The following is a 72,089-nucleotide window of genomic DNA, read 5'->3' on the forward strand; positions in this document are numbered from 1 at the left end:
TGTTGAGAGAGTTTATATGTACTTGATTGTAGTAGGTGACAGTCATAGCATTATGTCTAATGACTATGAGTTCACTATGGATTATGACATGATTGTTAGTATTGGTAAAGGTTGATTTCAAATTTATAGATATTATTGTCTTGATATTTGGAACATGTGGTTGACACGCGTGAGCAGTTTCACAGTAACATGCTTGGTATTAGCATGAAAAGGTAATAGTTGAAGTGGTTATATATCTAAAAGTCGGGTGATGTGATAGTGCATAGTAGCACTTAATTCCAACAAGTTAAAAAGGTAAAGCAAAGGAATTGGACAAGAATTCCTTTGGCTATGTTTGGAAACCCTAATTCAAAACAAATGAGTGCTTCACATATAGGAAGTTTTCTTAACCTTAATATTGTTTGACATTATGTGGATACATGCTATATTCATGAACATGTACTTGACAGGTATATTAGTTAATCTTTAGTTACAGGTGGCTTTGTCAAAGCATTGGAGTGCCTTGAGAGATGGCATGGATGTGTTTAGTTCCAAGAAACATGTTTGGCACAACAAGATGAGGTAACTGGTGTATTGTTATGTTTATTTATGTACTAATATTCATGTGTTGATGATAGCGTGTTACAGGGAGTTAGATGGCAAGAGCGGTTTCCATGAAATCTCAAAGAAGGCTTAGGTCAAGTTTTCCTTGGGACCATGGGGATTGAGTCATGGTGTCTATTGTTAGTCTTATGCTTTTGGTATTTTGCAATTGTTGCACTTGATTTGATATTTTAATTGTGTATGGTGTAGATCTATGTCACTTTGTTGTGGTGTTGTATTTATTTTGGTTTTCATGGTCTTCTTCTTGTTGTTTCTATCCTTGCCTCTTATTGTTTTGAGTCTTGGGAATTGGTTGGGAAAGTAGAGAGTTAATGGAGCTCGGGGAGAGATGTGTGGTACCCAACATGTAATGTAAGACATGGATGAAGCTCGGTGCATGAGTAAGAACAATGGAAGGTAAGACTATGACAGTCGGTTAGACTGGTTGGGTCCATTGTGGTAAATGGAAGATGGCACTAAATTCATGAGAAAGGTAACCAAAAAGGTAAAGTAAATGGATTTGAGGTGTCAGATTCCTTGGCTATGTTGGGAATGACTATTCTTAATGTTGTGCATGTGTTTCATGAATAAAGGAAGTTCTCTTAAACCTTGACCTTGATATTTGGTAATTGTGTTATGATCTTGATTATGCCTATGTTTGTACATGTATACGTGTAGGTGTGTATGTATGTCATGTTTGAGAGGTTCGTCATGGATCATGATTATTAATGCTAACATTTATGTGTATGTATACATATCGTTGTCTGAAAGGATCATGATTGTTTATGTGAATGTTTACGTATATGTATATATGTATGTATGTATCTATGTCACCATTTGACAGATCATCAAGAATTGTTCTTGTGGCGAATGATTACTTACGCAGGAAAATGGTATGAAGAAGTTCTTGGCTATAAGGAACCAAGTAGGAAGAGTAGTCATGACAAATATATGAGGTCATTGTCATGTGAATACGAGTTTATATTGTATTCTTGTTTTATGCCTATGCTTATGTTATGGACATGTTATATCGAGGGATACATCAGCAAAATGAAAGTAGTGTAGTCTGCGACTTGCTAGGATAAGCATGGATAAGACATTGTAAGAAAGGTTTCTTGGTAAGGAAAATGTGGTTTGGATGTGTGGTACTACTGTTGTGGATATGTTGTATGTGTTGTAAATGTTGCATCTATGATGTGTGCACATGTCGTTTTTTGTATATATAGTGTGTGTACATGTTATTTATGTAGTGTTATGCACAGGATGGTATAAGATGGTACATATAGTGTTGTGTGAATATTGCATTTGGTGTTGTGTGCATGATTGGATATGTAGTGCTGTGTATAGATGGTGTTATGTACATGTTGCATATCCAGTGCTATGTACAGGTGGTGTTGTGTGCATGATTGTACAAGTGGTGTTGTGTGCATGTGGTGTTGTGTACATGTTGTACAAGTGGCATTGTGTGAAGGTGGTGTTGTGTATATGTCGTGCATCTGGCGCTATGTACATGTGGTGTCGCGTCATGTGCATGGTACTATGTACATGTGGTATTGTGTACACGTTGTGCAAGTGGTAATTTGTACATGTGGTACTGGTGTAGATGCATGTATTGCATGGTATTGTATGACATGTATAGTTGTGTGTGTGATGCACACACTATGTATGTGCACATGGTTGAGGAGAAGGCACTGGGTGTTTTACTTTAGTTTTATTATGCATATGATCTATGATTATGGTTCATGATGGTTACATGTGATTTATGATTTTGATCTATGATGGTTTTGATTTGAGCTAACATGATGTGATATTTTTATACATGATGATTTGGTCAATGATGTTAGTTTGACTTGTTATGACAAGAAGTGAATAGGATTGAAAGTATACCTTATTGGTGATCTATCAATGAAGTATAATGTGAATTTATTTCAATTTATTTTAAATATAATGGAAGTTATGCACTTGGTACAGGAAGCATGGAAATGCTTAGTTGGATGGTTGTAATCTATTGCAAGATTTAGTAGAAACAGTGAAATAAACTAGAATAGACAACATTATGATGGTAAATAACTTCAAAAGCAGGGCCATTGTGGGAAAGCGGTACTCAATAGTGTCCATTGGTTGCCATGAGCATGCTATGATTGGTATGATTGTTTTGAGGAAGGTATATGCCTTGGTTATTTGATCTTCCGATTCAAGCAGGCCTTGCCAAGGGATGAATCACCGAGGATAGGGGATACCGAGGAACTTGGAAGGTGAGTGACTACATGCAAGGGATGAGTAGATTGCATGAGGGACTTCATAGTAGAGAATGTGAGGATGGGGATATATTTGTTTTGGTCATGAGCATTTCCAGATGGAATCAAATGCACATTGGGAGTGCTCTCCAAAACAATGAGAAGGTAACTGTTCGCTGAGAGGACAAGTGGCGCATGATTATAGCGCTGGACATTAGATGGAGCTTTGACCGTGGTAGTGGATTTTGGACTTCCTGTGAAGGAGGTGAATCCTGGTATTACTTTGAGGGTGGAGGTGTGAGTCTCTAGATCCCCTTTTTTTGGATGAAGGCATCACATCCTTTTGTTTACTGGTTTAGAAAATGTGTATATGTGTGTATGTGGTTATTGTAAATACTATAATGAGATGAGTTATGGTATGGTTGTTATCTGGTCATGTTGTCACGATGTTTACTTTGAGATAGTCATTCATCATATATACTACAATGCGCTAAGTTATCAATCTCCATGGGAAGTATTTTTACTTTTCAGCAGTCTTGTTGATGTCTTGGTGTGGTTGAACACTGAGGATGGTGTTCCCCAAGGGGGAGGGTTCTATAATAGCCCTGGTAAAAATTCCATGTAATAAAACTTAAAAATAATAACCACAGTTGATGAGACACTTATTCCAAGTTGAATGGTGGGCAAGACATCCTAGTGTGGGTGTTCATTTGGTTGTTTATGGCTACGGAAATTGGAAAAGGAAATAGAAAAGCCTTTGGAAAGGAAAAATGGCATTTTTGGAGCATTTATTTTTGAAAATAAAATTAGGATAAAAGGAAGGTGAAAATTCACAGGTTCCAAGTGAGGAGGAAATTGAGGGAAAATGATGGAAAATGAAGAAAATAGAGGCCTCATTGATAAAAAGGCTTCTGAGGATCAATGGGCAAGCTTGGTCAGTGTAACCTTTTTCCAGTTTAGCTTTGGATCTCTCTCATTATTCTCTCCCTCTCACTCTTGGATACTTAGAGTTTTCTTGTAGCAAGAAAGGAAAATAAGGAAAGAGGAAGAAAAGATCAAGTAGGGAAAGGCAAGATCAAGAAGATATGACAAGATTCATTGTAAGTATCGATTTGCATGTGTATTTTCCTTGCTAGATTTGGCATGCATGGTATTGCATGTGGTTCTTTTCTATCATGGCATGGGTTTGTCCATGTGTAACAATGTTTTCAACCTAACCTTGCCATTTCTAGATAGCCATGTTCTGATGCGGTTCTCAGGTTTTTGTTGAGCTAGATTGTCAGATAGATTCAAATATGGGGTGGATCTTTGAACGATAGAGCACATGGGCTAGTGGTCCATGAATTGGACTGTGGATCATGGTGAAGCCACTGGCCTAGTGACCCCTAAGCTAGACTGGGAGTTGTAGTAAAGCCAGGATTGCATTACCTTGGTGTGCCCAGGAATCCTTGTGGGTGAATGGAAGGATATACGGTAAATCCAAGAGGTGGTTTGCTCTCCATTGGGCCTAGTAATCCTAGGTTTGGGATATGTGGTAAAGCCTGGAGAGTGGGTCTCAGTTTAGGGCCTAGTGATTCGGGTTTAGATTGCAGTAAATCCTTATAAACTTGGAGATATGAAAATTCCTCACGTTGTAGGTGGAGAAATCCGGTGGCATCCATGCTTGTTTGGCCTAGTGCTTGGGTGGATATCACGGTAAATCATGTTATGATGTGTTCATCATGTTGGCCTAGTGATCTAGGAAGGATTATGGTAAAGCCTAGTTTCTATTGATGAGGGTGAGGTGGTTTAACATTGGTATGCCCTAGTTGGCTCTTTTAGTTTGAGTCTCACATTCATGCTTGGAATATGGCACGGGGGTGAGTGGCTTAAGAGAGATTTGGCTCAACCATTCTATTGGAACATGGAAGTCCCATCCTAGGTTTGGTTTTTGCATCATTAATAAAAGGTTATTTCTCCTTGTATTTTTATGAGAATTTTGATGGATTATATGTGGTTTATATGGTTTTACTTTCATGAGTATTTATATTGTTATTATGTTGGTTATCTCTATGTTTTATGACAACAACTATGTATGGCTCTCAACATGTTTTAACTTGTGAATGAATGGATAATGTATCTATGGTATTGCATATGGTAATGAAAAAAATGGCATGAAGGAACAATGGTTCTTAGCGATTCTCAGATAAGTACAATATCCCTATGTTTAATTCTATTGGTTACACCTGTAGATTATAGGCTTGGGACATGTTTGACGAAATCCTATCATGGCTAGTAGGCATCATATTAAGGTCTTGTTTAAATTTTTTCTTTTGCATCATTATTTCCCTATTCCTTCACCGATCTTAAGCTATCATTCCATTTTGGGTAGTGACCCGCGCTTTGGGCCTGAAAATGCAGCTCAAATCCTAGGGACATTGGCACATAACTGGCAAATTGGATCTGTGGACAATGGCAAGCAAGCCTATGAGACTGACTATGGGTTTCTAGACATTCTCATGCCTATAGCATGAGAGTGAATGAGGCTTAAGATGTCCATAACATCAGTGGGACCTAGGGACATGATGTCTGAGTCACTGACTGTTATAGACATTTTTGTGCCTTACAGCATGGAGCATGAAATGTCAATAATCTGAGGGATCCAAAGTCCCTAAACATGTTATTCTTACCCTTAGAGGAACAAGGTCAGCAAACCACAGCACTGCAAATCAGTTCTCCACTGAAAAACACTCAAAAACAGGTCAATTTTGGATCAAAGCAGCTGCTCCACTAAGCATCTGTGCTGAATGTCAAAAGCCCTATGGTGTACCTGCGCTGCATAGCAAGTGCAACAAAGGCTACCTGCGCTGGGCGTACTTTGACATGTGGAGGAATCTTTTCTCAATGTGCCAGTGCCCAGGAAGCTTCCAAAATGACACTTGGATCAGAAGATTCGCCTAATGATGAGTAAAGAGGTTCTAAAACTCCAAGTGGAAGGTAGAAACCCCGAGTGGACTCAAGGATTGAAGAACAACTGGAGTTGAAGAGGACAACAAGTCACACATCAAGCTGACTTATCTTCACTCCAAAACTCTATATAAGGATCTAATCCCATGGGATCTGGAGGCCGGAATTTTGTGCAAAGAATTGCTGTTGGTTTACAGTTGTGAGTATTGGGTGATTGCTTGAGGGAGGTGAAGAGGAGATTTCTTTCCGTCGGGAAGGTGATGCTGGATTGGACCTCTCACGGTTGTATCACCGCCTGAACCTTACTTCCTTATATTAATAAAGCATTTGAGGTTCTTCTATTCGCATGTGTTTCAATGGTGTATTGTCTTACTTGCGTATTTGATTTATGCTAATCCTTGAATCAATTATGAATGCATGCTTCTTGTAGTTTCCTTTTCTTGTCTTGTTCGCAGGATCTCGTGTAGCTGGGCCTGTGAGAAGACTTGGAGCTGGGAGCGAGCGGCAAATAGAGGAGATTGGATCGACCATTTGCGCAAGACATCGGTAAGTGGATCTCTTCCTTTCATCTCTTGCATGTCATAAAGAAGTAACTTTAGATAGCTTTGCTTCAGCTGTTGCTAAGGAACTATCACCCTTAGAGTGGGATAGGGTCATTCCGTGTTGGATACTTTTCCCCACAACAGACTGGCGACTCCGCTGGGGATCGTGTCTTGTTGGTAGCTTGTGTTTCTTGCTATTCATTTCCTAAACAAAGGGAGTACCGAATCGAACTGCATTCGAATCCTTCGAATGCAAAGTAGAGGGCAGCTACTCTAGCTCAGTGCTGGGCATGTTTATGATTTGAAGAGCTGATCCACAAGGACTCTTTTTAGCTCTTTGTGATAGTGTTCATCTTCCTTAATCATCCTCTAGTGTATACTTGGCTGATAGCCTCTGATTTGGCCAAAAACCATTGATTTTTGAGCAAACTTTGACCTGGAATCTGAGAGAGACGAGAGTTGTCTCTTCAGTGCAGCTGCAGCAAAGGCTACCTGCGCTGCAACGCAGGTCCCGAAGGGGCTACCTGCGCTGCATGTCAGATTGACAGTGCAGTACCTGCGCTGATCCAGTTTTGCCTTGTGCAACTGGGGTTCCCTACTGTCTGTTGCCCAGTTTTCAATATTGTTTTTGCAGCCTGTTGTCAACCTGTATACCCAGCTGAAACTACCTTTCTTTGCCTTCATTCCGCCTCAGTTGTATGAAGAAACCGTGATTGTTCTTATTGTATTTCTTGCTTTCATTCACAGTTTCCCGTAGCAAAAGTGAACTAGTCTTGCTGTGACCTCTTGGACCTAGGCCTGTAAGAAAGTGTCGTTGTGATTCTAAGAGCTAGGTTATTACTGTTCATAGCTACTTGAACATTTGCTTTCGTTATATGGTTCGAATTTCAGTATTTCTTGTGTTGAAACGAGTGAATCTTAAGGTGTTCTTTTGATTATTGGACAAAAACTTGTTTTCTTTCACTTGAAATTGAATTCGAAATTATACAACAGCTTTCTTTTTGTAATACATCAACATTAAGGAAGAAGAAAAGAAATACTTGCATTGTGCATGTGCATTTTGACAGTTTGCATGTCGATTTAGGAAAAGTGCATCAGTGTGTGCTCTATGATCTGTTTGAAAAGATGATGTCTTTCTTTTCCCTCAGTAGTTAAGATTTTCATAAGTTGAAAGAATTGAAAAAGCTTGCTTATCATTCTTAGACTGCATTTAGGAGTTGTATCATACATCACGTGGTGATCCATAAAGGCAAACTGCTAAGAAAGATCAACCTAAAAAGAACTGAATTTATCTAACAACGCTTTGAAACATAACGAAACACAGTAGAGGTCTAGGTAGAGACGTGTTCCGGCGTCGTTAAACATAGTGACCGTCGATCTCTACGAAGGTGGGTGATTCCTCCTGAGGGACGATAGCACTAATACGGACTTGTGCCCCCGCGTACCGTCGCGTATATTGGGGGACCCCTATAGGAACAAAGCCTTTATCCATAGGAAGCCGTGTCGACCGCCCTACTGATCGCGATGCAGTGAACACAGCATTCACGAAGATCGACCACTCGTACCGTAAAACGTATTCTGTGGTTTCGCGAAAGGTTTGGCACACCCTCTGCCTAGAACTCCAGAGTAGTTTCTTTTGGCCTTTTTCAAACTCTATAACTGAAAAAGTCCATCCGAGCATTTGTCACTTCGGGCTCGTTAATACATCGAAGGAGACTAGAGTCATCTTTAGCTTTTTCTCGACTCTTAAAAAGTGAAAAAGCAAGTTGTGTCTAAAGCGTCGTCATATAAAATTCATTTTAAACGGAACATAATCACCTCCTATTCCTGCGTTGATCTTCGAAGTTAGTCTTTTGGCATCGTAAGTTCTTGTAGAATCGCTAAGAAATCTTTTGGATAGACTAGATATGTCTAAACAACCGTCGACATCTAGGACTGTGTCGTCTGACACAGCAGCAACAGAGCCTCCTGCTGCTACTCCAACGATGTTCGCTGGTATACCATCTGTCCCGGCAAATTGTCAACAACAAGCCGGGGTCCCATCAGGGACAACGACGTGGTTAGTTCCTATTTCTCCATCCGGATTATCATCTGGTATTTCTTATGTTGAAACTCAACAAATTGATCCAATGTGTCTTCAAAGGCCAATTTACCCTTTAAGTACTGGATTTCCACCATATGGAGGGCAGTATGCTCTTTCATTGTTCCCTCCTGGAGAACAACCATATGGGAGTTTACAACAAGGTTCAGGTCAAACTGGAATTACATCCAGCGGTTGGGTACCAATACTGCCCCAACAACCAGGAGTTGTATATTCAATGCAACCAGTACACCCTGCGTCGAATATTACCACCACACCTGCTATGGCGAATGCGTCGCAAGTACAAGCGCTACCTGTTGTAATACAACAACCTCTTGTCTCAGCGGCTCAATCACAATCTCAGGGTAGTGCCTCCTTATCTGGAGCGACTCAGGCTCAAACAAGTACTGTGACTCCTCATCTTGGTCAATCATCCAATATTGGTCAACAGCAAATGGTCCAACAACCAGAGCTGGTTCAATCTCAACAACCGCCATTCCAGCAATCATATCAAGGACCTGAGCAACAAGTCTTTGTAAGTAATGGGCAACCATACTATAATGGTTATGCCCATCAACTTTGTCAAAGTTGTCAGCATTATGCTGGTCTGCAAAGACCCATTGCTCAGGCGATACCATCTTATCCTGGATATGCTTCGCCTAACTTGAACCAACAGTTGCCCTTTGTAGCAACTCTAGAATTACCAGATCTAAACCGGCTGACGAATGATCCAATTGCTTATGCCCCTTGGTGGCCAGCAATTCCGCATAAACTTCCATCGGACATTCCTAAATTTAATGGAAATCCAGGTGAAGACCCGTCGAATCACGTCATGACTTTTCATCTGTGGTGTTCATCGAACACTCTAAACGATGATTCGATAAGACTTCGCCTCTTCCAGAGGACATTGACAGGTCCAGCGGCTAAATGGTACATTGAATTGCCAAGAGCCTCTTTCGACAATTTCAGCTCCTTAGCCACGACTTTCTTAACCCATTTTCAATTACCGATAAGGTATGAAACGGGAACAGAACTCCTTACCAACTTCAAACAGACAACGGCCACTCACATATCTGATCATATACATGAGTGGCGACGTCGTCGTAGGATGGTGAAAACTTACGTTCCCGATCAGCTGTTAGCTGAATGGTTTATAAAGTCGTTACTTCCGGCTATAACGGAAGATGTGGCCAAGGGGGGAGTCGTAACAGAGGAGCAGGTCATTGCTCGTGCTCAATATTTAGACTTAGTATATACTCAGTCTGGCACGCTCTACGACAAAATACCTGACGCCCCTAGACCTGAATTTTCAATTCCTCCCCCTCCTAAATCGAATACTGACTCTCACGCCAGTAATGGCGCGACTGGCAAACGCAAAATCTATAGTCAAAATGCAAACGAGGAACTTCTTGCCTCAGAAGTAAATGCCATGTCGACCGACAAGAGCAAACGACTGAAGCAACCAGGGGGCAAGAAGAAAAAGAAAAGGAAAGGGAAACCCCCGACAGGGTGTCATATATGCGATGAGGATCATTGGACGAAAGATTGTCCACATATAGCTGAAGTTAAGAAACTCTTCAAGAGTTCAAAAACCCCAGCAGTATTGACTGATCCGTTTCCTAATCCAAGACAAAATCTGGTTGCTAATCAAAATGCTTCCCGATCCCAAGTGCTTATGTTGTCTACCTCAAAACAGCAGAATAATGCTTTGACAAGGAATAAAGATTACAGGAATCCAAAGCAGTTGAACAAAAAGGCAAATAAACAACCTAGTAGTTCAACAACAACTTTGACCAAAGTCGTGCCACCCATCATTCCTAAACCAATGATAAAGTCGCCAAAGGGAGTAGTACACAAATTGACATTTAATCCTCGTGCAAAAATAGCACAAAACTATAATATAATAGAGGACCTGGCCCAATCGCCGTCCGCTATGTCGACACTTGAGGTACCGCAAAATTGCCCCTCCCAAGAGCAAGCTTTACTAGCAGCGATAAGTGGGATTGGCCCAATGGATTCCAATCTTGTGGCCTTTGATCATAAAGAATATGACCCTCAGTTACCAGCTCAACTAGCTTTCCTTATTCAAGTGAAAACCCTCAAAAAAACTGTTCATCGAACAATTATTGATGAGGGGGCATCTACATGCCTTATGTCGATGAGTTGCTGGAAAAGTTTAGGCTCACCACCCTTGTCAAAATTGTCAACGACATTAAAAGCATTTGATGGATGATCATACACTCCATACGGGATTTTAACTAACTTGCAAGTTGAGCTGGGGGGCAAACCAGTAGAAGTTGATGTTGAAGTAATCGATGGAAACCTCGATTACAACATCCTACTGGGAAGGCCCTGGATATATGCCATGGCCGCAGTTGTGTCGACCTACTTCAGGAAGATTGCATTTCCCTTTCAAGGAGGGATTACAGTCGTCGACCAACAAACTTTCCTCCCCGACAGTTCACCAGTTACGGGAAGCATTCCAATGATCCATGGAAGCGATCATTCGCTTCGAAATGTTGGAGTAGGTCTCCTAAAAGACCCTGCCTTAATGGGTACTTTTGCCCTACCGCCGACGAGTAATCTGGCGGAAGTAGCCACAGTGGAAACCTACAATTTGAAATCTTCTATATCTAACGGATTCAGAAGATTCCTAAACATTTTATCAGCATGGATCATCGCCCTAATGGAAATACTGTAAATACAGTGGGCCCCGAGGACGGTTCTTATCTCGTGTCAACCTCGGTAAAAAATGAAACAAGGAGTCATGAGGATAGTTCTTTTACTATGTCAACCTCATTAAAAAATGAAACAAATCCCCTTTTCAAATTTCAAAGGTAAACCTTCATTCCAACCACCAAGTTGAATGCAATGAAGCTTGGGGGGCACCCTCCTTTGACATGCGTTATTATGATGCTGGGGGCATGCAAACTAAAACGAGCAGTTTTGGCAAAGTTCATGCTCGTTAAAAAATAAACGCAAGATCCGAGCAGTTTTAACGCGGACTTCATGCTCGTTAAAAAATAAACATAAGCATGTGAGCAGGCTTCCCCCCAGAGTTCAAGCTCATCCAGAAAAAATGAACCGGTAAATAACCATTTGAGACCGTAAATTCATCAGCCATAAAAGCCTTGGTCGTGTTTGTGCACCGTCACCTCCACTTTTCATTTGGCCGATCATTCACATCCACTTGATTGTTTACCTATTTTGAGGAACAGCTGCGAAGAGTGATTTCACCTAGCCATCCTTGTGACACTGTTGTGATTGGAAAATTCCAACCTGTACCTGGAATCTGCTGCTATCCCTGTTTATCACTCGTTCCTCAAAATACGAGTCTTCTTTGAGCTCTTTTCACTGACTCGTAAAATATGAAAAGTTTGCCGAGTTTTGGCCTTCCATCTCGTTAAAAGGACCGGAAGAGCTATCCCTCCTCTAGATTTTAATCTTTTTGGACCTGAGGGATTATTGCACAAAAAGATCGAGCGCTTGTCTAGTTTGGCTCGATAAAGATATCGAACATTCATCCCTTCTGTATTGTTTTATACTTTTTCGGACTTAAGGGATTAGATGACGAAAAAGGACCCCTGGAGTCCACTTTATGTACCCTTTTCAGACTCTCTAAAAATGAAAAGGACCGAGTTGTCTTTGTCGCTGGGCTCGTTAAAAATATTAGATAGCGACAAACTTGTCTTTAGACAAGAACGAGTTTCCCTATCGTTAAGCTCGTTAAAACATAGCGATGGGCTTGCCCGAAGGGCAGGTTATAGAACAAGCATATGTTATCCTCCTCAAGCTTGACAAAAATAAAGAGGTACTGGTTAGAAATGACTGGGGAAAAATTGGGAAGAACCTCAAAGCTTAATGGTAGCAAGTCGCTCTTGAACATGACACTTTTGCCTCCGTAAATATCGGGTTGGGTTATTATCATTCACCGGTCCCTTCACCATGGTCTCGCCATACCATCCATACATGGGGTAATGCTACCGATCCATCACATCAGTGTCGTTAAATGTTCAAGAGATGTCATTCAGAAAGTGTCAACTGGGTCCCATCCACTACCATACATCATCTTTCGTCCTTCCATGACCGCCACCCTGAATCATATTTCACAGATCGTTTTCACCATCATCACTAGCTCCGTTCCGTGTCACTGATGTGGGATTCATTAAGGCCCTCCTTTGACGGATCACTTCTTGTCGACATCAGCTCACTATCCAAGAAGTTGATCTAGGAACACCCCCTCAGTACTTTGAAGCTTGCATGCCTCAATGGCAAGTTTCTCACTTCCGGCGATAGGTATACATTAATGACCTTCGACCGGGAGACTTTGCGTGGTGTTCGACGTCAGATCCTATATTCACGCCACGTGAATTGTGCTGCAGTACCTTGAGGGTCATCATCATTATCGGTGATTCCTCTCGCGCTTGTTAACAGTTTACATTATTGACTGGTAATCAAGCGATGTCTTTCCATGTTTGACTTCAAGAAATCCTCACATGGATCGACTTGTACTAGAGTGAAGATCGGACAAGTTTGAAGACCCCGGATCTAGTTTCATCCATCCGGGCTGCGATATATATTCAGGAGATAAAAACATAGACATGTGCAGCAGATGATCATCCTACTAAAAGGATGATAATTAAAAGCAGAGAATTATCAGTCTATTATCAGACGATTGTCTGTTTATGTACAGCAAATGTATTTATAAAGCTGAGCATGGGAAATGCCCGCATCAGCTAGATCATGAAAAGAAAGTATGAAAAGATAATGTATTGTATTGTATTTTGTTACAGGTCACCTCCCGACGATTGAATGAACTTCGGATCCTCCTAATAAAGCATTTCACCCGATAAACGACCTCATACTTTAGGGGGCAACTGTTATAGACATTTTTGTGCCTTACAGCATGGAGCATGAAATGTCAATAATCTGAGGGATCCAAAGTCCCTAAACATGTTGTTCTTACCCTTAGAGGAACAAGGTCAGCAAACCACAACACTGCAAATCAGTTCTCCACTGAAAAACACTCAAAAACAGGTCAATTTTGGGTCAAAGCAGCTGCTCCACTAAGCATCTGCGCTGAATGTCAAAAGCCCTATGGTGTACCTGCGCTACATAGCAAGTGCAACAAAGGCTACCTGCACTGGGCGTACTTTGACATGTGGAGGAATCTTTTCTCAATGTGCCAGTGCCCAAGAAGCTTCAAAATGACACTTGGATCAGAAGATTCGCCTAATGATGAGTAAAGAGGTTCTAAAACTCCAAGTGGAAGGTAGAAACTCCGAGTGGACTCAAGGACTGAAGAACAACTGGAGTTGAAGAGGACAACAAGTCACACATCAAGCTGACTTATCTTCACTCCAAAACTCTATATAAGGATCTCATCCCATGGGATCTGGAGGCCGGAATTTTGTGCAAAGAATTGTTGTTGGTTTACAGTTGTGAGTATTGGGTGATTGCTTGAGGGAGGTGAAGAGGAGATTTCTTTCCGTCGGGAAGGTGATGCTGGATTGGACCTCTCACGGTTGTATCACCGCCTGAACCTTACTTCCTTATATTAATAAAGCATTTGAGGTTCTTCTATTCGCATGTGTTTCAATGGTGTATTATCTTACTTGCGTATTTGATTTATGCTAATCCTTGAATCAATTATGAATGCATGCTTCTTGTAGTTTCCTTTTCTTGTCTTGTTCGCAGGATCTCGTGTAGCTGGGCCCGTGAGAAGACTTGGAGTTGGGAGCGAGCGGCAAATAGAGGAGATTGGATCGACCATTTGCGCAAGACATCGGTAAGTGGATCTCTTCCTTTCATCTCTTGCATGTCATAAAGAAGTAACTTTAGATAGCTTTGCTTCAGCTGTTGCTAAGGAACTATCACCCTTAGAGTGGGATAGGGTCATTCCGTGTTGGATACTTTTCCCCACAACACTGACATGTCTCCTGAGGGTTTTGTAGTTGATGTGGATAGGTTGGTTGATGTGTTTCATTGATTCCACCTCCTTAAGATCACAAAGGATGTTGAATCCAATCATAGTAGCCTCTTGTTGCATGTTTACCCCGGTTGGCTAGTTGCTTGGGTAGATGTGGGAGGAGGGTGTTACAATTTCTATATCAGTCAACAAGGGAATCTAGAGGCTCCTTAAAAGTAGTACCAAGATTCACTTCCTTCCCAGGAAGTAAAAAAACCACTGCCAAAGTTAAACCTCCATCCAATGTCCAACGATATGATCCTTGCGCTACTTGTTCTCTTAGTGAACAGTTATTAGCTCATTTTTCCAAGGTACACTCCCAATGCACTTCTAATTCATCTCACAATTCTAATGACCAAAAAAAATTCATTCCCCGACCTTCTCTTCTCTACTACAAAGTCCCTTCGGAAATCCTTTTGACCCTTTTGTGCAGTCACCCACCTTCCAAGTTTTTCTGACATCCCCTTCTCTGCTACACATTCCCTCGCACGATCCATCCCTTGGCAAGGTTTCCTTCCATTATAAGGTCCAAAAACCAAGGCATGTCCCTACCTCAAAACCATCATATGAGTCATAGCATGTTCATGAAAATCAATGGCCACTATTGGTTACCAGTGTACTGCAATGTCCCTACTCCTGAATTGCTTTGGAAGCATACTACTACCTATTCCAATTCCTTCTTCTACCGTTGCTAATTCTTGCAGTCAATTCCAACAACCCAAACCAGGAATTCCCCTGCTTTCTTGTACCAAGAACATAATTTCCATTAGACTCAAAAGGAATTGAAATAAATTCAAATTATATCTCATTGGTAGCTCGTCAATAAGGTAAACCTTCAATTTTGTTTACTTCTTATCACAACAAATCAGCTAGCTCTTTGATTAAATCATCATGTATGAACATATCACATCCGATTACTCAAAATTAACCATCATAAATCAAAATCATCAATCACATTTAACTATCATAAATCATAGCCATAGATCACATGCATAATTAAAATCTAAAATACTAATATTTAACTTTCAATTGGTCCTTTGCTTCTTCCTTTATTCTTTGTCCTTTTCATACACACCCTGAATTGGTTACCAAACCCAACAAGCATCCAGTTCCTTCTCGTTTCTTCAATCATGTACACATACACAAAATGTACATCACATGCATACACCCACACACAGTGTACCAAACCATACTTACACCTACACCCGATGTACAACACAACACATACACCTACACCTAGTGTATGACACAATACATATACGTGCACAGAGTACAACACAATAAATACACATGTCACAATACAATGACTAGAAAATACACATAACACAGTACCACATATGCACAACACAATGTTCACGATGTGCACATAATACCACATGTACACATCACCACCTACACAATGTGTACACAACACCACCTGCACAACTTGTACACAACCCCACATGTACACAACACCACCTCCACAATGTGTACATAACATCATATGTACACAACGCCACCTACAAAACATATACACAACACAACATTAACAATGTGTACACAACACCACATGTACACAATGCCACATGCATGACATGTACATAGCACCACACACACATAACACCACGTGTACAACATGTACACAACACCTCATTTAAAACATGCACACAAAACCATATGTACAAAACACTGCATATATAACATACATACAATACCATATATTCACAAAACCACATATACAACATGTACACATCACCATATGTACATAACATTCCATATACAATTATGTACTCAACTATGTACACAACATCACAACTGCAACATGTACACAACCCCATATGTACACAAAACCTCATATACAACATGTACACAACACCATAGGTACACAACATCACATATACAACATGTACACAACACCACAGGTAGACAACACCGCATATACAACATGCACACAACACTAGTACTGCACATCCAGAGATGACACTGTCTCTACCATGCAACCTTTCTTCTAGTGTCTTTTCACTATCCATGCTTGTCCCAACATGCTAGAGATTACATTGCTTTCATTTTGCTTATGTATCCCTCAGAATTACCTGTCCATAACATAAACATAGACATAGTACAATCATGTAATATCAATTCATATCCACACAATAATAACCTCATAGATCTGCCAGGGCTACTACACCCATTTGATTCCTCATAAACCAGGAAACTCTTCATGCCATTCACCTACATAAGCAATCATTCCTCCACAAGCATGATCCCTCATGATCTGTTAGATAATGGCATACATACATACATATACATATATATAGATATACATATACATATGCATATAAACATTAGCATAAAGAAATCATGATCCCTAACGACCCTATCAGATAATGACATACATACATACATATATCCATATATAGGCATCAACATAATCATAACCACAATGCAATTACCAGATATCATAGGGTCAAGGTTAAGAGAACTCCTTTTATCTGTGCGATTCATGTAAAAGATTGAGAACAACAGTTCTGAATTTAGCCAAGGCATCTGACACCTCAAATCCATTTACTTTACCTTTCTTGTTACCTTTCTCATGATTCTCCTACCACCATCCATTTATCCAAATGGACCCAACCAACCCAACTAATTGTCATATTATTGCCTTTAGCTACCCTTTACTCATGCACCCATCTTCATTTGGGTGTTACATTACCTATTGGATTTCATTTAGCTTTCCCTGAGCTCCATTAATTTTCTTCTTTCCCAAACCAATTCCCAGGACCCTCAAAACATAAAAGGAAAGAACAAGAGCAAAGAAGAGGAAAACCATGGAAACTAACAAGAATACAACACCATAAAAATAATGGCTTGGTCATGCATCAGACATAAACAAATTACAAATGAAGCACAAAAAAATCACAAGGCACCGAAAGCACAAAACTTTCAACATACACCATGACTCAACCCCATGGCTTCACCATGCTTCCAAAGGAAATCTCAACTCAAGCATTCTTAATGATCTATGTCAGTCTCTTTGCCATACAATCACCTGCATCATACTACCACAAACATATAACTGTTAGTGCATAAATAAATGTAACAATAAATCGGTTACCTTACCTTGTTGTAACCAATGCCCTGACCTGTAACTGAACACATACATATATATTCTCTAAAGGGACTCAAATTTCTTGATGAATCTAGCCATAACTAGAAACCAACTATTATACCTATCAATACATGCTCATGAATATAGCATATATCCGCATAATGTCAGATAACATCAAGGTTAAGAAAACTTCCTGTATTCCAACAAAGCACTCATTCATTTGGAATTTTGTTTTCCAAGCATAGCCCAATGAATTCTCACCCAATTCCTTTCTTTTTCCCTTTTCCTTGCTGCAATTGAGTCTTAATATGTGTTATCACGTCACCCAATTATTAGTTATATATAAACAAATCAACTATTACCTTCTCACGCTAACACTAAACATGTTTCCATGCTACTTTTCACACATGTCATCCACATGTTCCAAAGATCAAGACATTGTGTCTATTAATTTAAAATCAAACTTTACCAATATAAACAACCATGCCATAAATAACTCATAGTCATTAATCATAATACTATAACTAGAACCCACTTGCACTCAAGTGCATATCAGCTGTCTGAGCACATATTATGTTAGTACAACTGTGTTAAAACAAAATCATTCCTTCATGAAATCTTATAGACACATACTCATATCATGCAATTAATAAAAAATTTAGACTAATGAGCCCTGGTATTGCACCAAGAGTGGTGCAATTCGCAAGGGCTCCTCAACTCTATTTATCAACTCGAGGTTCATACAAAATTCGAGGTGACAGTGCTATATGCACAGTAAATGGGATTCTACTCATGCGACTCTCAACTAGGAAAATTGATCAATTGTTCTCCAAGGCCATTCCTCCTACTAAATTAGAATGAGAACTAGATAATGAAGGTGAAATTTAGAAGCTACCTTTAAACATGAAAAGGAAAATGCTATGAACTTCAACTTTCAAATGCTATTGAATCAGTTCATGAAAAGATAAGAGCTACACTACTTGCAGAAAGGAAACTACATTATCTTGCAATCGACCATATAGCTACAAAATCTACTTGTAGACAAGAAGCTAACCTACCAAATTATAACTCAAGATTCCATGTGTCATCTATCTATCTCACGCTTGCATATAAATCAATGTTCTATTTGTGCCAAAATTTTGATAAAGAAACTAACGCTATTCTATTTTGCAGTGAAGGAAAAGGAGGGTTTGGAGTGGCCTAGGTGTTTCCATTGATCATGGAGTCACATTTGGGGGTCATCCTACTTCTAAGCTAAGTCCAAATTGTAGCAAAGATAAAAACTGGTAAGGAAACAGGCTGCTACAGGTGTGTTACATGAGGTTGCTATAGGTGCCCTATATTGCTACAGGAAGGTTGTAGGTTTTAACCCTGTATAGAAATCACCTGCATATGAATTCTAAAACACATAAAATAAAAAATGCGAGAGCATAACACATAAAACACATATACACATAGATTTTCCCTTGGATCCCAAAACCGAGACTACCAGCTTGATTTTTCATTATGTTCCTTTCAATGTTACAATACATATTTATACATGCCAAAGCATTAAATACCATGGACCCAAAAACCATCGCGTCCAAAACCATGGACGGAAAACCATCGCATCTAAAACCATGTGCAAAAAATCATGCACATAACCATAGGTAGGTCCACCCAACCTAATATAGGGTCCAATTTTTTTTTTTTTCCCGAGGCACTGCCTTGGACCCCATAGAGTGGGGTTACCTGCACCCCTCAAACCCCCTGTGACTCCCCCTGCTACACAATCGACGCAATGAAGGGGTGGGCTTCGCCCCCTTCTAACCCCTCAGTTAACTACGTGGGATAGTCATGGTTGTTGTTTTCTTTCCACAAGGGGCCATAAGAGATTTTAGTCATTTATCCAGCCTTGCAACACCCATTGTTTCTCTACACCAAGAGAACTTCTCAGAGCTCACATATTTTGTTAATGCATCTACAATATTCTTCAAAGTGTACACCTTTACCAGCAACACCTTTTTGTCTTCTATCATATCCCTCACAAAGTGATACTAAACATCAATGTGCTTTGTCTTTGAATGATATACAAGGTTCTTTGCCAAGAAAATTGCACTTTGGTTGTCACATTCTATCCTTATAGCTCCCTGTATGAACCCCATACTTGAACACAATCTCTGTATTAACCAAACTACTTCCTTGCTTGCATGAGTGGCTACCATGTATTCCAACTCTGTAGTTGATAGTGCCACTATAGATTGTTTCTTACTCATCCAAATGACTGCACCTCCAAATAGGTTAAACACATACCCACTTGTAGATCTTCTCTGATCCAGATCTCCAGCCCAGTCTGCATCAACAAATCCATGAATATCCAACACTTTGTCCAATTTTGGTCTTCCTTGGTAGAAAAAGCCATAATCACTAGTGCCATGCAAATACCTAAAAAGCTGCTTCACTGTTGTCCAATGCTCCTTCCCTAGTTTTGACATAAACCTGCTCAATACTCTCACTACATGTGCAATGTCTGGTCTGGTATAGACCATCACATACATAAGGCTACCGACTGCACTTGCATATGGAACACATGACATGTCCTCTTCCTCTTCTTGTGTCTTGGGACATTGTTCAACATATAAATTTACACCTACAGGAATAGTAACCTTCACAGGTTTACTATCTTGCATATTAAACCTATGTAATATTGTCTCAACATACTTCCTTTGGTTTAACCAGAGCTTCCTCTTTGTTCGATCTCTTTTAATTTCCATGCCCAAAATATAGTTTGCAGCACCAAGATCTTTCATGTCAAATTTGGAGGACAAATGGGTCTTCAAATCCTGGATAATTTCTTTGTCATTTCCAACCAACAACATATCATCCACATACAAGACTAGATAAATAACACAGTCACCAATTAATTTAAAATACACGTAGTGATTTGCTTTTCTTCTAGTGAAGTCAAGTCCCCGTATAAATGTATCAAATTTATGATACCACATCCTTGGTGACTTTTAACCCATACAAAGACTTCTTTAACTTGCATACCAGTTCTTTCTTACCCTTCACTGCAAAGCCTTCAGGTTCCTTCATATAGATCTGCTCTTCCAGATCCCCATGAAGAAATGTTGTCTTCACATCCATCTGTTCTACCTCAAAATCAAAAGCAACAACAATAGATAAAAATAATCTAATAGAAGTTACCTTGGAAACAGGAGAAAAAATATCACCAAAATCAATTCCCGACACTTGGGAATAACCTTTTGCTACCAATTGATCTTTGTATTTCTCCACCTTTCCTTATGCATTTGTCTTCTTCTTGAACACCTATTTGCTTCCATGGGTTTCCTTCCAGCCGGCAACTCCACCAAACCCGAAGCCTCATTTTTGTGCAAAGATGCCATTTCATCAACCATGGCCTCTTTCCACAGTTTTCCATCCTCTGAATCTACTGCTTCCTTCACAGTTTTGGGATCATCATAAGTAATAGATAAAGAAAAATTTGAACAGAAAGTAGATGGACTATAACTTTCTAGCTGCCTTCTTTCTCAAACTAATATTCTCACACCCGAAGTTTGTGGCTCTTCATCTTCTAATTCCTCCTCTGTTGCAGAGTCTGATTCTTCCTCCTTTAGCTCAAACTCTACCTTCTCTAGTTTCTTTGGTTGGACTTCATGTTTAATAACACCTTTCACGTCTCTGAACACCACATCTCGGATGTACACAACCTTCCTTGTTACTGGGTTCCAAAGCTTATAACCCTTTAAACCATCCTTATACCCAATAAATATGCACTTTTCAGATTTACTATCCAACTTGGTTCGTTTCTCCTTTGGAACATGTACATATGCATCACATCCAAATACCGTCAAATGTGAAAGAGAGGGTTTCTTACCAATCCATACCTCTTCTGGAGTCTTATCCTCCAATGCTGATGAAGGTGATCTATTGACCAGGTAACATGTTGTCTCCACCACCTCTTCCCAAAATTCCTGACCTAACCTGACACCACTGAGCATGCTTCTTGACCTTTCCATCAACGTCTTATTCATTCTTTCTGCAACTCCATTTTGTTGAGGTGTATATGGAGTAGTCTTATGTCATGCTATACCATACTTCTTACAGAATTCTTCAAATTCCTTACTACAAAAATCTCCACCGTTATCTCTCCTCAGCACCTTTATCTTCTTCTCTGTCTGGTTTTCCACTAGAGCGTTACATTCTTTAAACCTGTCAGACTTCAGATTTCTTCTTAAGGAAATATATCCATGTATTCCTTGGGAAGTCATCTATAAATGATACATAGTAAATAGACTTACCTAGTGATGGAACCTTCACAAGTCCAAACACATCACTGTGCACAAGCTTTAATATCTATTTCACCCTCTTATCACCAAAGGGGAAACTCACCCAATTCTACTTCCCATATACACAATTTTCACAGAAATAAAAATCCAGAGAGATATTACTCATACCTTCTACCATACCTTTACGATGAAGTATTCGAAGACCCTTATCTCCAATATGTCCAAGCCTTTGATGCCACAACATGTTATTCTCTCCAGAGACCACTAGATTTTCTGCTCCACTTTCAGGAACCACGGAACTATTGCACCCATCAACAACAATGCTACCTTGTAGCTTGTACAGAGTTCTAATTTGAACTCCCCGCATCAATACTAGTTCCCCCCAAACAATCTTGCAAGTATCCTTCTCGAACATTGTTTCTACACTTGCATCATCCAGATTGCTTACAGAAATCATATTTCTAGATAATGTAGGAATATGCAAAACACCGGAAGTGTTCTAAACCTTCCACCTTGCAACTTCAACTTTACTTTTCTGCGACCAATGATTCTAGCCTTCCTATCATCCCCTAGGAAGACATCACCACCATCATATTTCTCATACTAGTAGAACCATTCTCTATGGCGAGTGAAGTGAAAGGATGCACCTGAGTCAATCAACCATGCCTCTTGATCTACATGTGTACTTGAAGAAGCCAAGTACACATCCCCACCTTCATCTGAGGTGGTTTTCACCTCTACAGAAGGAGCATCATCAGATCCCTTTCCTTTATTAGGGGCTTTAGATTTACAATCCCTTTTGTAGTGCCCTTCCTTTCTGCATTTCTAGCACACCACCTTTATAGGTTTTCCTGGAGATTTATATCTACCTCTAGATTTAGATCTCCTACTTGATGACTTATTTTTGTTTCTGTTCTGGGACCGTCCTCGTACAAACAAGGCATCACCATTCTGGCTCTCCATATTTTTCCATCTCATCTCCTCCGTCAACAAGGATGAGAGTATTTCATCAAACTGCAAGGCAGTTGCATTGCTACCTATTGCAATAACCAAACTATCCCACGAATCTGGTAGAGAACACAACAAACTGATGCACTTATCTTCATCTAAAATTTTAATATCAATAGACAATAACCAACTTACCATAGTATTAAATGCATTCAGATGTTCTGTCATTGAGTCTCCATCTTTCATCCTCAGTTTATACAGCTTTTTTTGTAGGAACAATTTATTCACCAGAGACTTAGATTGTTACAAAGTACCTAACTTGTCCCACAAAGCCTTCATCGTAGACTTCCCTGATACATTCAGCAATACTGAATCCAAGACACACAATCGTATTGTGCTCTTAGCCTTCTGATCCAACTTCTTCCATTCTTTATTTGACACTCCCGTTGGTTTAGTACCCAGATCTACCACGATCAACTGATCATTATCCACCAACAGATCCTCCATCTTGAGTTTCCATAACTCAAAACTCTAATCATTAAATTTCTCGATCTCTATCTTTCCACTGCTCGCCATATTTTTTCACCACCAGAATCGATCCCGCAAATCTCCCACTAAACAAGGTCTACCACAGGCCCGAGCGAAACCCCTCAGCAACAAAGGCGTCCCCTTGAAGCCAAAAAAACTCTGATACCAAATGTAGGTATTAACCCCATACAGAAATTACCTGCATATGAATTCTAAAACATAGAAAATAAACAATGCGAGAGCATAACACATAAAACACATATACGTAGAGATTTTCCCCTAGATCCCAAAACTGGGACTACCAGCTTGATTTTTCATTATATTCCTTTCAATGTTACAATACATATTTATACATGCTGAAGCATCCAATAACATGGACCGAAAAATCATCGTGTCCAAAACCATGGACCGAAAACCATCGCGTCTAAAACCATGTGCGAAAAATCATGCACAAAACCATAGGTAGGTCCACCCAACCTAATATAGGGTCCAAAAACAAATTTTCTCGGGGCACTGCCCCAGACCCCATAGAGTGGGGTTACCTACACCCCTCAAACCTCCTGTGACTCCCCTCGCTATGCAATCGGTGCAATGAAATGGGGGCTCCACCCTCCAGTTAACTACATGGGCTAGTCGTGGAAAGAATATAACACAACCCAAGAAAGGTTGTCGAGTGTTAGAGTCCTATAGTGATAGGATTCATAATTTTGAATTGGCTAAGGTTAAGCCTTGTAATATTGTAATTACCTTTGCTTTCTGCAACTCTTTTCCATATTGAAAATTAAAAAATGTAAAGAGGTTGTGTCCTAAAATAAATATCAAAGGACAAAAAGAATAAGAAAAGATCAGAAAATGAGAATATATGAACCCCAAAAACAAAAACATATCATGAAAGTGTGCAAGTCTAAATGCCACTACTATTTTACTGCTTTACTATCTTAAATAATGGTTGTGTGCAGCTTGTCATACATGCCACAACCCATGGTAGTCAAACTGCTTAATCTTGACTATTTCATGCTTTGAATTTTATGTTTATAGTTAGAGAATAAAATCTGACCAAACAGCTTAATCTTGGTAGATCATTAGATAGGTAGAGAAAATAAAAGGAGCTCATCAGTTTAATCTGAGCCCTTGGATGATATAAGGTTAGAAGTAGATAGTTTTTTTTATAAAAGAAAAGAAAATGATAAGGGTCTGCTAGCCTAAATGCACCCAAATAAGTGAAGAAAAAATGTTAGGGTAACTAATGGGTAAGTAGAAGAAAGGTTGCTGAAGTATAAAGTTGATTGGACAAAAGCACATTTATCATGCTTAATTATATGTTTCAATGTGCATGAGCAGTTAAGAAAGCAAAAACAATGGTTTACAAGTTGATTTAATTAACTCCCCCTCATTCATTTCATCCCTTTACTTACTAATTTCCCCATCCACAAGTAAGTTCTAGTACTAAAAATCCTTCAAGTCATAAAGGCTCAGAGCATTTCTCTGACTTTTGGTGGGACTAGACCCTCGGCTTAATGACTTATGGACATCAAGTGTTAGAATTCCCTTCATAAAATTCATTTCCCTTCATTACCCTAATAAAACCCCTTTTCCTAAGGTTAAACTCTATTTTCCTATGAAAAGTAAACAACCCCATGTTAAATTCCATTTCATTCAAAATACCCACAAAAAGATTTTATCCTAAGTATAAGTGTATGTGAAGAAAATGCGCAAATATTACATTATTCTTAGAGGTATGTTCACTCCGCTCATTTCATTTCCTATTTATTTTTAACATAATACTATAGCTCCCGATATACCTTTTCCCATATATAAATAAACCCCATATATAATGCCCCAACCCTTAGTTTAGTTATAAACTATATTTTTATCCCATACCCCTGACAAAACCCTCTTAACTCACCAATTCTCGGTAAAGTTGAGATAATCCCTTAATTAAACCCCACCCAATCATTTAATCCCATGATTGACTCGTAAATAATCCCAAAACTCCAAGGATTAAAGCCTCGGCCCCCCCTGAAACCTTTACCCATTTCATCTGTGCACATCTGTCACCTGATTGTCGTTCGATCATCAACGCCCAAATCCAATGGTCCACAGCCATATCGGGTTCACCCGATGTCCGACCTTTACCCGCCTGATAAAGTGGTTTTTCCTGGGCCCCCATCTGCTACGTGTCAAGCATTAACATATATCGGGTGACCTTGCCAAAATACCACCTCCTCCATAAAAGTGGTGCAATGTCTTGGGAAACCACCTCCCCGCCCAACCCGAAAAACCGCCCACTATTCATTTGTAATTTACCCACCAAAAAGTGACTGTTGTTCAATAAAAAGGCCGAGAAGCCCTATTTCACCCTTTTCGCTCAATTTCTTTGTAAACCTTTGCAAACCATTGCGACACCTTCAAACGTCGAAATCACAAATTGACCTCAATTTCACTCCTAAAGAAGTTGCAGAGACCCCAATCAAGCTCTCAGTCCATACCAGAGCCCATTCAACCTTCTGCAGTTGCTGAGAACACCAATTTGAAGTTAATTCACCCAAATTCTAGGTATTTGAAGAGAAATTACCAGAAAACCCTTTAAATTTGAAAATGTTCAGTCTTTAAAGTGTTTTAATTAAGTAAAATTAATTGAAATTACTTTAAAATTAAAGTGTGTGCCTGATTAGAATACCCAAACCCTTCTAAAAGCTTCCAAGTTTCCTTCAAAACCTTTGATATAAACCTGTATTGCCAAATTCAAATCCACAACAATTGAATTATGGCTGCCCTACCCCCGTTGCCATGGATGTTAGACCTGTCACAACCCCCCATTTGGACCTTGACCACCTTCCTCTGGCGGACAAGAATTTTCAAATCAAAGACACAAGTGCCTATACACTCCTGCTCAAAATTCATTGTTTGAGTAAGGACAGATATCTAAACCATACTGATGGCATTGGCCTTTGGGACTTCAATTTTCCCAAATACCAGTTTCCACAAGTACATATCTTTCCTGAGATTCTCCATATGTCCCATGCCTATTACATTCCTAGCCAAAGAGCTATAATGTCCCTAGACCAAAACGTCTTATCTACTATTACAAATGAATCAATCAATGAAATGTTGCAAGTCCAACTAGGTCCAAACCCGACCCCACTCTCCATTAGGGATTTGTTAGACCAGTACACCAAATTGAGTCCATCTAGACTAGCCCAAATATTTCAAATTTTCATTGTAGAAGAGCAGCACATTCTTAAAGATGTCCCTCCATGTGTTTCTGACATTCTCTCTGAGAGGGGAAAGAAAACTGTAACCATGATATCATGTATTATGGGCTATACCATAGATGAATATGTTGATGAGCTCATCCTAGCCTTCATGTCCATTTTCACCCCAAGAAAGCATTCTGCTACTTTGTACAATTATGCCCAATTCATAGCTAAAAGGATGCATGAAAAATTTACCAGAATTCACAATGAGAGAGTATTCAAGTACTCATCTGTACTTTACCACATGTTTTTGTATTATCAGTCAGATAGGTTTCCCTTCACCATCCAAAAGCTGGATACTAGAGGCTAGCCTGTGCCTGTCATATTTTGGATACCATTATTCCACAGGTATTCATCACTATACACCTACACAGAATTCATTGACTCTTTTGTGCATCCAGTCATGACCATACTGATAGGAAGCCCTCCACCCAGGATAAGCCAAGAAATCAAAAGAGTGCTCCAATTGTCCAAGCAAAGTAAGGTGGGAGATTGGTACCTTTACCAAAATCACACTGAAATAAGAATCTATGGTTGCCAGCTTGCCCCATACAAACTGCCCAAATACCTCCCCATGAGGTTATTTTCTCTAGAGTATTATAGGTAGATAATGAACTCTGATAATTTCAACTTTGTCTCAGCCAAGAAAAGAACTCAGTTCAAGGTCAAAAATTAGTTAGACCCTTTCATTTGCAATTCTAGAGAAGCAGGAGAGGAAGAAGATCAAATTCTGCAACAAATGAAGTTTCAGAACAATTTCATGTGGAGGTATGACCCTCAAGGGTTTATAACCAAACTAAGAAAAAAGGTCAAATTGGGACCTTACATTCATCACCCCATACCAGAAATAGAGATATATGCCAATCAATTTGAGTGGTTGGAAAACACTCTCATAGACAGGGATAGTATAAAGGTATATGTTGAAAATACCTTGTTTTATTTAGAGAGATAGCTTGATGAAAGCTCATTCCTATAGGTACTAGAGCAAGAAGGAACCATGAGTACCCCTACTATTTTTTAGACTCCTCAGAATGAGGAAAAGAATCCCAAAAGGAACAGAGAGGGAGCCTCCAGTTAAGGTATGGACACATCCAATGTACAATATGAAGCCAGTCAGAGCAAAAGGCCAAGGCTCAATCCTGTTTCAGAATAGGAAGACATAGAAGGCTAAGTAGAAATAACTAATACTAAGTTAGACATGATCAAGGGCACAACTCCATCTGGAGAAAAACAAGAGCCATCTACATCACAAACTCAAATTTTAGAAAGGCAGCTCAGTGTAGAAGTCTCCTCATTTAGTAAACCTGCTAATAGAGATAGGGACATTAAGGACAGGTTCAAAGAAATCAAAATTAGAAATGAGAAATTGAAGGCATAATCCTATGCACAGTATCTCAAGCTTACACCCCTAAACAAAGTAGGTTGATGTTAGCTTTTGACATCAAGGAAGAAAATATGCAAATGTCCTTCATAAATCCAACTATACAACAACCAAGAACATCAGCAGATTTCAAGAAGACTGATTTTGAGGTATTGGCAAGGGATATTTATCCCATTGACGAAATTGATTTTCATAAATAGGCTGGAGAAATGATTTACTCCACCCTTAAAGGAAAAGCCATAGCTTCCCTTCAGTTGCAGAATTCATTGAATAACATCTCAGCCCAGTAGAGTTGGAAAAGGCCTCCTCACAGGCCAAAGCCACCAGAATCAAGTCTTTAGAAGACTTGATAATTGAATTTGGACATGATCCCAAAGACATCAAGGCTATTGAACAACTAATCAAAAAGAAGAATGATGACATTGCAGCGCTCAAGAAGCAGTTGAAGATACCTCAACTACAGCACCCCTAGGCACAGGAAGTCTTGGAAAACCAAACAAGGCATGAAGAGTTGATGGACTTAGTCCTCAAGCTAAATGATTAGTTCAGAGACACAGAAAAGGAATTGGACAGCTTAATCCAATTAAAGCAAACTGATCTTGGCACTACCTCAGTGAATGTCATCCCATCAGTCACCACAGTTGTTCCCTCCACATTAGCATCCTCATTGGCTCCCACAGCTTCAATGGCCACAACACAACTAGGTTCTACAGAATCTACATTAGCAGCAGGTACATCAGGTGATGAAGCAACAAAGTTGGTTAAAGCTATGGAAGAAATGTCCATACAGACAACATATATGAATAAGCTGAAATAAAAAGTGACAAGCTTGGAAACTGATTACAAGCTTGCCAAAATCAAGCACAAAGAAGAAGTGCAAAAGGCTACCAAGTTGAGTGAAAGATTGAAAGCCTTGGAAAAGGACTTGACACTAAAAGAACCCCTTGGGAAGGCTGAGGAACAACTATGGGCCAATATCATTGACTCTGTCAATGATATTTGGCCATCTATTTAGGTAATTTTTGAGAAAATAAATTTGATAAAGCTGGCTACAGAGGCCATCTAGAAAGAGAAGAATTAGGACAAATTCCAGAAGAGGCTACCAGAATTATCCAATTCCTTAACAGCAAGAATAAGTATGAGCTTCGGGAATTGGATATATAGGACAAAAAAAAGACAATTTTGGAGGTCAGAAAGGTCCCCTCCAAGAGGAACTTGATGCAAAACTTGGAGGAAAAGTGTCAAAATATGCGGATAGCCATCGATAGATTTATGGCTAAGTTCCAAATTTTGAGAGAGAAGGGATTACCTAATCCCTTAGTGATAAATGAAAAACTCATGACACAGGAGGATCACAACAAGAAAATCAAAGAGGTAGCCAAGTATCAGGTAAATACATCATCAATAAAGGCATTTCCAATAGGCAAAGTACTCTACCAAACATTTGAAAACTTGTTTTACCTCCAACATGAGGTAAAACACTTGTTTACGAATAAGCCTACTTTTGCCAAATACAGAGAGGCAGATGAAGTATATAGAAAGATGTTAAAAATCCAATTACCTGATGCTGAAACATGGGAAAAATTAAATGATTTACTATAGAAATATGCAGTAAAAAGGTTAATTTACAGTAAAAGTAAAACAATATGGTAAAAGAATGTTGACAGATCAGTAGGGTCAAAGTGTATCAGATGAAAGCCTAAAGTAAATGAAGCTTCCAGTGTGAAAGATCAAACAACAAAGCAACATAAAGGGCTAAAATTCAAAGCATAAAAGCCAGCAGTACCAAAATAAAAGGGACAACATGAAATAGTTCAATAGTTGTCTCTATCTTCTTGCAAGAAGATATTTTTCTTTCCTAGATTAAATCTCAAATTAGTTTGAGATATTTTGTAATAAACTTTGGTATAAATACTTCACAATTTGAAGTATGTAGGTAGAATATATTAGACATTTCTATAGACTTTTTGATCAAAAGACCCAAAAGGTTATTGTATCATTTGCTGAGCCAACAAGTTGGATTGATAAATAAAGATCATATATTTCCAAGGATTCATTTGTTGAGCGAATGTTAGACAAGTATTTTCATGTGTTATTGTCATTTTCTCAAAGTTATTCATAATCTTTAATGTGTTTCTCAATCTAAATGTTATAACTTGAATACTACTTCAGAACTTGTTTAATGACACTCTGTCTTAACAGTTATGCATTTAAATGTTTTCTTCTGATATTTAAATTAAAAAATTCTTAATTGCTCTTCGGTTTAGATTGATTTTTTGAATATCCAGGTTAAAGGATTCTTAATTTCCCTTTGATCTTTGATTACCCCTTCATTCCTCATTCGTTATCTAGGTCTGAGAACCCTTAACTGCTCTCTCACCCCGAGTGAAACCCTTTCACCCCTCTGTCTAAAAGATCTGAACAACACTCTGTTATCTTGCCCTTGGAACTTTCCCTTTAGTCAGTTAGTCCAGTTTTACTTCCTTATTGTTTGACTCCATAGCCCAATGGTCTAAAGACATCAATTTATCCATCTGTCTAAGCAGATCCCACCACCCAATCTCAAATACAAATCAAAAACCCCTTTAACAATCATAACTAGCCTAAAAACATCTTAACTAAAACAAAGTTAAATTTTAAATAGAGAGCCCTCTTTGAGCATCAGGAAGGCTAGGTCCTGATCTCCAAAAGAGGTTTGTGGTTACCTTTGGTTTTTCTTTATTTTTACTTCAAAAGAATTATCAGAGTGATAACACTTAGAAGTTTTAGGAGGTATAAATGATGGGCTAAAGGGATGGAAAGGTGGATGGAGTTTGAGGTAAATGGATGAAGGGTGGACAAATCCCCTAACCAAGCACAAAGCCTTTTGAAGGCCCGTTTTTCACTAGGAGAGTTGCTCACGGTGGTCTAGGAAAGTGATCCAGGGAATAAAAATTTGAAGACATAATTTGAGATTCATAAAAGATGGTGAGGAAGTCTAAGATGGAGGTGGTGAAGGTTTCCTGCAGATCCAAACATCCCTACTGCTATAGGATAAAATGCACGGTGTATGGAGAATGAAGATACCCTCCAAGGTCTTCCCGGGACCTTTGGCAGACTATAAGATTATCTTCAACCTTCACAAAGTTACATGCATGTTCATAAACAATAACTAACTATCAAATTAGGAAAAATAGATTACCTCAAGCCTCTGTGTAGATTTGCTGGAGAGAACAATGCAGCTAGGTGGAAGTCCCCTGAGCCGGCTCCAGATCAAGTCCTGCACATAGAAGAGACAAGCATAATCACAACATACAACCTTGATAACTAATACATGAATATATAAAAGATCATCTAGTTACATATAACTAAGCTACTCATGCTAAAAGGTATTGGACAAACAAGTTAATGAATGATAGTACCAACACCACGGAGTAGACAGTATAAATGCAGTTCTATATTAATGTCAAAAGAGTGATTACAACCACCTATTGCATCAGCCTTCCCTTACCCCTCCAACTTCTCTCTCTCTCTCTCTTCTTACCAACTTCTTCTGATTTGAGACAATTCTCGACAATCAAGTATGCTATCCTTTCAAATGATCTGACCTCTATCACCATATCCCTAGCTTTGCTTACGTAGCTATTGAGTTAGGTTTGCCAAGTTCCTCCATGAGTTCCTTAGGGTGAAAGCAGTGAAGTTGCCATGCTTTTTAGCTTTTTCCCATTTGCATCCTTCACTAGGATTAAAAATCCCCCAAATAGGTCAAACTTGAGATGTTTCCTTACCTTTTTTGAGTAGATCTAGGAGCAAATATCTAGATATTTATGAGTCAATTCGCTCCTTTGACCCTTAGAACTTCATTAGGGTCCACTAACATTGTTCCCAAACTAGCAACTAGAGTTATTTGGGTCACTAATTCACCCTTAGGCTTGCAGAGAAGCTTTATAAAGCAGGTTGTCAGTGCATATATAGCGTTAGTGTGGAAACAAGACATGTGATCTTGGTCTTTGCTTCAGTTGTCATGTCTTTCCCCTCTGAGCTGATGAGGAGGTCAATTTGTTGTATAACATGTTGGGTGTGGAGCCTAATTATCTTTTGTATTCAAAGGTATCGCCACATTGGACACCAGTTCGTAATGGGGCGACAAGGCCTCTCGTAAAATATTCGCTAGAAGGGAGGTCCAAGGGGGGGCTGCTGCAACCTTTTGGGAGCCCCCCCCTAGTGGGGGGATCGGGGGCAGTGCCCCTAAAGCTAAGAATAGATGTAAAACTGCCTTGTAAAATGTTGTAATTTTGTAGTCAATCTGGGTCATTCATTAGGCAGAGACATGACGATAGAAGTTATGTTTAATTTAGGGTTTTTTGCCCTAGAAGGCAACCCTCGCTATATATGAGGGAATCGTATTGCGTTTATGTAGACTTGTATTCTGAGTGAGGAAGAGGGAGGAGATAGAGAGCGAAGAGGTAGTTACAATGGATCTATTGTAGGTTGTATCTCTTCAGTTTACTGGATAATATAAAAAGAAGGACTCGCTATTTCTCCATGGACGTAGCCCAAATTGGGTGAACCACGTATATCTGTGTCTCTCTTGTTTTATGCATTTTCTGTGTTTATATTTCTGCAATATTTTATGTGTTCCATTTCTCTATAATATATAATTTTCTAACATAACAGATGCCCCCCAAGGTATGACATCAGAGGCTGCGACGATGGCTGAAATACTTCACTTAACTGTAATTTTCCTTCTTTGACAAAAAAAGAGAGAGGATCAGAGCTTCGGGTGGTACAGGAAACTTGATACAACACACATATATAAAACTACTAAAATCGTGTCCTCAGTCGGGCATTCCCATGCTCAGTAGCTATGTCAAAGTGATATTCTCCAAAGAGATATGACGATGCTGGCCGCCGATAAGAACAATGCAGATACGGTGTCATAATAGAATCATCCTGATAATCTGTCTCCAAAAAACAATATGTGCAACTTGGGAGGGGAAACAAAGCTGAGTTATGCAAGCCTCTACCCAAGGTCTTGATTTTCACTTCACTGAATAGCATAGATCGATACATGTGGATATATGCGTTGATGTCGAACATGCAAAAGACCATCTAATTATCAGTCAATAACGGAGACCATTAACAGAAGCGAGGAAGGCCACCAATAATGGTGATGGTATCCAATATGCACAGTACAATCTAACGAGTGTGAAAGATGTTTTTGTTGTCGAACACCTATAGAATTGCATAACCAGGAGCCAATAATGAGAACTCCTGATCAAACACAAGGCAACCTACCAGTAATGTCTGCAAGTATTAAGGCACTAAATGTGTTTCTGGGTTGTCTTCCCAGATAGAGTATTGAAGTCGATAGGAAGATACTTGTCGAAAGGTAGGAAATAATGTGTCCTACATCAATTGACATGAAATAGGACAAGAATGATTTGTTTTTTGAGGAATATTTGAGCATTGGGTCTAAACAATAGAGGGCATGATGAAAGGATATGCTTGATGGGTTGATGGAGGAAACGAAATGTTAACCCTTGAACAATAGAAGGCACGACAACAGTTTTAACCATGCAGCACTAGACTCATGAACACCAAAGAGTGTCAGGATACAGAGATGTAAGAACATCGGGGTATATAGGCTAAACTCATAGGATGGTAGGTTTCATATTGAGAGGCCGTCACAAGGAAGGTTTATCTAAGGGAGTGCCATGTTCAAGGGAATAACTGCTGCCAAAAAACGCTTTCTAATACTGAATGCAATTGTATTGTCTACTTCCCCATCTGATTAGTTTAGTGAGTCTAGATGGGTAAACTCATCGATATTTTCATATTTTAAGAGTCTAAAAAGGATCGCAAAAAGAGCGACTCTATGCCCTATCTGATTAGTTTAATGAGTCCAAATAGGCAAACTCGTCGATCTTTTCATGTTTTGAGAGTCTGAAATGGATCGTAAAAAGAGCGACTCTATATCTTGTCTATTTAATTTAATGATTCCAGAAGAGACAACTCAGTGGTCTTTTCATATTTAGAGAGTCTGAAAAGATCGTAAAGAATGACTCCATGGTGGTCCCTTTGTTATAGTTGTTAACCGGGTGCGACAAAAGGTTAATAGTATACCCGGATCGGTTACTTTTCCGTGAGTTAATCTATTGAATCCAGATAAAGAGAAACCTATGTTCAATAGATGTCAACCTCATTTTGTTACGAGTATGAGGAGACGAAATAAACTTGTTTTTCATCGTGAATTTTTAATGAGTCACTCAACGACAAACTCAATACCTTCATCAAATTTTAAGAAGTCAAATGAAGAAAACTCAAAGTATATTTTTCAGTTTATTGAGCAAGGAAAAAGAGGTAAAAGAACTGCTCATTCCTTCTTCATAGATTTAATGAGCCAAAAGAAGGGGAAAAACTCGAGGGTTTTTTTATTTAAGAGCGAGAAATGGTCCCAGCAAAGCAAGTGCTCTTGTTGCTGCCGTAGATTTTTAACAAGCCCGGTGACAAAAACTCGAGATTTTTCAATTTAACAAGTAAGAAAAGTACCTAAAAGAATGCTCAGGTCATCTTTGTAAATGTTTAATGAGACTAAAGAAAAAACTCGAGATTTTTTTAGTTTTATGAGCGAGAAAAAAGTGCTTAAAAAGAATTGTCTATTGGTCTTTTTCAGTTTAATGAGCTAGAAAAAGAGCGAAAAAGAGTTGCTCAGACCGTCGTCGTATGTGTTTAACGAGCCCAAAAATGATAAACTCAGGGATTTTTTAGTTTAAGAGCGAGAAAACATCCCATAAAAGAAAGTGTTCATATCTTCTTTGTAGTAGCTTAACGAGCCCAAAGAAGTAGACTCGAGGTTTTTCATATTAACAAGCAAGAAAATACCATAAAATGAATGCTTGATCTTTCTTGATCTCGTTCTTGAGAATAGAAGGGTCTATGCCATGAATTTCCTCATAAGACCAAGGGAAAACATCGCAGAAGTCCTTGAAAAGGTAGGTGAAGCTCACAATTTCCTCGGGATTGTGATTGGCTTCAATCTGTATGTTTTCCACGATGCCTGTTGTGACAGAAATATCGATGAGCAATGTTTTTGTAATATTGCCCATGTTTCCTTCTGCCTCCAAAGTTTGGATAGTTGTATATGGTGAGGAAATGATTTCTAGTATGTCAGGGGACAGGATTTGAAGAGGTATCATGTCCGAATTAGATATCGAAACACGATGGTGCCAATCCTCCCAAGGTCGCTCTTCTAAATTCATGAGTTCTTGAATAGCTTCGTCCGTAGGTAGGACTTGATTGAGTGGATCGAAAGAAGGAGCATTCATGGGAGGGGCAGTGGTACCATTGGCCATAACCAAAGTGACAAGAGTTGTAGATGCAGATTGAATGGCTTGGTAGGTCAATTCAGCTGGTGACAAAGGCATTTATTCTCCATATGTGTCGATGTCTGAAGGAGGTGGTAGGATCCATGGATCAGTCTATTCACGAGGAATAGATGAAAGCATGTTGACCATCTGTGAAACCTTGGTCGGATAAAGAAGGAAACAACCCATGAGGGAAGAAGCCTTCAGTAGCCAGTACCGATACTAATGTAAGAGTCAAGTACACCACCTACTAGGGGTACAGAGCTGCTTGGTAACATGGAGTAATTAGGAGTGCAGAAAGACAACTAATCTACTATAACTACCTTTCCATCCAATGGAAATAGGATGATGCGAAAGACAGTAGATACGATGGCCATCATGGCATATGTCCAACTACGACCCAAAAAGAGATTATAGTCGAGTTTTTTATCTACGAATTCTATTTCCACCATTACCGTTTTCCCATACAAAGTGATGGGGTAGCTAGCTAGGTAAACTTTTGGGATGAAAGTGTGGCCGTCGAAATATTTGAGGGAATTCGATAGCGGAGATAGGGTTGGAGAACCTAGAGCGAGCCAACATGAAGCCGACATGACACAGGTAGAAGCACCTTCATCGATGACAAATCTGTGTATACCTTTACCTTTCGAAAAAAATTGCACTTGAAATGCAAGCTGGTGGGAAAGGGGAGGTTTACACTTTTCCATGTCAAAAATTGCAAGCATGGAATCCTGTGGATCGATACCACCAATAGCCGAAGGCAAATCTTTCCTTTGTGTTAGCATGTTTGTAATACTTTGAGTGCCGACATAGCCAATGGTGCTTGTGCCAGTTCTTCTATAATGTTGTAGTTTTGGGTGGCATGTGCAGATGTATTGTGCGTTGTGCATCGAAGTGCCCCTTTGGGGGGGTGAATTACAAGGTCAGCAATTGGCCATTTGATATGCAAATCATTGGGCAACGGTGGGTTTTGACTTGAGGAAGGTTCCTCTGCATGAATGATAGGAGCTCCATAAGATTTGGCTCTGGTTTGTAGATCTATCGTTTCAAAGGTGTAAATGGTAGAAGATCCTTCACCAGCTGAAGGATGTTGCGAACCACCATTGCCCCCTTGTGGGGATTGGGGTTGGTTTGCAATAAGGTGTTGCTGTTGCTGAGCGGGGAAAGGATTATTAAGGACAACAGGGGTCCTACCAGTATCCTTTTTAGCAATGTATTATGTGCATTCCTGAAGACGCAGGCAGCGATAGGTCATGTGGTCTTCAACACAGATTTTGCAAGGGAATCTAGCGGGTTTATCCTTTTCATCATCAGTAGGCACAGTAGCCTTGTGTTTTGGGTTTTGCTGCTTTGTTGACTGCTCCTTAGAAGGAGCGGTCTTTTTCTTACTCTTCTTGTTCTTACCACCGAGTTTTTGCATAGACTGCACAGAGTTTATTGCAGTGGTAGGAAAAATAGTCGATTTGGTAGAGGGGTCCAATGACATCTGGGCAATGTGACCACTAAGTTGTCTTACAGCAGCCCCAGAGGTTGTGCCGACAATCCCATTGGCGTGTGCTCTGGGGTGCTGAGTAGCAGAGACTTTGGAGTTACGAGGGGCATTGGGGATTATGTCGTAAAGAGTGCTAGACTGTGAATATATCATATCTAAGTGTCAGGCACAATGTATGGATTGGTCTTCTGTGATTGCACCACCTAAAATGACATCTTTAGCGATTTGCGGAAGTAGGGACTTGTAGAACCAGTCCGCTAAGAGATAATCTGGAAGGGGAGCTTTGACTAACCTCCGCCTAGATCTCCATTCATGTATATGATCAGAGATGTGGGTGGTGGTATCCTGACGTAATGAAGTGAGGAGCTTTGTCCCAGTCTCATAGCGGATGGGTGGCTGGAAGTGCTTTAAGAATTCCATCACTAGAGCGTTAAAGATGTTCACTGACGTGTGAAGTAACTCAATGTACCACTTAGCTGCGTTGCCAGTGAGGGAGAGGGGGAAAAGATGTAACTGGACAGTGAGGTAGAGGGGGAAAAGACGTAACTGGACACTATCATCCACCATGGAGTTGGAAACACACCAATGATGATAGGTGGTGATATGAGTGCCCGGATGTCCCCCTTGTTTCCCTTTGAACTTGGGGATGTCTGTTGGTATCTTATAGGGGATCGACGACCAAAGTAAGTTGTGGTAGATGGGATCATTTGTAAGTTTGTACAAGTCAGGGATATCCAACGTTGCCAAAAAAGGCAGAGAGTGTGGTGCCCCTGACTCAGACCAAGGCGATGACATATGACTTGAGGAACTTTGTGGTCCTCCCATCGTTTGAGTCCCAATATTATACATAGGCTTCGTGGTATAGTAGGTGCCTTGGGGTATGGCATTGTAGTGTGGATTTCCATGGGGAATTTGATGTTGGGGTATAATATTGCCCCCAGGATAAGCAGTGCTCCCTTGACTCATTTGAATTTATGAGTAGGGTGCCCCCATGGATTGGTTGGGACCTCCTTGAGGATTCTCGCCCACCACGCAGTGCTCCCTTGACTCATTTGAATTTGTGAGTAGGGTTCCCCCATGGATTGGTTTGGATCTCCTTGATAATTCTCGCCCACCATAGAACTAACCATATGTCCTTGATTGACATAAGGAATGCTCATGTCAATCAATCACTGACCATGCATGCCTGAGAATGGAGGGGGAACTGTTATGTTCCCAACCGGTATGTGCATATTGGGAATGCCCCTAGATACTTGAATCTGGGGGATTGAACTGTACAATGGTTGCCGACCATATTATTGGTGGACGGGAACCACACTAATAGTACTATATTGAGTGTTATAAGGAGCGTTGTATGTAGCACTTGTTGAAGGTATACAGTTTGACACTAAAGGGGTGGAACCTGGCATTGGCTAGGTTCCACTCGTGGAGGGTGTCATGTGAGTGGTTTTACTTGGGACAAATGGGATAGTGGGGTTTGCCATCAATTGTTTGGTGGTGACTATCGACTGGGGAAGTGGTGGAGGACCAAAAGTGTCCATAGAGTGCCACGATCGGTTAGTAATCAATAGGATGGATGGAAATGTTCCTTCCGAAGAGACATGGAGTACAGGTGCCATTGGAACCAAGAGTGGGTCCAACGGATTTGTGAGCGGAGGGTTAAAGGGAGGAAGAAATCCTTTGGTAAAGAAATCCTCTGGCAAACTTGAATCATCGGTTGTCCAAACAGATTCCGTGTGAGATCTAGGAGACTGATTCCCCAAAGATGGGGAATCCGATTCACTAGAGCTCGGTGGATCTTCCACAATGAGTGGAGGAAGTCCTAACAATCATCTAGATTGACGACGAGGGCTAGATGTAGCCACGATGACCGTTAATTTTCATCAATAAATTTTATCATGATATTTGTTACAGTCTCAATGATAGCACACGGGTACCTAAAAATATAAAAAATACACTAAGTTGATCAATCAACAAATAGAGGGAAATGACCATGTCTGATAAGCACCGATCATTGGAGATGAAACCCAGTATCTTAATGAATAACAGAGAGGGCTGACCAAATGTACAATTACAGTTACTCTAGAGCTTCGCCCGAACCTCAGATTGAGGGGCCAAGTACTCTCGTGAAGACGAGCACCCTCCCAAAAACTAAAGACAGAGTAGGTTCGTCTGTGCTAGGTACTAGGGAAACCCCCCCCAGTCACCTTGTGTAAGTCCCTACAAGCTTGGCCACTAAGGATACCTCAGATCATAGACACTACCGGGGGTGACATAGTCGTAGACAGTATGTTGTGTGGGCAGGATACCTGAGTCCCCAACTCAGCTCCGAAATCCCCGAAGGGATCCCCAATACATAGAATACCCAAAGGATTTGCAAGTAAAGGCGGGCTACCTTCACTTACAGTCTGATGTTGTCTCGTATTTAGCTATGCTTTGACTGGAGTGGTCCCGGTAGTATGAGTGCAGAAGGAATTTTCTCTCTTTTAATGACACTAGTTTTGGTTTTCGATCTTGGGCAGTTTACTCACACTGCCTATCCCAAGATCCTAGCCTGAATTAATGTTTGTTTACTCAATAAAGAGTTACTGATTCATTTTAGGTAAATTTTATGTGTACTTTTTTATTGTCTTCAGTAGGGGAGTTGATGTATGAAATGTAATGGGACTCTGACTCAAAAATCATGCACAAGACAATGCTTTTAAAAAAAATATTCAATTCGATGAAAACACGTTGTATTCTATAGGTGAGAGTCTTTTACATACTCATATTTGTTCCATGCATCTTAGTCACTATAACACATGCAAAACCAATAGAAATCTTTCCAATGCTTTCCTAACAACTTCTTGAAACCAAAATAAAGCAACTTTTAACTAGCTAAATGGAAGAATGAATAAAAGAATTGATGATTTTTCCTTTAATAAAAACTTTTTCAAGAAAGAAAAAACAAGTTATTTCCTAAAAAAAAATTCTTTTAGGACACCTATCTTGCTAACAAAATGCAGTAGAAGATCCTCTTTTAGTGCATGAACAAGCGTCCTATCCCCTTGGGTTTGTAGACACAGCTGGAAATAAAGATTTTTGGAGACTAACACTCTGTAGCAATGGCTACAGAGAGTTACTGGGTCCACTAATGCTCTGTGTGTGCAGACACAGTGCTTTATAAAGAACTGTGTATTTTGCTAACCTACATTAGTGTGGGAAAACAGTCCAAAATAGGGCTTCTTAGATAAGACTTGATGATGAATATGTATAAGCAAGATGCAACAAGGTTTCGGTGGGTCAGAAAGGGAATGCAGAAGTATAGGGAGGTCTTAGAAGGAGGAGGAAACTGAGAACTGTCCAAGTAAACCAGGAACTAGATGTATAGTCCCCAGTGGAGTCGCCAATTCTGCTATAGGATAAAATGCATGGTGTATGGAGAATGAAGATACCCTCAAAGGTCTTCCCAAGACCTTCGAAAGACTGTAAGATTATCTACAACCGTCACAAAATTACATGCATGTTCATAAACAATAACTAACTATCAAAGTAGGACAAATATATTACCTCAAGCCTCCATGTAGATTTGCTAGAGAGCACAATGCAGCTAGGTGGAAGTCCCCTGAGCTGGCTCTAGATCAAGTCCTGCACATAGAAGAGACAAGCATAATCACAACATAAAAGAACATCTAGTTACACATAACTAAGCTAGTCATGCTAAAAGGTATTGGACAACAAGTTAATGAATGATAGTACCAACACCACAGAGTAGACAGTACAACTGTAGTTCTATATTAATGTCGGAAGAGTGATTACAACCATCTGTTGCATCAGCCTTCCCTTACCCCTTCAGCTTCTCTCTCTCTCTATCTCTTCTTACCAACTTCTTTTGATTTGAGACAATGTTTGACAATCAAGTACGCTATCATTTCAAATGATTTGGCCTCTATCACCATAGCCCTAGCTTTGCTTATGTAGCAATTGAGTTAGGTTTTCCAAGTTCCTCCATCAGCTCCTTAGGGTAAAATCAATGAAGTTGCCATGCTTTTAAGCTCTTTCCCATTTGCCTCCTTCATTAAGATTAGAAATCCCCCAAATAGGTCGAACTTGAGATGTTTCCTTGCTTTTCTTGAGTAGATCTAGGAACAAATATCTAGATATTTATGAGTCAGTTCGCTCCTTTGACCCTTAGAACTTCATTAGGGTCCACTAACGTTGTTCCCAAACTAGCAACTAGAGTTAGTTGGGTCACTAACGCACCCTTAGGCTTGCAGAGAAGATTTATACAACAGGTTGTTAGTGCATAGCCAGCGTTAGTGTGGAAACAAGGCATGTGATCTTGGTCTTTGCTTCAGCTATCATGTCTTTCCCCTCTGAGCTGATGAGGGGGTCAATTTTCTATATAACACCTACAATCATCACATGCATATACCCTTTTATCATTGACAAATGAAACAACTAATAGTGGAAAGATGAGTTGAATTTAAATTCCATCTAATCTATGCCAAAAACTCTGATCTAGTCAATAAATTAACTGTAAGCTATAGTATGAACATGAAAAACAAGATGAATAACATAAATCTTCTTCTAAGAAATCATAAACATAGTATTTTGGGTTCTGATTGTAGATCCTTCTATTCATGATCCCATGGGAGAGATGAGGTAGAGTTTGCAATTACAGACTTTTGATGGGTTATTTTCTAATGAAATACAAGAAGCTAATAAGCAATCTAAACTAAAAGGAGATACAAATACACAAGAGAGACTTAAGACACTAGGTTTGGGCCCAAACCCAAGAGCCTTAGGCCTTTGGAACTAACTCATTGATGAACCAATAAGCAACTTCTCATTATCATTGCATCAATGTTAAATACATCACATGATAGTAAAAAATAACAGTGCCAAGTACTTGAGCTCAATAGCTACCTAGATGGAAACAAAACTCAAATCCTAATGAGATCTTTTACATGTTTATTTATACAAGAGGGTAGCTACTAGCAACTCCCTAGAAAATATGAATGTTTGTCTCCCATAACTCGAGAATGGTGGATCTTGATCTTCATTAACTGCACTTGCTTGGCTGCTAATGACCTCATCTTTCTTGGATGCTAATGACCTCGATCTAATAGGAGAGAGCATGGTGATCTTGGGTTGATTAAAGGAGTTACAGATATGTACAACCTCCTAGAATCTCTCCCTACTGTCTACTTTGAGCCCCTGCATGGAAATTATCTAAAAAATGCTCCATTTCCTACAATTAAACCATATTAGGCCACATGACATAGAAAAACATCTTTTACCCCTCTCACTAAGCATAATATAACAAAAATTGTAAATAAATGTGAGAAAGAGATAGTTCTAAAGCTAGAGGATGGCATTATAACCCTTATAATGTACCTATTGTTGAGCCTCATCAAGTGGTAACCCTTTAGGTTCTCAGAACACATCCTTGTAACAACTCCTCAAATTGTTGTTTTTGTTTCTTAGTACACCCCTCGAAGGATGCCTTGCCTCTTATTAACTCCTCTTCATACTGAATTTCTCTTAATAAGAATAAAACATACTTATTGCTGGAACTGATCAATTTCTTGGCCTGGTTGGCACTCATGAGTGAAATTTTTGACTTGCCTTTGTGCGCGTTGATGATGAATGATTTTCCATCCTTGATAAGCCAGTACAGGTTATCTCTCCTAATGAATATTGCATCACACATGTACATGCATGGAATCCCAAACATGACTCCACATACATCAAGGGGAACCACATCCATATCTACTTTATCAATAAAATTAGCATTGATAGAAAATATAATTTTGCATTATTTTTTTACCTTCGGCGTTGCATCCTTGTTTACCCACCTCAGTGGATATGGGTTTGGATGATCATGAACTTCCAGCCCCAACTTTTTGAGCATCTCTATTGCAATGATATTCGCCTGCAATCCTGAGTCAAACAAAGCATCAATCTTTGTCTTCTTGACCCTTATATTTATATGGAAGAGTTTGGTCATTTATTTCTCTTACTATTGTTGAAGGATACTCAGGTTCACCTCCTTCTGCATTGATGTATAGATGATCTTCTCATCCATGTATGAGATTCTTTCAACTTGGTTGCTTGAATCAGTGGCCATGAGATTCTTCTTCTTATTATCTTTCCTCTTTTTATTTGGGTTTATATCTGGATGCAACTTCCAACACTTCTCCTCCGTATGGCCATAAATGTTGTAGTGGTTTCTATGATCTTTTCACTTGTGTTTTTTGGTTGTCATCTTTTTATATTTTACCACTTTTTTATTCTTCTTCCCCTCCTTAGAAGCTTCCTGTCACTCCTTCTGCTTCAATCCACTTGATTAAGAACTTTTCAGGCCTTTGTTCTTCAAGTATTATGCTTGTAAACAAGCCTTGTCCACCAATTTGGGCTTGAAAAACATCACTTGCTCACGTAAATGGTGGTGTGAACCCCCCAAATACTTGAGGAGTACATCTAGGTTCTTTGGAGAGATACCCAACATTATAGCCATCTTTCTAAATTTTGTGGTTTACTCATGCATGCTTTGGCCTCACCTTTTCCTGAAGTAATGCCACCGGATACACTGGTCCTCCATGTACCTAATGGGATAAAATTGTGACTTAAAGAGGGTTTTGAAATCGTCCCACTTAGCCACTAGAGTTTCCACCTCTAACCTCAGGGTTTCTATGTGGCTCTCCCACCAAGTCAATGCATGGTCCTCTATTTTCAGTCACGTGAATGAGATCTTTTTCCCTTCCTCAATCTGATGGATGTTGTAATAAGCTTCCAGTTGTTGCAACCAGTGGTTCACCTTTAGAGCATTGATCACTACTCTGTATGACTTGATATTGACTTTTGCTTCAATTTTGAATAGGGATTGATTCACGGGACTCAAACTAGGTTGATCTTTTCCGGGTTCTTTCTTCTGTTGGTTCTCTATGTCTTCCTAACCTCTTAATCCCCCTTATGATTTTTCCTCCACATTTGAACCCCAATCTTCCCCAAATATCCCAAACCTATTGATTAAGGCCAGCATGAGGAGGTCTACATTGCGGTTTATATCTGCGACTTATTGTTCGAGCTGCAAAAACCTTATCTTTGCAGGATCATGATGTTCATTTACAGATTCATCACCCATGGATAAGGTTTTATGATTTTTGGCTTTGCCGATCTATATCCCTGCAATCTCCACAAATACCCAAAGAAACCTACTCTTATACAAAATGATCCATAAATTGTCATGTATATTCCACTGGACAGTTTGTCATAACATATATGATAATAATATATTAAAATACCATACTTTTAAAGTATTACAGTTTTATTAAAATTCTACATCTGTAGAATTTATTGTAATTAGTGCATGCATGTGAATGGAAATTATGTATAAAATTAGAGAATGAAAAAACAAGCTCACACACACATAAGACACAACATATTCTCTCTGGGAAACTCTTTTGGGAGAAAACCCAACTAGAAGATGAGGTCGCTTCTTTCTCTTTCTCTATTCGGAAATATGGCTACAGGTAAAAAAAAGAAATGTCTGTGGCCCGTGGGCTACTCTAGTGAACAGATCCTCTCTATGTGCTTTACCTCCTATCTTTCCTGGTTATCTTTACTCAAGTATGGAACAAAATTCTCTTGAAAGAAAGGAGTGCCTCTTCCTCCTAGTGGCTCGGTTATAACACAGCTTGATAGCCTACTAGTGGTTAAGTTTGACTACATCCACCATTAACTAGAGTTTCAAAGTAGACTCTTCTAGAGTCTTTTACATCAAAAACATGTGGATAGCCCATTTTCAATGAATAATGGGGGTTGATGTGGCTTCCTCCCGAGCTATAGTTTTGAAAATAGGAAGGTTAACTTCTGAGTAGCATAACGTTTTCATACAGACCTCGATTGAAGTGCTTCTTGCGCTGTTGGAAAGGTATCTGTGTGTAAAATAACATGAAAAGGTGTGGTGCCAAAGTTCCAAATTTTTGCTGCTAAAAATCTTCGTTTGATGCCTCAAAACACTCCTGAAAGGTTTCAGAACCTATTTCACCAAACTAGGTCCCGCCGGTAAAAACGGTCTTGTGACTTAATTCCTCCAATTTTCCCACTCCAAATGCATCAATATGGATGGAAAACAATATAATGATCCAATTCAGATCATTACCTCTTTTAGTTATATCTTCATTGAATGAGAAGAGTTAATTTTCTCATGTTAGTTGCATTCTAGGAGTTCAGGTGAATTCGTTTCGATCCATGAAACTAAAACCTTAATCAAAATCAACATTAAAATTTATGAATTAATCTAAGGAGAATTTGGAATGTTAACAACACATTTAGTGGGATCCATGTGGATCTCCAGACACCACTAGCATGGAAAACGCTCAAAATTCAAAGGTCCAGAAAGACGATTAACTTAACATCAGATTGAAGTGCTCATCGCCTTGATTCCAATGGTGTGAATGACACTCCAATCTGAGTCCGGATGAAGGAGATAGAGGAAGTTAAAGTTGGTTTGACTTTCTGCTGACTGGGTAGGATTAATGAAGACACAATTTGGAATTTTTCTAGCACACGGAATCTGGCCAACTCCAGCTAGATTCCGAGCCAAATTGTCTCCTGGTTAAAATGACTCGTTTGATAAAAAATCAGGTTTTTCAAAAATACCATATTGTTTTATGAAACAAAAATTGTTTAAAAAAAAGGAGTGGCAGGCGACCAACCCCTCCACCCCAACCCATACCATAAGCAATGTATGGAGGGGCAAGCCACTACCCCCGACCCCTTCCCACGGGAACCACTGTAACTGAGCGTAGAGTTTGGGTGGGTCAGCTCTTGGGGCATGGACCCAACCCATTTAAAACGAACCACATGCATTAAAGGTGGGCCGGCCCTTGGGGCACAGACCCAACCTCCAACCACCATACTACGGCGTAGCGAAATGAGGGGAGCGAGCCACTGGGACCGACGGACCCGCCTCCAAAAAAAATATCATACAACGGTTATGTGGTAATAGATAAGGAGGGCTGGGATTTGATCCCCTGACCCCTCCTCAACGAACCTTTAATTTTAACCAACTATGCCACAACTAATTTATTGTGATTTCCACCCATAATTTTTTATTTAAACATAGTTCATCAGTGCACCCAAATAGAGGAGGGAGCACACGCAGTTTGAGGTAGATTTTTGTAGGAGGGCCAAATTTTCACTTTTTCAGATTTTGACAAATTTTGTATGGTTTCAGCATTTCTCGACGCCACGAATGCAATGGTGTTGTCTATTTCTCCATCAGAGTTCTGCATTTTTTGTCCATTTTTCGGTATGGAGGTATAAAACTCCTTTTTGTAACTGATGATTGTACTCTTCTGTCTCATGCCACTTAATGAATGAAGGCCTCCCCATTGATTGAGCAGGGCCCATAGATGTAGTCCAAGTCAGACGAACTCTATTATCAAGTTTCTTGTCTTCTTTCATGCTTTATGTGTTTCTCCTCTTCTCTCATGTGCACATTAAGTTTTCTATGTTAAGCTACAATTTATGCATGTTATTATTTAATACATCTATAAGCAAAAGATCTTGGATGAAGTGGTATTGGAGCAAGTATTTGTAGATGTGAATTGCATGTTTATATGCTAACAAGAAACAGGCTCGGAAGAGGTGAAGTGAAATTGAAGTCTTTCAATCCCGAAGCGGGGCATGCACATCGAAGGAGAAACATCACAGATAAAGAGGCTCATCATGAAGAGGAGTGCAATTTCCGCAAAACCTTCGATACAATGGTAGAAAATGTCAGTTAGTTGCTTTTGAGGTTGGAGAAAGCAGAAGAGAGAAATCTAGAAGAACAAGGTCCAGTTCATGGAAAAGGTGGAGAAGAACCCCCTCCTTCTCCTTCCAAGAGTGAAAGTTCTTCTTCCTCTCATCACCATCATCATAGAAATTCAAGGGATGCCTCTAAGAAACCTTTCTTTAAATTAGATGTCAAATTTGATCTTCCCATGTTTAATGCTGAAAGTAGTGTAGAAAAGCTTAATAACTAGATTAGGCAGATTGAAATCTACTGTAGGATTCAGCAGATTGATGAGGATGAGGCAAAGATTCAACTGGCCTCTCTTCGGTTGAGTAGCACCGGTTTCATCTGGTGGGAGAGAAAATTGCGAAGCAGTAAGAGTGTGGGTAATCTTCTTTCCTCATGGCCTAGTTTCATTTCTGCATTAAAGGAACAATTTTATCCCTTGGGTTACAAATAAAAAGCCTTAATGGATTGGAAATACTTAAGGAAAGGTAGAGGTCAGGATGTTCAAATCTTTACAGAGGAATTTAGAAAACAAGCACTTAATTTGGGCATTGCACTTGACTCACCTGAAGTAGTAACTAAGTATATTGGATCATTACATAGTTACCTTAGTCATTCATTATTATTGTTTGAACTAACTGTTATTGACTCGGCTAGTGTAAAGGCCATCCATCTTGAGAACAGGGGAAAAAATGAAAGAGATGATCATTTCAAGAAACCACTTTTCAAACGTCCAAATGGAAACCCAAAATGAAAGGAAAAGGAAAGGAGAAGAGGGCGACATCAACCAAGAAAGATGAAGGAGAAAGACCTTATTGCACTCACTGCAAAAAGGAAGGTCATGACGACAATCATTGTTGGAAATTGTACCCGGAAAGGAGACCAAAGAAGTATGGAGGAAAAGGAAAGTAGAAGATAGTGGCAACTGTGCAGCAAGACCTTGGATTCAATTCGGGAGATGAAGCATTGATCACAATAGTAGCAACAAAAGGTACTCTTACACCTCATGTTAATTCTGAATCACATGAAGGCACTAGCTTGATAGATGAGTCTCTTCCTAATGAAAAAAAGAGAATTGAGATATTTCATATTAGAGTTATCATAAATCATACAAAAGTGGAAACTCTATTTGACACTAGATCCCAAGAAAACTTAATTTCAGAATCCTTGGTAAAGAAGCTAGGCTTGTAAACCAAACCACATCCAAAACCTTACCCACTTGGATGGATACATGATAAAGAAAAACTTAATGTAACTAAGCAGTGCAAGGTTAAATTTGTGATCACTTCTAAGTTAGTGGATGAGGTAAAACTTGATGTGATACCATTGGATATCTGTGGCATGGTGTTAGGGAGTCCATATCTATATGATAGAAAGGCAATCTTCTTCCATCATGAAAACAAATACCAAATCACAAAATATGGGGTAGAATATATTGTAAGGGCTCATCAAAATAAAATCAATGCCAACCTTGTAAGTGCAGGGAAAATGAAGAGTTTGGTGAATTCCAGTAAGGGTTGTATGCTTATGGTTGTAAGGGGAAAAGATGCAGAATTATCTGATGCTTTCCAGGGTTGTGATCATGTGCATAAAAACGAATTATGTGAATTAATTTCTAACTATGATCAGATGTTTCAGGAACCAAGGGGATTAACTCCGAAGAGGGAAATCCAACATGAGATCCATTTGCAGCATGATGCTCCTTTACAAAATATTGGCATGTACAGGATGTCAACCATTGAGATGGAGGAGATAAAAAAGAAGGTGTAGGAACTATTGAACCAAGGGGTCATCAGACCGAGAACTTATCCATGCGGCTCACTGATTGTCTTAGTGCCGAATAAATATGGCACATGGAGGATGCGTGTGGATTATTGAGCACTAAACAAAATCACGGTGAAAACTCGTTACCCTCTTCCTCGCATTGATGACATACTAGATCAGTTAAAGAATGCTATCTATTTCACCAAATTGGATTTTCGTAGTGGTTATCACCATGTCTAAATTGTAGAGCAGGATGTGTGGAAGACTGCCTTCAATACCAAACAGGGGTTTTTCTAATGAATGGTGATGTCATTCAGACTTTGCAACACTCTAGCCACTTTCATGAGTGTCATGAATGATGTCTTTAGGCCTTTCATTGATGAATTTGTTCTTGTATACCTAGATGATATTCTTTTCTTTAGTAAAAGTTGGAATGAACATGTATGCCATGTGAAGAAAGTGCTTGATGTATTGAAATAAGAAAAACTCTATGTAAAATTGTCAAAGTGTGAGTTTGGGGAAACCTCTTTGGTTTCCCTAGGTCATATTGTCGGTCATGGTTAGTTAAAAACCGATCCTTCTAAAGTTGAAGCAATTGTAAATTGGTCTAAGCCTACTAATGTAACTGAGGTTCACAGCTTTTTGGGTGCAATATAATATTGGAGGAGATTTATTACCAATTTCTCTATTATTGCAGCACCTTTACACGCATTGAAAAGTGTAAAGCAAGTCTTTCAATGGGGAGGAAAGCAGCAAAAGTCCTTCGAAACGTTGAAATAAAATATCAGCACTGCACTGGTCTTGGCATTACCAGATCTCCAATAGCCATTTGAGATCGAGACAAACACCAACGGATATGCCATGGGAGCTGTACTGATGCAGCAAAAGAAGTCAATATGTTACCATTCAAAGAAGTTCTCTTAGGCTATGATAAACTATCCCACTTATGACAAGGAGTTATATGCCTTGGTCCAGAGTGTGAAAAGGTGGAAACACTACCTGATTGGCAAGGCGACCATCATCCATATGGATCATCAACCCTTGCAATATCTTCAGTCACAAACCAAGTTGTAGCAATCTTGTCATTTCATGTGGATGGGTTTTCTTCAGCAATTTCATCTGGTAATAAAGTATAAGAAGGGAACTATAAACAAAGTGGCCGATATGCTATCTTGCCCTCGTATTTCTTCTTCTGTTATTTTTCATAATGCTTCGTTCCTTTGAAAGTTATGCTGAATAATATGCTAATGATGATGACTTTAACGAGATTTATGTAAAACCAACCCATGGTTCATAGGTGGAGAACTATCACTTGCAGGGGGAACTGTTGTATCACCTTGGCAAATTGTGCATACCCATAGGAGAAAGGGTGCATCTAATCCGAGAGGCCCACACCTCCCTTGTGTTTGGTCATTTTGGTGTTGGAAAAACTTTTTGTCATGTACAAAGATTTTTTTTTTGGCCTCATATGAAGAACATTTTAACTCACTATGTAAAGGGATGTGTGATGTGTTCTATTTCAAAGCCCTATAATAGAAAACTCAGGCTCTACACACCACTCCCTATTCCGAGTCATCCATGGGAAAGTGTGTCGATGGATTTTGTAGGAGGTTTGCCTTTGTCTAGGAAAATTCACGACTATTTGTATGTCATCGTTGATAGTTTTAGTAAGATGTGTATTTTAATGCCTTGTAAAAATTAGAGCACTACAGAGTAGACTGCTTATCTTTTCTTTCACCATGTTTGGGTCCATTTTGGGTTGCCCACATCAATTGTGTCAAATCGGGACTCTCGCTTTCTCAAAGATTTTTGGACCAGCTTGTGGAAGATGATGGACACTAAGTTGAAAAGAAGCACGACATTTCATCCATAGACTGATGGATAGACACAGGTTTTCAACCACACCATGGTACACCTGTTACGAGGTTATTGTGGGAGACATCCTAAGTTGTGGGATGAGTATCTTCCATATGTGCAACATTCCTACAACCGAGCAGTGCACTCATCTACACATCATTCACCATTTGAGACATTTTTTGGCTACCTGCCAAAAGACCCTTTTGATATGGTATTTGGAAGGGAATATGACTCCAGTGGACATGATGACAGGGACAAAGCGCAACAGTTCATTCAGTGGATCTAGATGATTCACCAAGCAGTACAGGAGTAGTTGGAAAAAAGTCAAGCCTAGTACAAGGCTCGACATGAAAAACACTGAGTCAACCATCAATTTCAAGTGGGTGAAAAAGTGTGGTTCCATATCAGCAAGGACAGGATGAAGTGAGAAGGGAAGAAGTTGCGACCAATCTGGTATGGTCCATTCACCATCTTGGAGAAGATTGGAAACAATGCCTTCCATCTCACTTTGCTGATATATATGCAAATGTACTCCATAGTGAATGTGGAGAACTTAAAGTTGTACGAACCACCATTGATTATGGCCATGGAAGAGGTGGGCACAATTACCTAAAGATATCATCCTTGATAGAAGAACCAGGACTTCACAATGAGGAGATGTGGAATACCTTCAAGTTGGTTTCAAGGGGATGCACCCTAGCAAGGAAAAATGGCTGGAAAAAGAAAGAGTGAGGGAACAATTCCCTCACTTGCAAATTGACTGATAAAGCTTTTGACGGTCCAAAAGCTCCTCAATGTGGAGGATTGATCTAGGTGGATCTCCAGACACTAGTGGCATGGAAAAGGCTGAAAATTCAAAGTGGCAGAAAGACGATTAACTTGACATCAAATCAAAGTTCTTGTCACCCTGATTCTAACGGTGCAAATGACACTCCAATCCGAGTCCGGATGAAGGAGATAGAGGCAGTCAACGTTGGGTTGACCTTTTGTTGACTGGGCAGGATTAATGAAGACACAATTTGGACTTTTTTTGGCAGACAAAATCTGTCCAACTCCAGCTAGATTCTGGGTGAATTATCTCCTAGTTAGAATGACTCCTTTGGTAAAAAAGATGGTTTTCCAAAAATACCATATTGCTTTATGAAACAAAAGTTGTTTAAAAAAAAGGGGTGGCGGGCCACCAGCCCCGCCACCCCAACCCACACCATAAGAAATGTATGGAGGAGTGGGCCACTACCCCTAGCCTCTCCCCATGGGAACCACCATAACTAAGCACAGAGTTTGGGTGGTTCGGACCTTGGGTCACATACCCAAACCATTTAAAATGAACCACATGCATTAGAGATGGGTTGGCCCTTGGGCTGCGGACCCAACCTCCAACCACCATACTACGGAACAACAGAATGAGGGGAGCGGGCCACTGGGACCGGTAGACCCACCTCCCAAAAAATATCATACAACGTTATATGGTAATAAATAAGGAAGGGTGGGATTTGATCCCCTGACCCTCCTTAGTGAAACTTTAATTTTAACCAACTGGGCCACAACTAATTTCTTGAGATTTCCACCCACAATTTTTTATTTAAACATAGATCATCAATGCGCCTAGGCAGAGGAGGGAGCACACATAGTTCGAGGCAAATTTTTGTAGGAGGGCCATATTTTCACTTTGTCAAATTTTGACAAATTTTATATGGTTTCAGCATTTCTCGATGCCACGAACGCAATGGCGTTGTTCATTTCGCCATTAGATTTTGGCATTTTTCGGCCATTTTTCAGTATGGAGGTATAAAACCCCTTTTTGTAACTGATGCATGTGCTCTTCTTTCTCATGCCACTTAATGAGTGAAGGCCTCCCTATTGATCGAGCAGGGCCCAGAGACATAGTCCAAGTCAAACAAACTTTGTTATCAAGTTTCTTTCATCTTTCATGCTCTATGTGTTTCTCGTCTTCTCTCATGTGCACATTAAGTTTTCTATGTTATGCTACAATTTATGCATGCAATTATTTAACACATCTATAAGCAAAGGATCTTGGATCAGTGGTATAGGTTAGAAGATGTATTTCGACGTCTCTAAATGTAGGATCTGTTATTACTTCTTAGCATTACATCCTGGGGATTGTTGGTTTTCCACATACATTAGTGTATATCAGAATATTCTTCCATGTACCTTCTGGTATATAGGATGACGCTCCATATGAAATGAGAATATCATAACATCCCCATCATATGCTTACACATTAGGCAACACTACTATAGACTGCACTTCCACATGCCTACAGGTATATTTTGGAAGTCCCCACTAGGTTGCAATCCTGCCATAGGTAATTGAGTCAGTCTCCTTGTCAACTGTGATACACTGAACACAAATTCATGGAGATTTCTTGCACATACTTAACTGTATATTATAGTTCACAGTGACTTGGTAAACATTTTGTGCCTAGTTAACCCTATTTGTTTTTATTTGTGTTTTTACTTTTCAAAATCAATTAATTAACTTGATTTCTACTCCATAGTATACCTTAGGTTGAATATCATGGTAATAGTTCTCAATTCTACCTGTCAAGGAAACAACTTTGATGGGAATCTAGGTCATTTTCCTTCTTTTGGAAATATTAGTGCTCCTTATATGTTTATGTTGTCCCTTCCCATATTTACGACAGGTTTACCATTTTGGTCATTTTCAACCTTTTTGGTTCCAAGTGTCCAAACTACTTCACAAATGAATCCTCAACCTAAACAAAATTAACCTCAAGTTGATGTTCAAGTTGACCCTTTGGTTTCTTCACCCAATGTATCCTCCTCCCTTTCTTCTTCCTTCCCTGGTGAAAGTATTGGTAATAGTAATCAAGAAGCTAATAAGAAGAATAAAAGGACAAAGAAGAAGAATTAAAATAAGTAAAGGGAGAACCAAGAAATTATTTCTATGAATGCAGCTAATGTCGAGAAACCTTCCAACAATCCTAGTAAATTTAAATTCCCTTACAATCTTTGTAAGGGTAATAGCCTTCTTAGATATTGATCTAATATTCCCAAAGTATTGGAAGTGTGGTTGAAAAGCTCACATTAGACCTTGTCATTTGCCTCTGGAGATCATGCTGGTGACAAGCCATCAATTAGTGATAATAAGATTTCCAGGAAAAAGGGAAAAGTTAAGTTTTCCTGTAGGTTATGTCAAGAGAATCATCACATTCACCTTTTCCCTTATATGGATGAAGAATCCAACATGATGGAAGTCCTTACTTCTTCTCAGCAACAACTTCCAACAGGTTACCAAAATATTTCCCCCAACCCTCCATTAATTGATGAAGTGATTGACCTGACTATAGTCAATCCCACTCTCTCTAAATACAAATCCCATGAGTTTATTTCCAGCCAACCATTGGTTGAGAAAGTGGTCAACTTTATTCCACCTTCAATTGATCCCACTATCCTCTTAGAGAGTGAAGTTCATATTTCTCAAGTTATTATTCTTTCTTTAGATTGTATCAAACGAGGGGACATGTCTCCCATTCTCACAAAACCCCCTCTAAGTAATGAGATTATTATCTTTGATTGGAATCAATTGATAGAACCTTGTCTCCCTTCTTACATGAATTTCCAATTCATGTTCAAGTCTTTTGATAAGGAAATATACCACACTATTATATATGAGAGATATTATGTTAGCATTCTATCCTTGACTGCTTGGAAATATTTGGGTTCCCCTTAGCTTGTGTCTATTATCTAGAATATGTTAGATTTCAATAGAAGAATCAGTGAACCTTTAGGGATCATTCCTCAAATTCCTATTACCATGGAAGAAATTTTCTTATTTGTTCATGTTATGGTAGTCCTATGCCCCTTGGATTTTAATTTACTTTGTGGGTGTGACTATGTTTATGCCTGGGATGTTTTCGTGTCCACTCTCCTTCGAGTGATGTCTATCTTGCATAATGGATAAATTGTGACTATTGACCAAATTTCATTTGTTGGTCTTGATTTGACTGCCAATCATCTAAGTTCACTAAATTTTCCAAATATGCAAGTGGTATCTCCCTCACCATAAGTCAATTATGTGACAACTTATCCCATGCCCACACCTACCAATGAGGTGATATGGGGAATCATTTACTTGGGGCATTGGAGCTTGATTTTTCTATTGAATCCCTTGATATGTATCCCTTCTAGATAATGTTCCTACCATATCATGAGAACCTCTTGGAAGCCATGGTCTCTTGGAGGTCATGATCAAGGTACCCTAAGCACAGTTCCTTTTCTTGTGTCAATCTCATTAAAAAATGAAACAAGGTTCCTTGAGCATAATTCCTTTTCTTGTGTCAAGATCATTAAAAAGTGAAATAGGTTACCATGAGCATAGTTCCTTTTCTTGTGTCAATTTCATTAAAAAATGAAACCAGGTGTCATGAGAAAAGTTCTTTTACTATGTCAAGCTCATTAAAATATGACACATATTACCACGAGCATAGTTTCTTCTATGTTTCAAGCTTGCATAAACATGAAACAACCTTATTAATATGGTTATTTTTCTGTGCCGCATTTATTTTATCCTATCAAATAATCATCTTCCTTCCTTCCTGTTGTGGGGAAAAATGCCTATGCAGGACGATCCTATCCACCTAAGGTGTGACAGTGCCTTAGCAACAAACAGAGACAGCTATTCTGGTTTCTTCCTTTATGAAATGTGAAAGAAGAGAGATCAATAGACTTACCAGTGTCTTCCGTTTGTCCCTCGATCTGGTCTCTCTTCTCTTTGGGAGTTCACAGCTACTTGCCTTCTCACTCGCCCAGCTTCAACAGGTTCATGCAAGATCACAAGAGAACAACTACTTGCTTTCTTGCTTGTCCAGCTTCAACGGGTTCCTGTAAGATCACAAGAGAACAACTACTTGCGACAAGAGAAGAACACTACACAAAGACAGATATTCACATTCATAACTAGTTCAGGATTAAAATAAACTAAACATACTAATGCATTCATACATCAAAAATACATCAGCATATAGGAGAAACCAAGATAGCTTTATTGATGAATAACAAGGTTTAGGAAGAGATACAACCCAGAGGGCTCCAATCCAGCATCTCCTTCCCAGCAAATGGAATTCCTATCTTCACCCCCTTCAAAGCATTAAGCACCCAATGATTCCAATCTCAAACCAACAGCAATTCTTTGCAATAACAAAATTCCAGCCTCTAGATCTCATGGAGGAGAGATCCATATATAGATGTTTGGAGAGAGGATGAGTCAGCTTGAGATCTGAATAGTGTCCTCTTCCTCTGTCAGTTCTTGATTCCACTTGGAGGTTCTTGCTTCCACTTGGAGATTTGGAACCTCTTACTCATCACCAGTCGAATTCCCTGAGGCAAGTGTCATTTTGGAAGCTTCCTGGGTTTTGACACCTTGAGAAATGAGCTTGCCACATGTCCATTCTCGTTCAGCGCAGGTAGCCAGTGTTCCCTTTGACATTCAACGCAGGTAGCTAGTGTTGGCTTTGACATTCAGCGCAAACAGCCAGTGTAGCCACTGAAATGATCCTGAATTGACTTGTTTTTGAGCAGTTTCTGGTGGAGAACTTCTGTGAATTGCTGTGGTTTGTTAGCCTTGTTCCTCTTGGGGTAGGAAAAACATGCTTAGGGACTTTGGATCCCTTAGATTATGGACATTTCATGCTCAATGCTGTAATGCGCAAAAATGTCTATAACACTTCCTAGTGAACATGTTTCTCTTAGTAAGCAACAATCTATAGGTCCATGGAGATAGTTGGTGAACAAAACAAAGCTAGGCGGGGGGGGCATGCCCATACCATTATGTTGGGCGCAATGCATTTATCTTAAACATAGTTTTTTCCATGTTTCAAGCTTTTGTCAAAATGAAACTACTTTCAAGCATATTTTTTCCTATCTTTCATGCTTGTATAAAAATGAAAACTATTCTTGTCATCCATTTTTATCATCCTATTTTTTCTAGATGAGCCTTGGTTTTATCACTCCATCATCACCATCTGCTTCGCTAATCATTCACTTTCACTTGGTGTTTTAGCCTTTCTTATAGGAATTGCTGCAATGAGTGGTCTTATTAGGCTACCTCTTGACCTCCACATGTTTTGAGTAGTTCCATCATGCCTGAAACAAGTTTCTACCCATTATACCACCTATTCCTCTAGGTGGATTCCTATTTAAGCTATTTTTAGACTCCCAAAACATGAAAATATTGTTGACCAAGTTTCTTTTCGACCTTGTTAAAGTAAATGAATATGTCTACCAAGTATAAGTTTAACCCTTTTATGGATTGGATGGACTATTTATGAAAAAGGTATACTTTAGTTGAACATGGCTAAAAGGTTCGCTTGGGTATGGTTTTATGCCATTTTGGGCCCAAGATACTAAATTTATGAAAAGGAACCTCTTGGAGTTTTCCTTTTGGCCTCTTTTTCAAACTCTCTAAACATGAAAAATAATTCGAGTTATACCTTTGCTAGACTTGTCAAACTAGTAAATAGTGTAGGACTCATCGAGCATAGAGAGACCAAACAACTTCCTCTCAAGTTTTGTTAAAAATACATAGAAGGATTCATCCGAAGGATGAAATTATAGGCTAATAATATGTTATCCTCCTCAAGCTTGTAAAAAATAAAGAGGTACTAGCTAGAAATGGTTGGAAAATTAGGGAAATACAACATCAAAACTATTTATGACAACGAGTCACTCTTGAACATGACACTCTCTCACATCCATGATTGTTTTGGGTTGTGGAATCTGCTTGCCTCTCTATTGATCACACCTTAATGAAAGATTTCATGACGGGTCTTTGAGTCAATGCTGCCAACTCTGTATAAAGTGTCATTGATATGTTCAAGAGAAGTCCACCCTCAATTGACATTTTCTACAATACTTTTAAGCCTTATTTCATGTATGTCATCCCTGAACTAGCTCCTAATAATCAAAATTTTGTCTCAAACCTTGATACTCATTTTGTGATGTTGACGGGGGATACATCAAGCCCCTCCTATGATGATTTGCACCTTGAGGACATCAAAAAATTATTTAGGAAGTTGACTTAGAAACTTCCTTCAATGCCTTAGACCTTGCATACATCAACAGAAAGTTTCCTCACTTTCGGCGATAGGTTCTCATCATTGGCCTTTGATTGGAAGATTTTGTATGGTGTTCGACTCCAACTCACCTATTCATACCTCATAGATTGCACTTAAGTACCTTGAGGGCCATTACCATTATCAGTAGCTCCTCTCACGTCTATTAGTGAATTTCATCATTGGCCATTAATCAAATGTTGTCTACCATGTTCCACTCCAACACATCTATTCACATGGTTAGACTCATACTATCGAGTGACGGTGTAGAAGACCCTAGATCTAGTTTCATCCATCTGGGTTGCAGTTTCATGATTCATACAAGATTTATAAAGTATGATAACTATGGTCATACAAAAATTCATCCAAGCATGGTTCCACAATATGTCATGACTGGACATGAATTTGATCTTTATACATGTAAAATGGCTTATACGCTAAGTATGGGTATGCCCACCTTAGTAATGATATCATGGTGATAATGCATTGTAATAGACAATTGATGATATCAACCAGTCTATTCTTTCTCCAAACTTTTCAGATGGTAAAGAACTTAAGTCTTCAACCACTACTTCCAACTTTATACTTTAGGTGGAAATATGTTACATTTTTTTCACATTCAACCAAATGACCTTGAACTTGGATCAATTTTCATCCATTCACACTTTTCAACCATCCCCTATAAATACAAAAGAATCACGTTTCCATAAGTCCAAAGAATCGTGGATTACATTGGCTAAAAACTCTAATTTAGGTCTTCATCACACTTTTCTAGTTAAGTATGTATGATGGCATAGGTTGCATCAAAGGGAAAGGTGTTAGTTAACAATGATTTCTTTCACTTCAAGTGCAATGACCCTTGAAATGAGGGAAAAAATAAATATAATTTTGAAGCTTACACTTCTATTCCTACAAATGGGGTATTATCACTTGTCCCATGGAACTTCTCCCCTTCTAAAGTGGATCTTACCCTAGTTTAATGGATATACAACCTCTTCATTTCTCCTATAAATGCATTACCTGCTATTAGGACTGGGTTCGCTTCTCGATACTCTTAGTTATGCCCTCATGCTACTCATTTGTGTCTAGAGGTCCATAATCCATCCATATGATTTAGGTATTATTGAAGGCTTGCTATTGTGGCAAAGGAAGGACAAGATAGTTGGTAGATATATACAAGGTCAATGCCTACAAGGGTTGTAATATTCTCCTACATTTATTAATAAAAAGTGCCTTTTTTTCCTATACATTATGTCTCAATTATTCATGTGTAGAGCAATGAATCCTTGGATTCTTGTTTAGAGTTGTTTTTATATGTTATTTGTATTTTTTGGTTCTCTTGGTTATTTTGGATGATTTGTAGGTTCCAATTTTAGCATTTGGAGTTGGAGCTAAAACTTGCAAGCATGGAGAAGAAGAGAGATTTCATTGGTTCCCAAGAAAGTCTTTCTTCCATATTTCAAACTCCTCTAAGAAAAACATAGCAATTTTGTCTTGGTTTTTTCTAGATCAAGCCACTATCTCTAGGGAGGTTTCTTCTGCCTGCAAAAGGAAATTATTCATTAAAAAAACACCCTAGTAACACTATGTTGGAGAAACAGAGTGCAGATTTTCTTGGACAAGGTTGGATCAAGTAAAATTTGATCACTTAGAGAAGATAAGGATCAAATAACTAGACATGGTTAGTAAAGTTTCTACATTTGATGTGATCACTCCTTGAGAAAACCTATAAAAGAAAGCTCTCCATAGCTCACAAAGGAGGAAAAAGCAAGATATGCCAAAAATTTTCTAGATTATTTACCTATAGTTTCTCTCTGTGATAAGTTATAATAAAATATTTGGTGGGCAATGAGCATTGGTGAGGAGGAGACTGCATGTAAAGACTACAAGAGAGTGTAACTATTTACATCAAATTTATACAATAAAAGCTTCATATTTTTCCCCTATTCTGTCATCTATTTCATTGACATTTAATAAGATTTATCTAAAGTTATGCTACTGCCAATTTCCAATCAAATAGATCAATGTGTGAAAGGCATCCTTCAAATATAAAGAAGGCATTTCAAGTGGTTGTTCATGCCCTTTGGCTTAATTAATACCTTAGTGAACTTTATGAATATGACAAATGATATCATATAATTGTTCAAAAAATATTTTGTGGTTTTATAGTTGGATGACATTCTCATCTTCCACAAAACCTAGGCATAACATTTTTATCATATTAAATAGGTCCCAAGCACCATATGAAAATAAAACAATTTTTTTTATGTAAATCTGGAGAAATGCTCATTTTTCATGGAGAGAATTCAATTTTATGATACATTGTGGATGAACATGGGGTGCATATAGACCCAACAAGGATCCAAGTCATTTAGGATCAGTTAGCCCCAACTACTCTTACAAAGCTCTATAGATTCTTGGGCCTTGCTAATTTATATTGAAGACTTGTATTGGGGTTCTCTCATTTCGCTCAACCCTTAAGTCAAGTGACCAAACACGAATCTAAAGAAAAGTTTTCTTGGTCTAAATCATAATAAAAATAATTTAAGGATCTAAAAAAACTTCCTCTACTCCATACTAGTCCTCACCTTGCTAAACCTACAAAAACCATTTTAGATTATGATAAATTCCTATGAATATGTTATTGGTGAAATCCTTACTCAACAATGACATTCAATGGCCTGTCACAGTGAAAAAATCTCTAATATTATCTAGAGATACCCCACCTACAACAATGATATGTACTCCATTATGCAAGCATGCCGACAATGGAAGAATTATGTTTTGGGGAGGGAGACAACCATTGAAACTGATCACATTTCTTTCTAATTCATGCAAATACAAGGAAAGTTAAGGAATGACCATCAATATAACTGGTCTATACACTTAAAAAAATTCCACTTGGACATAAAATATAAGATGGGTATCGCCAATTGTGTTGAAAACTTCCTTAGTTGGGCCCTATTTGTGGCACTAACTACAATTCTTAACTCTTTTGGGCATGAATCCTCTAGTTTTCCACAATTATACAACATTGAATCTGACTTTGCTGCCACATACTAGATGTTGATTGTGGGTAAACAAGTTCTAAACTTCCACTTCAAAGATGTGCTCCTGTGAATTATGGGAAACTTTGTGTTCCTTCAAGTGAGTGTGCTAAGATGATCTAGAAGTAATATTACAGTCAAGTGGTAGGGAACTTTGGTTTGGAAAATATAGTAGTAGTACTTTAGAAGTATTTTTACTAGCCAAAGCTTTGAAATTATGTCCACTGACATATGATATGATGCACTACCTATGCCATTATTAAACTAGCCATTAATAAGCAAGAATTGTACACTCCTCTACCCACCCTAGAAAATCCTTTGGAGATAGTATCCATGGATTACATGTTAGGTTCCCCGATCAAGCATGGTAATGAATGTGTCTTTTTTGTTGCTGATCGATTCTCTAAAATGGCCATTTTGGAACCATGCAAGAAAGGATCATAGTTGAAGCCAATATTAAATTTGTATTTGAGCATGTTTGGGTTAATTTTGGGATGCCTCAAACCATTATTTCACATACAAACAATAGGTTCCTTATTACCTTTTGTTATAGCCTGTGGTATCTAATAGATGCAAGTTGACCAAATCATCTAAATTTCATTCCTAAACATATGGACAAGCATAATTGGTGAATATGATGATTGTGGATATAGTATACATGTACAACTCCAAGCATTCACATACATGGGATGGAAACCTTTTATATTTTTAGAATAACTATAATAGATCCATCCAAAACTATATCAACCATAGTCCTTTTTATGTGTGCTTAGGATTCCAACCATTGGCCCCAATTGATGTAGTTATTCTTATTTCATCTTCACTAATGGATTCCTCCCATTCTTAGGTTGAGGTAGATAGAGTATATTTTTTTTTGAATGGATCTAACACCTCCAAAGATAGTTTCATGATATCTATAGAAAGCCAATGCTAAGTACAAGTAGAGATAAGGCCAACATAAATTTCCACACAAGTTTCATGTTGGTGATTAAGTGTGGTTACATTTACAGAAAGAGTGCCTCACAGATCCTCATAGGAATCTAAGACCACTCTAATATGGAGATTACATAATACTGAAGGTTGTGCTTGATTTTTTTTTTGAATTGAGTAATCGTCGTCTTTCATTGGTTTTCATCCAATATTTAAAGTGGAGATATTTTGACCATATTTTCTAGCTCAGTTGGACACCTCAGAGGTAGTTGAGCAATTGGGCCCTATAGAACTCAATATTTAATTCATTGAACATAATACAATGGATAAGATCATGGAAACCAACAAAAAGGATACCCACTAGCACACATACAACTCCACCAGGTTATCAAAATAGGGAAAATTCTTCACCAAAGAAAGTGGCTCACCAACAACCAAATTCAACAAAAGTTTCCCCATCTTATAAGGGAACATGACATCATGGAGACGATAAATTTGTAGGGAGGTAAGACCGATCTAGGTGGATATTGGTGGCCACCCACCTTTTCCACTAACTCAATGGTTCCCTATCTTCTTGTTAGTTTTTCCATGGTTTTTGGGTCCTAAACTTCTGTAGCCATTTTGACACCCCAAATGATGTTTTTTGGCAATTCGAGGGACCAAGGGTTGCCATAGAATACCCTAGCCCTTGTCTAAATTTTAGTCCTCAAACAGTTCTTTCCATTAAGATATTATAAAACCAAAATGAAGTTTGTGTGCAAAAGTTGCGCCCCTGAGAAGTTCATGCACCAACTAACCACTGTGAGCCCCACAAACCTTTTGGTGTTACATCTTCTAGGCTTAGGTTTTTGGACTTATAGAGTTAATTTTTTTTTTTTAATTTCATTCTATCAGCATCTTGTAATAGATTTTGTGAACCCCTGTAGCTACCATCTCTCTGCCTTTAGAGATAGATACCATTAGTTTAGCCAATTTGTATTTTACAACATTCCACTATTTATATATTAATAGAAGTTGGGTTTTTACTATGTTACTATGCTCTCTATCATATTTCTATATGTTTTTTCTTTTGTTTCCTTCCTTCCATTTCATTCCTTGTAAAATCTAAATCATAATATAAGGTAGATGCCATGTCTTCCATGTTTGTCAACTTGGTGTAGTTTCCTAAGGAACTTTGAAAGTTTTAATGGATTCCCTTATAAATTCTTATGGCTCTTTGTGATTTCTTTTTTGGATTCCTCCCTTGTTATACTTTCCTTCCATACCCTAGCTACTAATTTATGAAGCTCTTTAGCTTGTGCCATCCATGTCAAATATAACTTCAATGTAGCCTCCTTTACTACTATGTATGTTGTGTTAGTCTAATCTCATAATCTCTTGTTTTGTGGGGTTTCCAAGCTTATATTTTAATATGAAAAAATCCTTTTGATCTTATTCCAATGTATTCATAACCATTTTTTATAGCATCCTCACCATCTAGTCCTTGTATCTTCCTAAATATTCCATTCAACATTTGGTAGAACACTTCAAAATATTCATGGGCTTCCTCTACCAAATGTTGAATGTTAGTAGTTGTATTTTCATATTTTATAAACCCGTGAACAATTGAGGCTTTGTGAGGGTAGTCAAGATAACAATTTTGGCTTTGAGCATACTTTATCCAATATAAAAGGTAATCTCAACTCTTAGCCAATCACCTATTTTGATTTTATTTCCTTTTTAGAGGACCATGACACTAATTATTGTCTCTACTGTCAAGATTTCTTATATTAATCCAAAATTACAATCATTTCATTTTCCCACCATTCAAATTCAAATACCTTTAGATTCAAAAATTTACAAGAACTAATCTATTGGAATTGATTTAAGTGGTTCTAATCCAAACATACTCTTAGGCTAGCATATTGTGTTTTCCTTTGGTACACCATAGCACTTGTTTGATCTATGCCTTTGTATTTCTACCCTAAATGGTTTCCTAGATTTTGATCAATGTCCCCTTCTTGTCATGCAATCTCCCCTTGTGGAGTGAATTATTAGAAGTGGTCCATCCAAAGGATTTTCAATTGATCAATGTGTATGCTTCCCTTTTAATTCCCATAATTGTAGTCGTTGTTATGATATGAAATTGCATATTGTTTGACCAAACTCCTCAATGGGTCAATCCACATTTGTTCTTTTTATTCAGTGAGTTAATGTGATTATATTGTATTTTATTTAGATCTCTGTTCGGATTAAGCTATGTGGGTTTTGTGAAAAATACAGAAAGAAATTCTCAATTTGATTTTTCCTTGATTAAATTAAGAAAAATTGAATTTCCACATCAACAGACAACTTGGAGGCAGTTAAGCTATGTGACATGGCTTGTCTCATCTAGTTTACTTGGTAAATTTGAGTTGGAGGAGTTAGATTTCAGTTAAGCATGTCTGATTTCTAATTTGTATAAATCTAAATTATTTATCTCAAGTTGTTTTCAGTTACACTAGTTCCAACTATTGGAGGAATTAGTGGAAGGTCACTTGTTTAGTGGGACTTTAGTCAAACATAGTGATCATCCAGTTAACTAATAAATCAACCCAAAATAGCTAGTGCATGGAGATAATTTGAGTACTCAATTGAGGTGGAGATTCCAAGGTAGTTTAACATAAATTGTAGACTATTCTAGAGTGTATAGGTGTTGCATGCAACTCGATGATCAACTTGAGAATTGTGCAATCCATTTTGGAGAAATTACTAAATCATAGGGGCCTAATTTCTCAAGGAACTACTCAAGGAAATAGGGGCTCAAGTAGAGGCAGAAATTGACTAAGTCTAGGGTAGAGCTTCTCAGTGAGAAGAGAGATACATTATGCACTTGTAGGTTGTGCTCAGTTGAGCAAAGAAATTGTAATAAATCTCTATTCATCATATTAATGCAAGAAGGCATTGGGTTTTAGTAGTTTTATTTCCCCAGGAAAAATACTATTTGCATGTGTGTGATTTCTTATTGCATGTCTAAAATTTTTGTTCTAAATTGTGAATTAATGTTCGCAGAGCAGTAGAGTAGGTTTGTGTCTCATGATTTTAATTAAAACTTCATAAGCAGTTGCAAATCTACATCATAAATTCTACATGGTATCAGAGTACTATTCACTTTAGAGTAGGAATTTCAAAGTTGCTTCTCAGGAGGCTCAAATTTCAAGTTTGGTGTAGTAGGATCTCATTACAACTCAAAACATGGCCTTTAATGGACTAAGGCTAGATTATGCCTTGGAAGGCACCTTTAATTTTGTTGCATGGAAGGATCACATGGAGGCAGTATCAGATGACAATGGATTGCTAGAAGACAACAAGACAAATGTTGAAAAACCACCAAACTTTGATGCCCAAAACCTTTCTCAATGGAAGAAATATGTAGTCAAGGCAAGGGGAATAAGCTTTGAGGGAGTATGGGATCAAATTGTCTCAAATACCGATAGAAAAGAAACTCCGTTCATAATGTATAAAACACTGACATAATTGTTCGAGAATAAATGGGACCGCAAGAAGCTGGCACTGAAGGATAAAATTCGAAGTATCAAGATGCAGAAGTGTTTGGTAATTTAATTGATTTTAAATTACTTACATGAATTATCAACTAGAGCTAGTAAACTGATGAAATCTATGTGCAATGTATGTGCTAGGAGTCTTTGTAACTCATTCAATTCCTAAGTTAATTTGACTTATCGAAATGCACATGTTTCTCTATAGCTATGTAATTAGATAAAACACTCATACAAAATGAAATCAATTACTTTACTTGCTTGAATAATGATCACACTCACACTTTCTTTAAAATAAAATCACTCTTGCTCTTAAAAACACTCTTTCTTAAATGAAAAATCACTCTTGAAAACCATACTTGCTTAAATGTAAATCACTCTTCAAAACCACACTTTCTTAAATGTAAATCACACTTGTACTTGAATGAAAATCACTCTTGAAAACCACACTTTCTTAAATGGAAATCACACTTGTACTCGAATCAAATCACTCTCTACAATAAAATCACACTTACAAATGAATCTATTTTGATTTAAAGAAGGATTAGTGCCATAATTGAAAATCAATACAATTTAAAGGTTATATGTCTACTGGTATGTTAGATTATACTCTATCCATGTGCATTTGAAATATTTCTTCACCTAAACAATAAAATGATTAGAAAAATCAATCTCAAACTTGTATCTAAGAATCAAAACTCAAATACTCAAATGAATTGACAAAAATCTAAAGGAAATATGAATGAAATACTAACTGTTAATAAATGAAGACCTTGCTATCTCGAGGGGACCATCCTACGAGAAGCAGGTAGCACTATCAAGCTTTCACTAGTTAATTATCTACACATTGAGATCACACAATAGGGAAATAATAAAGAAACTAAGTTTTAATTGCAAAATAGAGTTTTTGAAACAATAATCATCCCCTTGATCAAATAGATTATAGTGTTTTATAGGTCTCTAAAGCAACTAGAAACTTAGAATTTCATTGCATGAATTCTAGCCATGAGATCTCAATAAATCAATTTGAGAATACAATTAAATATGTTTTGAAATATTTTAGGATTAAATATGACCCCAAATCTATTCATAATGATCTTCTTTCCATGGATTTGATAAATAACAACTCGTTCTAGCCTCCTTGTTGATTGTGCATTAAATGACAAATAGAAAAATTGTATATCCACGTAATCTACAAAATAAGGTTCAAAAGGACTTCAAAAATCTCTCAAATGGTAATGAATTTGAGAAAACAACTGATAAAAAATCTAATTGGACTTGTGCGGAACGAAAACCATGTTTTTCTTTTCCAAAATTCACTTTCATTTGCTCAAAAAATGCATTTGAAGTTGACTAGTCAAAACTGTAGAGTTTTTCCCTTGATTTGATGTCAGAGGTCCACGCGTGTGAGCTCGGTGGAATTTGACCAATATAAATCCATATTGGAACCTTTAGAAACAATGTCCATAAGCAGGATCTCCTTCTAGAGTGATGCTACTACCTCAAACATGGATGTAGCTACGAAAACTTGACAAAATTGCAACAACTTGAACTTGCTAAACCTTCATTAGTTAAAACCATGCAAAATTCTTCGTAATCTACTAAAAATAAAGGAAAATGATGTTAATTAACCACTTAGAAATATAGAGACACATCATGAAGAATTATGGTAAAAATGGTTCCAAGTGAGAGAAATGGTGTAATGGATGGTTGAAAGTAATGGCTTAATGAATGACAAAAACAAGTGAGAATGATAACAAATTAGTGACCCAACATCACCCCCACACTGAGATCTTTGCATGTCCTTATGAAAACGAAGGGAATGAACAAAAATGATGAACATATTTGCTCCATAATGTATTTTTGGAAATGGCTTTAATTTCTTTGAACAATTGTTTGTTCTAAGAGGAATAATGTCTTGATTGTTGTCTGATTTGAAAGAATGATATTAGACTCAGCTGCTAAAGTAGACTTGCTTCAATCCTTCTTTGAACAATTAACAAGAGAACCTGTCATGAAATATAATCTTGGAATCAAGGAACAAATTTTTCTTATCCCATTAATGATGTTTTCCAAGATCCTTAAACCATTCCAATATCTCGTCTTCAAAGGTCGATGTAAGAATAATCATGCTAACATCCTCATGAAAAACATGAAAATATTTTAGAACTCTATCAAATGATGCAATATCCCATGAAATGACTTACAATATGACTGAGAAATCCATCATGCCATATCTTAAGTCTTTCAAACAATGGGCTAATCAAGACTTGGTCTTCAAGAGTTATTGCTTGACTACTTTCTTCTCTAAGGGATTTTTCAATGTTTTCTTAATCCACATGCTCTTCATGTCTCTTTTACCTTTTTGTTATGGCTCCACAAATTGTACACAAATGATAGCCATGTTACCCTTCTAAATCTTTTCTTTTATGCAAACGAAGCAAGGGGTTATTGTACTTTGACAATTTCATGCTTATACTATGTTTTTTGTAGGTTTTAACCCCATACAGAAATTACCTGCATACGAATTCTAAAACACAAAAAATAAACAATGCGAGAGCATAACACATAAAATACATATCCACAAAGATTTTCCCCTGGATCCCAAAACTGGGACTACCAACTTGATTTTTCATTATATTCCTTTCAATGTTACAATACATATTTATACATGCCAAAGCATCCAATACCATGGACCGAAAACCATCGCGTCCAAAACCATGGACCGAAAACCATAGGTAGGTTCGCCCAACCTAATATAGGGTCCAAAAAATATAACATGTAGGTTAGTCATGGAAAGAATATAACACAACCCAACATTCTCCCACTTGTTGTTTTCTTTCCACAGGGGGCCACAAGAGAGCTTAGTCATTTTTCCAGCCCTGAAATGCCCATTGTTTCTCTACACGAAGAGAACTTTTCAGAGCTCATAGATTTTGTCAATGGATCTGTAGTATTCTTCAAAGTGCACACCTTTACCAGCAACACCTTTTTGTCTTCTATCATATCCCTCACAAAGTGATACTAAACATCAATGTGCCTTGTATTTGAATGATAAGCAGGGTTATTTGCCAAGAAAATTGCACTTTAGCTATCACAGTCTATCCTTATAGCTCCTTGTATTAACCCCATACTTGAACACAATATCTGCAACCAAACTACTTCCTTGCTTGCATGAGTGGCTACCATGTATTATGACTTTGTAGTTGATAATGCCACTACAGATTGTTTCTTACTCATCCAACTGACTGCACCTCCAAATAGGTTAAACACATACCCACTTGTAGATCTTCTCTGATCCAAATCTCCAACCCAGTTTGCATCAACAAAGCCACAGATATCCAAAATGTCTTCCTTGGTAGCACAAACCATAATCACTAGTGCCATGCAAATACCTGAAAACCCACTTCACTGTTGTCCAATGCTCCTTCCCTGTTTTTGACATAAAGCTGCTCAATACTCCCACTGCATGTGCAATGTTTGGTCTAGTACACACCATTGCATACATCTGGCTATCGACTAAACTTGCATATGGAACATGGGACATATCCACTTCCTCTTCTTGTGTCTTGGGACACTGTTCAACATATAACTTTACGCCTATAGGAATAGGAACATTCACTGGTTTACTATCCTGCATATTAAACCTCTGCAGTATTGTCTCGACATACTTCCTCTGTTTTAACCAGAGCTTCCTCTTTGCCTGATCTCTTTTAATTTCCATGCGCAAAATATAGTTTGCAACACCAAGATCTTTCATGTCGAATTTGGAGGACAATTGGGTCTTCAAATCTTGGATAATTTCTTTGTCATTTCCAACCAGCAACATATCATCCACATACAAGACCAGATAAATAACACGGTCACCAACTAATTTAAAATACACACAGTGATCTGCTTTGCTTCTGGTGAAGCCAAGTCCCCATATAAATGTATCAAATTTCTGATACCACATCCTTGGTGACTGTTTTAACCCATATAGAGACTTCTTTAACTTGCATACCAGTTATTTCTTACCCTTCACCTCAAAGCCTTCAGGTTGCTTCATGTAGATCTCCTCTTCCAGATCCTCATGAAGAAATGTTGTCTTCACATCCATCTGTTCTACCTCAAAGTCAAAAGAAACAACAATAGATAAAAATAACCTAATAGAAGTTACCTTGGCAATAGGAGAAAAAATATCACCAAAATCAATTCCCGGCACCTGGGAATAACCTTTTGCTACCAACCAAGCTTTGTATTTCTCCACCTTTACTTCTACATTTGTCTTCTTCTTGAACACCCATTTGCTGCTAATGGGTTTCCTTCCAGCTGGCAACTCCACCAGATCCCAAGCCTCATTTTTGTGTAAAGATGCCATTTCATCAACCATGGCCTCTTTCCAGAGTTTTCCATCCTCTAAATATACTGCTTCCTTCACAGTTCTAGGATCATCATCAGTAATAGATAAAGAAAAATTTGAACAGAAATTAGATGGACTATACCTTTCTGGCTGCCTTCTTTCTCGAACTGATCTTCTTACACCTAGAGTTTGTGACTCTTCATCTTTTGATTCCTCCTCTGTTGTAGAGTCTGATTCTTCCTCCTTTCGCTCAAACTCTATCTTCTCAGGTTCCTTTGGTTGGACTTCATGTTTAATAACACCTTTCACCTCTCTAAACACCACATCTCGATTGTACACAACCTTCCTTGTTACTGGGTTCCAAAGTTTATAACCCTTTAACCATCCTTATACCCAATAAAGATGCACTTTTCAGATTTACTATCCAACTTGGTTCTTTTCTCCATTGGAACATGTACATATGCATCACATCCAAATATCCTCAGATGTGAAAGAGAGGGTTTCTTACCAGTCCATACCTCTTGTGGAGTATTATCCTCCAACATTGATGAAGGTGACCTGTTGACCAGGTAACATGCAGTATCCACCGCCTCTGCCCATAATTCCTATCCTAACCCAGCACCACTGAGCATGCTTCTTGCCCTTTCCATCAACGTCTTGTTCATTCTTTCTACAACTCCATTTTGCTGAGGTGTATATGGAGTAGTCTTCTGTCGTGCTATACCATACTTCTTATAGAATTATTCAAATTCCTTGCTGCAAAACTCTCCACCATTATCTGTCCTCAGCACCTTTATCTTCTTCTCTGTCTGATTTTCCACGAGAGCCTTAAATTCTTTAAACCTATCAAAGGGTTCAGATTTTTTCTTAAGGAAATATATCCATGTATTCATTGAGAAGTCATCTATAAATGATAGACAGTACATAGACTTACCCAGTGATGGAACCTTCACAGGTCCAAACACATCACTGTGCACAAGCTCTAATATTTGTTTCGCCCTCTTACAACCAGAGGGGAAACTCACATGATTCTGCTTCCCATATACACAATTTTCAAAGAAATCAAAATCCAGAGAGCTATTACTCATACCTTCTACCATACCTTTACCATGAAGTATTCAAAGGCCCTTCTCTCCAATATGTCCAAGCCTTTGATGCCACAACATGGTCTTCTCTCCAGAGACCACTAGATTTTCTGCTCCACTTTTAGGAACCACAGAATTGTTGCACCCATCAACAACAATGCTACCTTGCAGCTTGTATAGAGTTCCAGTCCGAACTCCCCGCATCAATACCAGTTCTCCCCAAACCATCTTGCAGGTATCCTTCTAGAACACTATTTTTACACCTGCATCATCCATCTTGCTAACAGAAATCAGATTTCTGGCTAATGCAAGAATATTTAGAACACCCGAAAGTGTTCTAACCCTTCCACCTTGCAGCTTCAACTTTACTTTTCCACGACCAATTATTCTAGCAAAACCACTCTCTATAGGGAGTGAAGTGAAAGGATGCACATGAGTCAATCAACCATGCTTCATGATCTACATGTGTACTTGAAGAAGCCAAGTACACATCCCCACCTTCATCTGAGGTTGTTTTCGCCTCTGAAAAAGGAGCATCATCAGATCCATTTCCTTTGCCATGAGCTTTACATTTATAGTTCCTTTTGTAGTGCCCTTCCTTTCCGCATTTCCAGCACACCACCTTTACAAGTTTTCCTAGAGATTTAGATCTCCCTCTAGATTTAGATCTCCCACTCGATGACTTATTTTTGTTTCTGTTCTGGGACCGTCCTCATACAAACAGGGCATCACCATTCTGGCCTTCCATATTTTTCCTTCTCAACTCCTCTGTTAGCAAGGCTGAGACTATTTCATCAAACTTCAAGGCAGTTGCATTGCTACCTATTGCAATAACCAGACTACCCCACGAATCTAGTAGAGAACACAACAAATTGATGCACTTATCTTCATCTGAAATTTTAATATCAACAGATGCTAACTAACTTACCACAGTATTAAATGTGTTTAGATGCTCTGTCATTGAGTCTCCATCTTTCATCCTTAGGTTATACAGCTTTTTCCATAGGAACAGTTTATTCACCAGAGACTTAGATTGGTAAAAATTCCCTAACTTGTCCCACAAAGCCTTTGCCGTAGCTTCCCCTAATACATTTAGTAATACTGAATCTGAGACACACAATCATATTTTGCTCTTTTCCTTTCAATCCAACTTCTTCCATTCTTCATCGGACACTCCCGTTGGTTTAGTACTCGGATCTACTATGATCCACTGATCTTTATCCACCAACAGATCCTCCATCTTGAGTTTCCACAACTCAAAACTTTGACCATTAAATTTCTCGATCTCTATCTTTCCACTGCTTGACATATTCTTTCACCAATAGAATCGATCTCATAGATCTCCCACTGAACAGGGTCTACCACAGGCCCGAGCGAAACCCCTCAGTAATAAAGGCGTTCCCTTTAAGCCAAAACAACTCGAATACCAAATGTAGGTTTTAACCCCGTACAGAAATTACCTGCATATGAATTCTAAAACATAGAAAATAAACAATGGGAGAGGATAACACATAAAACACATATACACAAAGATTTTCCCCTGGATCCCAAAACTGGGACTACCAGCTTGATTTTTCATTATATTCCTTTCAATGTTAGAATACATATTTATACATGCTGAAGCATCCAATACCATGGGCTGAAAACCATCGTGTCCAAAACCATGGACCGAAAACCATAGGTAGGTTCACCCAACCTAATATAGGGTCCAAAAAAATATTTCCCGAGGCGCTACCCTAGACCCCATAGAGGTGGGATACTTGCTCCCCTCAAACCCCCCCTGTGACCTCCCCCCGCTGCACAATCACCACAACAAAGGGGGGGCTCCGCCCCCCCTCTAACCCCCACGGTTCACTACATAGGTTAGTCGTGGAAAGAATATAACACAACCCAACATTTTTACTATTATCTCATAGCCATATTCTCTGTAACATAGGCAACAATATTGAAATATGTCTTGAACACAAACATATTAATTTCCACCTTAAAGTTTC

The sequence above is a fragment of the Pinus tabuliformis genome, chromosome 1_2 (genome assembly GCF_031772625.1).
Source record: "Pinus tabuliformis cultivar Carrire ecotype Pingquan chromosome 1_2, CPIR1, whole genome shotgun sequence".
Taxonomy (NCBI): Eukaryota; Viridiplantae; Streptophyta; class Pinopsida; order Pinales; family Pinaceae; genus Pinus; species Pinus tabuliformis.